This window comes from Prunus dulcis, chromosome 2 (genome assembly GCF_902201215.1).
Source record: "Prunus dulcis chromosome 2, ALMONDv2, whole genome shotgun sequence".
Taxonomy (NCBI): Eukaryota; Viridiplantae; Streptophyta; class Magnoliopsida; order Rosales; family Rosaceae; genus Prunus; species Prunus dulcis.
In genome coordinates this window covers 1,635,295-1,707,015 of record NC_047651.1, presented here as the reverse complement: position 1 = coordinate 1,707,015, position 71,721 = coordinate 1,635,295, and the positions used below count along the sequence as shown (strand labels likewise).

Sequence of the window (71,721 nt, the reverse complement as noted above, 5' to 3'; positions counted from 1 at the left end):
TGTAATTAACTGAAAAAACCAATATAAATTAAAAGAAAATTACAATAAACAGAAATTTTAAATATATTTATATTAAAATAATAATAATAGGGATTAAAAAATTTGTTCCAATTTTTCTTCCACTAATCTCACTTCTATTATTTCTCAATTATTCCACCAATAACTAGGATGAAATGATTTCTATAAATAAAAAACCAAATATTTTAGTCAAATATAAAAATATTAGGTATGAACAAAATTAGGAAAAATAATAGAATGATCTAAAGTTTCAAAACGTAGCTAGTAAAACATTAAATTTTTACATGTCAAATATTTATTTATTTGTGGTTTAAGTAACTTTGTAAACATCTTGATTAACATTTATAAAATATATATCTTGTTCATTGACAATTTTATGTGCATAAAATACATTCAAAAAATATACAAATGTTATTTCACCAAATATTTTAAAATCTAATAATATAGGTTTTTATAAACTTGTTCTTAGTTTAAAGTATAGTTTATATTTGCATATAATATAACATATTATTGCTAATAATTTAAAATCTAATAACATAGATTTTTATAAAATTGATTCTTATTTTAAATTGTAGTCTTTTTTTGCATATAATATAACATATTATTGCTAAGCAAAAGAACACTATCATACACAAGCATTTGATCATATAAATACTTCTATGTAAAATCGAGCAATTATTAATTGAATTTTTTTCTTCATGTTTTCAATGCAATTTCTTTTTTATTTTTTCATTCTGTATTTATAAATATATATATATATATAATAAAAATAATCAAATATAAAAATTCTACATTAATAATATAGAATTATAAATAAATATTAAATGAAAAATATATAAATATGTTATACCTTAATTTGCAAAGAAAATGACCCATAGTACAATGCTAAAGTAAAAGTAGACATTGAAGAAGATTGGGTCTTTAGGCTTATAAACACAAGAGTTTACATTATTAAGGACTACTATTACACTATCATGGACATATGCAGTCCATAAGCTTGTAAATCATGTCCTTAAGTTTGTACAGTACAATCTTTGGTTTCACATTTAAGAGACTTTGCACCTTTGTTACAACATTAAGGTGAATCCATAACATTGTAATACTCATTTACAAAGAAAATGATCCCCTTACAACATTAAGGTAAATATGGACCTTAGAGAAGTAATTGTGAAACTTATTCTTGTAAACACTAGGGTTTACAATATTAAGGACTTCTTTTACAATGTTTTGGACCTTCCATAAACTTGTAAAGTGTATCCATAAACTTGTAATATTATAAATTACAATAGAAAGGATCTCTATTACATGGTTAAGGTAATTGTGGACCTTGGATATGTAAAATGGGTAATTATTCTTGTAAATGCAATGGTTTATAACATTAAGGACTCGTGTTACAGTGCTTTGGACGTAAGCTTTCCATATACTTGTAACGCAGATCCTTAATCTCGTACATTACAAGATTTGGGTTCTAATTTATGATTTTTTGCACTATGATTATAAGTTTGAGGTTCTTCCTTATCCATAGCGTTGTAATATCTTGATTTACAGTTGAAAGGATCCCTCTTACAATGATAAGGTAAAGGTAGACTTTGGAGAAGTAAACGTGGTCCTTATTCTTGTAAACACAAAGGTTTACAATATTACGGACCTCTTATACAATATTTTGGACCTCCATGTTCCATAAACTTATAAAGTATACCCATAAAATTGTAACAACATAAATTACAATAGAAAGGATCTCTATTACAAAGTTAAGGTAATGATGGACCTTGGAGATGTAAAATTGGTACTTATTCTTGTAAATGCAATGGTTTATAACATTAAGGACTCGTATTACAGTGCTTTGGATGTAAGCTTTCCATAAACTCGTAACGCAGATCCTTAATCTCGTACATTACAAGATTTGGGTTCTCATTTATGATTTTTTGCACCATGATTACAAGTTTGAGGTTTTTCCTTATCCCTAGCCTTGTAATATCTTGATTTACAATTGAAAGGATCCCTCTTACAATGATAAGGTAAGGGTAGACTTTAGAGAAGTAAAGGTGGTCCTTATTCTTGTAAACGCAAGGGTTTACAGTATTAAAGACCTCTTTTACAATGTTTGGGACCTTCCATAAACTTGTAAAGTGTATCCATAAACTTGTAATATCATAAATTACAATTGAAATGATCTCTAATTCATGGTTAAGGTAATGGTGGACCTTGGAGATGTAAAATTGGTACTTATTTTTGTAAATGCAATGGTTTATAACATTAAGGACTCATATTACAGAGCTTTGGACATAAGCTTTCCATAAACTCGTAATGCAGATCCTTAATCTCGTACATTACAAGATTTAGGTTCTCATTTATGATTTTTTGCACCATGATTACAAGTTTGAGGTTCTTCCTTATCCCTAGAGTTGTAATATCATGATTTACAATTGAAAGGATCCCTCTTACAATGATAAGGTAAGTGTAGACTTTAACTTTGTAAATATGGTCCTTATTCTTGTAAATACAAGGGTTTATAGTATTATGGACCTCTTTTACAATGTTTTGGACCTCCATGTTCCATAAACTTGTAACGTGTATCCATAAATTTGTAATATCATAATTTACAATAGAAAGGATCTACATTCCAAGATGAAGTCAAGAATGGATCTTGGAGATGTAAACCTGGCCCTTATTCTTGTAAGCGGTTTACAATATTAAGGACCCATATTACAATGGTTTGGACATTGGCATTCCATAAACTTGTAAAAATTTACTCTTAATCTCGTAGATTATAAGATTTTGGTTCTCATTTACGCATTTTTGCACTAGGATTACAACTTTAAGGTTCTTTATAATCCATAATCTTGTAATGTTATAATTTACATTCGAAATGATCTATCTTACCATGTTAAGGTAATGGCGAATCTTGGAGAGTAAATTTGGTCCTTATTATTGTAAACACAAGGGTTTACAATATTAAGGACCTTTTTTACATTGTTTTGTATGTCAATGTCCAAAATGTTGTAGAACTTGTAAACCTTTTGTTTGCAAGATTATGAATATACTTTACAAGTTTATGGAACACTCAGGTTCAAAACAATATAAAAAGGGTCATTAATACTATAAACCCTTGTGTTTACAAAAATAAAGACCACATTTATACAGCCATGTACCAAGGCCTTGGGAGAAATTTGAACATGTTTCACATACTATGCAATTGCCAAACAGGCTATGGTATTTGCATACTATAATGCAATTGCTGAACAAGCAATGGTAATTGCTTACCGTAATGCAATTACCAAACAATATGTGGTAATTGCATAACATAATGCAAGTGCAATTGAAAAACATGCAATTAATGTCTCCCGGTTGGGAATTGCTCATTATGTTGCCAATCTATCCTTTTACTCTTCCCGTGTTATCTAAATCCCAAACAAATGGTAAATGACAGATTTTTTCTTTGAAGGTTAGTGGGAAATTATAAGTAATTTGCAATTAGCAAGCGAAGATAGAATAATTGTGTTTACTAGCTTGCCATTGTATTTACTCATGCAATTAGTATCTCCCTGTTTGGCAATTATAGGTTACCTAGAACAAGTTCAGAGATTTCTTGAAGTTTTTGCATTTTATCGCATCGTCATGCCAGTCCAAGTTGGTTTTTAAGTTTAGGCGATTACAAATTTATGGATTGGGGTGAATCATGATGTTCTAATTAATAGGAAAAATTGTGTAAATTCGGACCTGAAGTCTTATAGCACATGTAATGGAATGAGATTTGGATAGATTTGCAATTACAAAACATAGTGTAATGCATTTGCAAAGTGGTTACCTGCATGCCATGGCTATTTTGCACGTAATTAGTGGCTCTAGTTTGAAAATTTGACATTATTTGAGAGGCATTTTGGACATTTATCACATTGACCGCCCCACACCCTCATCTGCACTTCCCGATGTTATTAGTGACTGAACTCATAGAAGGTGATTCCTCGCAATTACCAGACAGGGAGCTAGTAATTGCATATGGAAATAACTTAATACATTGCAAATTGCATTTTAATGGCATTTTCATTCTTTAACTGTTTCGATGGTCATATAGAATTTTATGCCGCATACAAAAAAATATAGAACTGATTTCTTCAATCAAGAATTGAAACCATTGAAAGCATTGCATAGATAAATAGATGAAAGAGGTACTATTCAATTAATCACATAAACATGGAAATGAAATAATAACGGAAAGGAAATGATAAAAGAAAATTGCTCAATACCCTGTGCGGAAACCATTTCCAATTTCAAGTAAAACATCTTTGAAGATTACATAAACACAACCAAATTACATGTGATAGATATGGGCATATATAAGCATATGCACCATATACCTGTAAAATAAAAAATAAAATATCTCCAAAATTAAACAATCCAAAATTCAGAGATTCCAAAACCAACTAAAACAATCTCTAATCATTCCCCAAAATAAAAACAAACACTAACAGACCAAGCAAAAAAAATTTCTTCTTCATATTTCTAGCTATATATTTTCTATTTTTTTTTTTTTTGTCATTCAAGCTTGCTTTATTAAAGCATCAGCCAAAGACACCAAAGGCCAGCAAAACAACAAAGAACGACAAACAGAAAAATAAATATAAACCAAAGGCACCCTGCACAAGAACGCGGGTAGGTTAAGTAATAGCCCAAAAGAGAACCCATCATGCACACTCAAGGCACCCTGAGAAGCATTGTTGGGACCAATATGCGTCATTCTTGGTAGTCCTTCGCTCAGCATACTCCCTCTAATCAAATAAAGTTCACCAAATTTTGACAAGAAATACCTAAAAATCTAAGCTGGTTAAGTGGACTTTGGAAGAGGTAATTAGAGAAAAAATTCATATTCAATGGAAATTTCAAAAATTATGAGAAGATCATCATTATATAATTTCAACACTAGTATAAAGTTCAATAAAAAAATAATTTATAGATATTGAAACTGACCCGCCAAAAATTGGAATTTCAATATAAAATTTCATACCAAGTGGATCTTGAGAGTTAATTCAACTCAAAAACTACAACAGAATATAAAATCTAGAAAATATTAGGCTCAACAAGAAATACAAGAGAATAAAAAATAAAATAAAAACAAAATCGAGGAAAATGATATTTGCTAGAGGGTGATGAGATGAGGTCCAAGATTTGAATATCACAAATATATGTCACGGTCTATCATTATTCTTTTCTCCAATTCTTGCATAAAATGCAACAATATAGACTCCATTAAATTTCACAAAATGACTTGGGCACAGCTCTAAGAGGGTGAGCCATTTGCAAGGTGAGGCCAAACTTCTCTTCCATGTTCAAGGTCTCTGGTAAAACCCCATCTTCAAGCTTCCATTCAAAAGAGTTAATGAGTGAACCCAACATCAAAGGCAGAATTGGCATTGTCCATGGCAAGCCAGGACATATTCTCCTCCCAGCACTAAATGGAATAAGCTCAAAGTTTTTCCCGGCAACATCAATTTGGTCATCCAATCCTAAGAACCTTTCAGGCACAAATAAGCTTGGGTTGTCCCAAATGTTGGGGTCTCTGCCGATGGCCCATGCATTCACAAAATATAACTGGCAGATTTCAAAGTCTGAATCGGCTTTTCGAGGGAGAGGCAATGGAGTTGCTGGGTGCAGCAGAAAGGTCTCCTTGATTATTGCTTGGAAGTAAGGAAGCCGAGCAATAAGGCTCGTCAATGGGCCGGGCTGGCCTGGGCTTTAAAGAGGGGAGAGAAAATACTGGGGTAGGCCGGGCCGAAACGGGCCTACTTCATTCGAAAAAAAATCATTAACTTAATCATAAGGACATTTTAGTCAAAATTTGAGATTAAACTCACTTAATTTCAATATTTATACATCAAACCAAATTCATAAAAAAAAAACCCAATAAAGTCACACAACTTAATAAGATTTTCCACAAAAATAATAAAACCAAGTACTATTTTTGAGGTTATTACATAATTAGACCGTAATATGTTTTAAGAAATAATTTAAAAAAATAATAAGTATAAAAAAATTTAAAAGGATGGTATGCAAATGTTTGGTGATGTGTTCAAGAAAAGCATGATTATATTTGGTGGTATGATTATATTTGGTAATATGATATGTTGTTCATCTTATTTATATGTATAATTGTTGTATTAATAATTGACACAAATTAATGTACTAATCATCCAATTTTAAACTGAGAATGAGTAAAGAAAAGTAAATGAAATGCAACAAATTATATATGTGATTTAATTGATATAATCCTAATCCTAAACTCTATTTATACATAATTATATATGTATGCAGGCCTAACGGGCCGGACTTTTGTGTTTTTCGATGGGCCGGGCGGGGTCCCATCGACCCATGAGCCCGCAGGCCAAATAATGAGGCCTACCGAGCAATGTCTCCTTCTTCTACTGGTCTTCCTTTGCCAATGATTTTCCCTAGCTCTTGTTGAGCTTTTGACAGCTTTTCAGGATTGCGTAGCAGCTCAACCATTGCCCATTCCAACGTGGCTGAGGTTGTATTTGCGCCCGTAGTAAATAGAATCTATTCACATAATAAGTCACAAAAATTAATGGCATAACAAATTATAATGACCAAGCAATTAAAAACAAAAAAACAACTAACCAGAAGCAGATGTTGAAGTTTGGTCATGTCCATGTCCTCACTGTTCACTCCACTGATGTTCAAAAAAGTATCCAACATATCATTGGTTATGACATAATCATGGGCTTTTCTAGATTCCAATCTTTGGATAATGATGCGGTCAAAGACCTGTTCTATCTTCTGGACATGTTTTATCATGTGCCGCCTAGTTTAGCTTCTCTGCCTCTTCCATTGAACCCCACATAGACTCCTTAAACTCTCTGGCCATCTCATTACTTGCGTCAACCAAATCCACAAAGAACATAGTATGCGAAAGCTGATTAAGAGTCGTTTTGAAAGTGGCCCTTCCAAAATCTACCACCTCACCTTTGACCAACCTTTCATTGACATCATATATGAGCTCTTCCACTTTCATGCGGCGGCTAGGTTAATTGGCTTTAAGGATTTTGGGGGCGAACAAGTAAGAGTTGCATATTTTTCGAAGGCTTCTTCATTTGGATGAAGTTGGTATCCAGGGCAGGCTGTCTCCTCGAAGGTCACTGGTTTTAGGCCTCATAATTTGGCCTACGAGCTAATGGGCTGATGGGGGCCCTCCCGGTCCATGGGTCGGACTTGGGCTTTGAATGTTCTAAACGGTCAGGCCCGGTATTTTCTCTCTCCTCTTTAAAGCCCGGCCAAGCCCAAGCCCATTAAATTTAGGCCAAGCTAGCCCGGCTCGGCCCATTGACGAGCGCTAGCTGGCTTAGATTGCATCTGGCATAGTTCGGCTGGAAAAGAATCGATCATGTATTCGGAGGACTTGTTTGGTTGTGTTTGACGAAGAAACAACCACCGTTGTTACCTGGCCGAGTTGCAGAGTTATAATGGGGCCATAAATTTGAGAAAGCTTGGTGAAATCGAGATGGGGTTTGTTTCCAAGCTCTAGGAGATTGCCAATGAAAGGATGCTTTGGTCCAGGTGGAAGAAGATGCCTTTTGGGGTTGGCTTTGCTTCTGAGGGCTTGAATTGAGAACAAGAACACAAAGAAAAGACTGGTTAGGAGGGCCATACAAAAACTCAAGAAATCCATTCTCTCTCTCTCTCTCTCTCTCTCTCCTCTCTCTCTCTCTCTCTCTCTCTCTCTCTCTCTCTCTCTCTCTCTGTGGTTGTAATTTCAGACAGAAAACAAAAGTTAAGAGAGAGCACAAACCTTTTCACGTCCGACATCCTAAATAATTGTTAACGTGAAGAACACGGAGTTGTGGAGTTGTGCGCTAAAACTAGTCTTTCTACTTGATGGCCAACTTGGAAGTGTCTATAAAAGAACATTTTAGTGTTTATTTAGATAAGGCTTTTTATCACAAAACATCTCTGACGTTTGCGAAACTATCAAATTGCATCCTTAAAGTTATTTTTGTATCACTCATGGTCCCTAACGTTAATATGGGTGCTCTTAAATAGTCTCTCTATCAAAAAAACTGTTAAATCTAGGGATATAATCGTCAAATCAATCCCTGGATTAATCGTCCAAAATGAGATATATGTTATTCTAGCTGTTAACCTTTCTCTTATATATGAACTCCATTCACATGATATTTCCATTTCCTTTTCGAGAGAGTGACTTGTGTGTCGAGAGTATGACTTGCTTGTCGAGAGTATGATAACATATGATATGTTATTAGACTGTAAATCGAAGATTCAAATTTTACTTAATAAACAATATATAATTTATAGTTTAACAATATATATATATATATATATATATATATTTCATGGCAAATATTTTTATAAAGGGTCTTGGTGGTCTAGTCTTTTTATGTGTGTTGCTTAAAAGATGAGCCAATTTGTGTCTCAGGCTACGGTGGGAGGGAGAAACACTTGCATGAAACGGGGATAGTATCATTTCCAACCAATAATGCTATGACATGCGTGATAACTTTTCTATGTTGTATAGTGTTATTGGCCGATAATAACGAAATAGTGCTATCCCCGTTGAAATAAAGTTTTTCTCGAGCTCACCAAAAGCCATCTAACTAACATCACATTAGTCACTCCAAAAGCATTTAATAACCAAAAGTAGTGATAAAAAAGAAAAGGTAAAAGTAAAATTATGTATGGGGAGGAAAGTAAATTAGAGGAAAAACTCTAGAACATAAAGAGAGGACTCTAGTAAGTGGGTGTGACAATCTTAGACGAAGGTTCATCCACTGGTATCTAAGACCAAAGGCTCATCCATCAACAGAGCATTCCCTAAATTCATGTTTTTTCTTTTTATGCAAGTTTTTTTTTTTTCCCCGTAAACTAAGCTACTTGCATGTGATGTAAGGAAAAAGTTGAGGAAGAGTTGTATGGTGAGGTTGGTGTTGATAGTGATCTGAGTTTGAAGGAGAAAAAGAGGAAGGTTCATGCTTTCTCTCCACTTAGCCTATTTCGCAGATAGCAACAATAAAAATTTATAGAGTAGTGGAGATGCACCAGAATATCTTTGCTTCAATCAATCTAACAAAAGAAAAGAAACAGAACCCTACAATAGGCGAGCTGTATCAAAAGAGTTCACACAAAACAAAAGAGTTTCGAAATTCTCGAAGCACGCTATTTGAAAATGATATATCAAACAGACCCTTTGAAAATGATATTATATTCTCCAAAAACACATTATCGCTATTTGTTGTCACTAATCGATCAAATATTGGAACACGTATGTTTTATCAAAGATTGAATTTAGATATAAGCGGCGTCACAAAATTATAAAGTCCAAGCCATAATCATTCTATTTTGATAGGTTAAAGTGTAAACATCAATAAACCCAATAATTTGTATGATTCGTCTTTTTCCCTTCAAGTTGAGTATGGTAGCTCTTTTATGTCTCTAATCTTGCTTGGCCAAAAAAAGTCAAGAAAGAAAAATGATAATATAGCCGGTAGATTTCAACATCTGAATCGGCTTTTCGAGGGAGAAGCAATGGAGTTGCTGGGTGCAACAGAAAGGTCTCCTTGATTATTGCTTGGAAGTAAGGAAGCCGAGCAATAGGGCTCGTCAATGGGCCGGGCCGGGCCGAGCTTTAAAGAGGAGAAAGAAAATACCAGGCTGGGCCGGGCCGAAACAGGCCTACTTCATTCGAAAAAAATCATATATTTAATCATAAGGGCATTTTAGTCCAAATTTGAGATTAAACTCACTTTATTCCAAGAGAATAAAAACAAAAACAAAACCAAGGAAAATGATATTTGCTAGAGGGTGATGAGATGAGGTCCAAGATTTGAATATACAGCAGTAACACATCATACTTGGGCTAAGATGAGCTGAGATCAAAGATGGCACGTGCAGTTTGCATCAAGCTGTTGTCATTATCAAGAGAGAAGAGAGCTGAGCAATCTGTACATGGGAGGAAGACTCAGTCACCATCATCAAGAAATAGAGGAGTTGGCAGTTGAGATGGGTGGGTTTTTGGTCGTCGTCGAGAGAGTGATAAAAGAGCAACTTTTCTGTTTCAGAAAAACAAATCTCAAATGAAATTAGGGATTAAGGTTGCGATGGATAGATATGTTAGGGTGTGGAGAGCACCACCATAATCTTTTCGATTTCTTTTTATTTCTTTTTCTTTTTGAAATATAATATATATATATAAATATTACCTGCTACCTGCTATGGTAGTTTTGAAAAATTGGCGCATCGGTGCTCCAGGTCCACCGTAGACTTTGCTGGTTAGGGAATTCAAACTTAGGGTCAGTTTGCCATTGTTGTACTCTGAAAATAATCGATGTCATATTTGTTGTGAGAGAAAGAAATTTGACGTTTGGTAAACTTTTTGTTAAAAGTGTTGTTGGTACTGATTCTCTCATAATCATTAAACCCAGCGGCTCTTCGAAACTGATTCTTGCATAATCAGGAAATGAAAGCACCTCATTAGCTACTTTCCCTTATAACTTTCTCTCAAAGCAATTTTTAACAATAAATCATTTTCTCATAGTTTACCAAACGGGCTGGACTTCCCAAATTTTTTTACAAATAACTTATTACCCCAAATTAACAATGTCAAACGAGCACTTAATTTCTAAGAGCATCTACTAATAGAAACTAGATTATGGTGATTCTTGTGAAATTTTTTGGCTTGCCACATTATGTACAAGTCTGTTTAAGGATTGCAGATTTTAGAGCATCTCCAATGAAATTAGTACATAGCGTAGCAATGTTGATTTCATATGCCACAGAGAACAAAAGCCCCTCAAATGGAAGTAGCAAATTTAAAACGTAGTAATTTAAATATAGGGTTATTTAATTAAATGGTTCTCAACCTTATACCCAAGTTGTATTTTGATCCCTCAATTAAATTATTTATTCAAATTATCCACCAACTCTTTATTATTCGGTGAATTGGTCCACCGTTATATTTTCAGTGAGTTTTAGTCATGTGAACTGCACATGAGGGGAACATGAAGGGTAAATGCGACTTTTTTCATAATGGAGTTTTTGTTTCCCTTTTTCTTCTTCTTCTTCTTCTTCTTCTTCCCTCCCTGTACAACCAAATGACAGCGGCATCAAAAGACAACCAATCGGCACAGGAGAGATGACAATGATGATGGCTTCGTTTAGACATGACTTCTTTGACTTTGATTGACAGGACCCGATCCAAATTCCGCTTTGGAATTCGAGCCAAGTCCTGTGCGTGTCCGACACTGGCAAATGTTGGGCACAAATGACCCTTTTACCTTTCTCGTTTCAAATTCTTTTAAAATTTTCCTTAGACTTCTGCCGAAAATTCGGCAGAGTCTCCCCTGTATTTTGACCAAACCTAAAATCTTCCACCTGTCAAACAAGCACATATATCCACACCAACTGCCAGAATAATCCACATAACCACTAATCCACTCGGTTTCTCAGTTTCAACTAGATATCAGAGCCTTTTCTACAAATTTACAGAACTTTAAGAAATTTACAATGGAGTCCTACACTTTATGGTAGTGCGGAAGCTGGGAGGATGGCCCGAGGTGGATTCCTTCGTACTTCTACGGCCTGGGGGCGAAAAACAGGTTTGAAGGTGTGAGTGGACAGAAATAATGTTCTTAAAAATAATTTAGAACATAATAACCCCCGTTTAAAATAAATAGGGATATAAATCGATGATTTGACTATATTTCAATACCAGGTATTCAAATAAACATGGATAAACATACTGATGAATATACTCGCGTAACGAAACAAATATATAAAGATATAAATGCATGAATATCAAAGAAACTGGTATAAAATAACTGAAAGCAATAACGGCATAAAAGAGCTCAAAATCCTTTGAAACTACCACTTAATTATACCCCTGTAAAATCCGTCAAATCCCCTGGCAGGTCTCGGCGACACAAAGTCTAACCAAGCCGCAAACTGGCGGATTCAGGGGATTATGGTCAGCCTGATCCGCCGGCAGGTCTCGATGACACCAAGTCGACTCGAGCTGCTCTGGCAAGATACAGGGGACCGCAGTCAGCCTGATCCGCAATCCTGGCAGGTCTCGGGGATACAGAGTCAGCCGAGCCGCAAATCCTGGCAGGCTCGGGACACCAAGTCTGCCGAGCCGCAAATCCTGACACTCACGGTCCGAGCGTCCCCAAAACTCGTGAGGCAAAGTCAAGTGCACTGACGTAATTGAAATCAGACTGAATGTCTGTAGACATCGGTCCAACTGTGGGTAATCACCAAAAACAAATGGATACATGGTGGTTCTAAAATAACTATTTTTGATAAAAATCTGATAATCCTCTGTATTCTGGTAAATCTGAGTTAAGTTACTATTTCTGTATCAAAAATCTCAAATCTGTTGCTAAACTAAGTTTTATAAAAATAAAGATATTTCACAATGTAATTCATGCTATAACATTTATTCAAGATCAAATATAAAATATAATTATAAAATCTTTTTGGAAAGAAAAGTCCACTCACTGCTGGTCCGAGCTAGCTGGACCCTTTGAAGGTTCATCCTGTGAGTCGATCGGACCTCTGGTGCCTGATTAACCAAGAATAGTAAATTAGTAAACTTCTCAATGAAAAGAATTAAATTAAACACCCTGCCCCCGGCTCCTAGAAGTGCGTGCACTCATTTCAAGTTACTCCTATGCCCACTTTAGCTCTTCAGACAATTAGAACGGTCTTGGAAGACCCAAAGCTTAACTAAGCGATAAGCTGCCAGATCAGCCGATCAGGGACCCCGTGGGTCCAAGGTCTCAGATGGCCAATCTGGGATTCTCTAAAGGTTTCTCACAGGGAAAGAACCATGTTTCGCGAATTTGGTCCGAAACGGACGGTCAGATTAGCCAAAATCGCGTTATCGCTTAAAATCCAAACCCTAGCACCAGGGTTCGCGATTTCGGAGTATCCGGGACTCCGATTCGCAATCCGTCGAATCCTACACGATCCTGAAATCATGTAGTACGACATATCCAAAATTGAGTGCGATCCAATGACTCGACGACATTGTACCCAAGGATCGAGCAATATGGAAAATCCGTTTGGGGTTCAAACGGACTCCAAATCGAGATCCGCGAAATCCTACGCGCTCGTGACAACACGAGGATCTCAAAACTACACAGAGTCATTTCACCACAGTCACCCATGCGCCGCCACACGTGAGGGCAGATTGGGTGTCCAAAGCGATACCGGGTTGTCGAAAAAACTCGAAACGAAGACTCCAAACTCCTATCCTAGGTAAAACACCCTATTTGGAGTCACTTTTGTTCTTGGGCATACCCCAAAAAGTGGCTGAAAATGGCCGATCACGGCGGCCGAAGTTTGGCAGATTTTCAAGTTGAAAATCGAGTGTTCTAGAGCCAAAATCGATCAAAACCCATACATCCATCAGTTAGAACACGGAAAAGAGCTGAGAAACCATACCTTACTAGATCGATTTGGTAGAGAATTGAGGGAGAACGAAGAGCTGGAAATTCGAACTGAAAGTAGACAGAAAATGGCAGATTCCGGCGAGCTCGGGCCATGGCAAGGGTGGCGACGGCTCGGGGAAGGACGGCGGGTGAGTGGCGGTTCTTTTGGTACCAACGGCGAAGATCGGCTCAGCCTGTGATGGCCGGGGCGACGTAGAGAACGAGCGGAGGTCGGACGGCTGCGCGAATCGGGAGGAGAGAGAAATGAGGAGAGAGAAAGGAGAAAAGGGATAAAATCTAACTTTTTGTCTAAATTACCATTTTGCCCTTCGCGGTATTTTGACCGTATTTTCTTCGTTACAACTCCGATTCGAGTCGACTCCGTATCTACGGACTCATTTCGCCGTGCTCTACGCAACAGCGTAAGCTGAATTGCCAAATTCTTTCTCGATCAAAAAGTCAATTTTTCTCCTATTAAAATATGCGAGGGCAAAATTGTCTTTTGAATAGAATAAAGAAATCCTAAGTGTTTAGATATTTTTGTTTGGGTTATTACATTGATGGCCAAGGTGGCAGCACGAGTTGAGCTCCACAATAGGTTACAATGGTGGAGCCGGCTTGTTGCACCGCTAAATCATAAGAAATAAAGGCAGAGGATTGAGGGAGAAGGCACATGGGTGCCTTGATCAATTTATGGTATTGGATTCCTTTTGCTAGAGTTGCAAAAATGGAAAAATAAAAATAAAAATTTCCTTTTTGTTGTTTAGTACGATAGATGTGGGATGAAATGATGGGATATTTCTTGTTTTTATTTATCACTTGTTATTTATTTATATATATATATATATGTTCATCATTAAGAGAATGAAGAAATTTATATTTTCTCCATGATAAGAGAAGAGAAGAAGGCAGAGCCACCCTCACCACCAGCCCCAGGCCACCCCTTGTGCATCCTCCCATATCTCTATTTTAATTAATTAATTAATATTTTAGTATAAATTGATGATTTTAACTCTCAAATTAACGGCAATATTGATGAAGTGTAACGGTAGGACCAATGCGCCGATTAATAAAGAGTTTGTAGACCATTTGAACGAATGATTTAGTTGATGGACCAAAATGCAACTTAGATATTAGTTTGAGGACCATTTGTTTAAATAACCCTTTAAATATAACTTCTTCTATTTTTGTCATTTGCTAGGTGTTGAGACCCAAAAAGTTCACGGTTGGGCCTGAATAAATTATCAGCCCAAAACGATGTTCTGCTAAGAAGAGGCGTAAGGTGTAGTACACAAAAACCCACCACATGCGAGTTGTAATTCACGTGCCACACTAAATAAATAATTCGTCATGCTAGAAGTTAAAATAAGGTATACCAGCTCTTCAAGCCCATGCCGAAATCAAACATCGCAGCCTTTTCCCAAGGATGATAAAATTAAAACACGCCAAGCGACATGCCATGCCAAGCACGAAATCGTTATTTCGCACCCAACCACACTACAAGCCTAAGTGGGCCCAAGCCATTCAAATGTCCGGGGCTTGCTTGAGTAGGTTGTGGTATTTATGGTAATAAATCAACATGAGGCCCATTGATGGGCCGAGAAATAGAAAGTCTGGGGTTGCTTGGGAGCCTGAGACTCAAGCCTATTTCTTAGGTCCAAACATATGGGTGAGCACAAGAGATGAAAAAAAATAGCCAATAGCCTAATCAAAATAGCCTATTGACTCAACCAAAAAATCCCAATGTTTAATAAAAATAGCCCACTTACTTAATGAACCACCTTAGCCCATACAATTGCCATAATGAGCCACAAAAGCCCCAGCCCGTTGATAAAAAATAGAAGCCACAAAGAGAAGGTCTGAAGATTCATTGAACAGAGCTGCTGGGAGGTTCCAGCCAAAACATTCAAGGAACCAAGGGGTATTAGCGTGTAAGATGCCAGGAAGAGAAGCACCCTTCAAACCATCATATATATCCCAACTTCTTTCCTCATCAAACTTGGCCATGAAAAAAAGAAAGGAAAGCAATAAAAGAGATGGCTGGGAATGGAAGTCTTTCATTGAGATAGCTGCGGGAAAAAGGGGCCATGAGCTTCAAAAAACTCTGATATTGTGCAAATAGGCAGAGGGGATTTCATCAAGAGGGGAAAAATCAAGGAAGGAGATGAGAAAGGAAGGGAAAAGCTTGGCCAAAATGGGTAGAAGCCATTAGGGTTTCTTGGGAAGTGATGGTTTCCAGCGGCTATAAAATGAGGTCTGTTCCACCCAAGAAAACTCAACTCAGAACCAGAGAGCAAGCTTCCTCTCTTACCTGTAAAAAATCCAGCAAACTCGTGCACTATTCACCTTTCTTCTCCATCTTCCTTTTCTGGCAGACAGAGCATCTGTCAAGCTGCCGGAAGAGCATTGTTCTTTATTTCTCTTTTCTTAGTCAAATCTCCTTCAAACTTCTCCTTTCTCACCTTAACACTTCCTTTTTTCCCCCAAGAAAGCCTAAATTTCCCTTCAGTGCTAAACTAATGTTGATTTTGCTTCCATGCCACATGCCTCTCATACCAAGCTCAAGAGTTTATTTGTAAGCATTAAGAAATTACCTGAAAGTTGTTGTTGTTTTAATTGGTGAGGGTAACCAAAATACTTCCTAAGGCTCTGCTACCATTTCGAAGCATTTTGGGGCTTAATTTTTGAGCTCAGGCAAAGGGGACAATTTCATCAGTGTGCCCTTTATGGCAGCCCAGCCCATTTATAGCTGCCGGAAGAAAAAGTCTCTTACACTAGGGAGGGAGAGAGAAGTATTATATTAGGTTACCTCAAGATTGTCTTTTACGCGAATGGAACCGAGGTGCTCTTAAGGGAGGAAGAGGAGAGTTTGACCCACTTTTCCACTGTGGTGTCATGTCATGTGCACAAGTAAGTTACCTATAACAAATTAAGTCCCACAACATATTTTAATCAAAAGTATTGTCTATTTATTCATCCTAAACATATTTGAAGGATGGGTTGAAGGGTGGATTGGAGGGACAAAGTTTTGAAGTGGCAAGTTTTAGTATAAAGGTGCCACATATTTTTTGTTTTTGGTCAACAAAGGAGCCACATATACGTTAACAAATGACCCTTTCAAAGAAAAAATTTGCTATTTTCATTGGAAATGTTCTGAGAATCACCAAGGGTATAGGCAATATATGCAAATAATGTTTGATGTGCCAAGGGAGTAAGCAAAATATACACATTGTTGTTCCAACGGGCCCAATAGGAGTCCATTCTTGATCCAAACTATGCACTGATATTGTCCTTACCTTAACCACCTATAAGAGAGAATGCCCAATGAATCTCTAGGTGTGGGGTTTTTAATTTAAAAGACCTCGATACAATAAGGAGTGGATCACCTATATTTAAATTGTAGATTATTGTTATATTCTCCAATGGAAGACTTACACATAATAGTTTGTATCGAGCCACCTACACCAACGCATACTTTCCCCAATATGCAATGTTGCCTATTTTAAAATGAAAATGAATACTGGGCTCCACTTACTTTTTATAATACAATATCATCTCACATCTCTCACTTAAAAATAAAATTAATAATCAATAAAATAAAATACAAAGAGGACAAAAATAAATAATATAATAACAATTTATACAATTCCCACATATATAGTTTGTTCCTTCAAAAGCGTTGCCACATAAAATAATAGTTTCTTTCTTCAATATGCAACATAGGTTGTTATAGAATAATTTTGTCTACTTCATTTGGATATTCCCTTGAAGATGCTCAAAATAAAGCAAAAGTTCTTTTAGGATTATTTCCTAAAGGGAGTTGGGCGCTTAAGTTAGTTTCAGTTTGATGAGTTGTAGTTTTTAAATTTCTTGAATTGCATTATCTTTCAGGTTGTTTCGCATATTTGTACAATCTCAAATAATTTTTATTTTTTTCTTTGTACAAACGATAATAAAGGAGGATGATTCGAACACAAGACTTGGTTCCTTGCATAAGGAGCCGGTTTTTCCACACAGATAAATCACATTCTAACAACCGTGCATCCAATTTTCTTTTTATGTATTTTTAACAAGCCATTTTCAGTATGAGTTTCACCACCACTATTTGTATTATATAAGAGAAAATTTGCAGTAAAAAAATTATTAAAATAAGTAGAGAGAAATTGGAATGATGTTAGAAATAGTGCCACTTATCTCCCCAAAATGACTCATACTTTATGAATGCAAGCAATATTCTCATTTGGTACTTAGGATTGAATTGTGCTGAACAACTTAGACATGTTGAAGAAAGAAATGGAGCAGTGTTGTCCAAGTTGAAGGTAGAAAGATGGATTATTTAAGAAGAAAATTTCATTCAAACCCCTAGAATAGTAAGATGTCAACACCTTATAACTTATCTTTTCTAATCTCCCCAAAATGGTAAAAATTGAATGATAAAATCATTCACCTCTACATTTATTTCCTCTATAAAAATACTTTGAATTTAGTGAGTTATATCCAAGTCGCCAGACGAGTTCAAGTGCACTGTAATTTTTTTTTTTTTTCCTCTCTTCCAAAAAAAGAAAACTCATAATCAATAAAAATAACATAAATGTTCTACATAGAAAAATAAATGTTGAAAAAAATAGAAAAAGAAAATTACAAATATTCATGATGAGATAATCATATGAGAAACCGTATCGTGCAGCCAACTCATCAAAAACGCAACGCACCATTGCAACTGAGATGGACCGAATCCTTGACTCCCTTCTGTCCTAGTCCCCTTCATCATATCCACGTGATTCCCAAACTCAAAACCACAGCCGTCTGATCGCCCATCCCAAAATTTCAAAACACCGCGCCCAAAACCCCTCCATTTGAATTCAAATCCCTATTGACCGTTGCACCTTTCCTTTAAATCCCTAACCCCCCTCTCTCACTCACCCATTTCCTCTCTCTGGAACCTTCCGTCTCTCCGCCTCTCCAAACGCCACACCCATGGCGATCGAGAAGAAACGCCCACTCCAAACCAGCAACAGCGCAAACATAGCCCCAGCCCCAACTGATGGCCAAGGCAAGACGATCGAAGAGATGTACCAGAAGAAGAGCCAGCTCGAGCACATCTTGCTCCGACCCGACACGTACATCGGGTCGATCGAGAAGCACACCCAAATCCTATGGGTCTATCAAAACGACGAGATGGTTAACCGTTCCATCAGCTACGTTCCCGGACTGTACAAGATCTTCGATGAGATCCTCGTCAACGCCGCCGATAATAAACAGCGAGACTCGTCCATGGACGCCGTGAAAGTCACCATTGACGTCGAGCAGAACTGTATAAGTGTCTACAACAATGGGGCTGGAGTGCCCGTGGAGATTCACCAGGAGGAGAAGGTGTATGTGCCGGAGTTGATCTTCGGACACCTATTGACCAGTAGCAATTACGACGATACGGAGAAGAAGACCACCGGTGGTCGCAACGGCTATGGTGCCAAGCTTACGAACATTTTCTCCACTGAGTTCATCATCGAGACTGCTGACGGGAAGCGACAGAAGAAGTACAAGCAGGTATTAATATGCGTTTTCTAGAAGTTTTGTGATGCTTGATTCGTATTGTAGGATTTTAATGTATGGTGGAATTGAGGAATTAGGGTTTGTTATTGCTGTTTTTATATATGGGGATTCTGATTAATTAGGGTTCATTTTTTATATGCATTTTCGTTTTTGTAACTTGTGATTTATTCGGGGTTCTTCATGGTTTTTGTTAAAATGGTGGATCCTGACTACGCAGGTTTCCGATTGATTCGGATCTGGGCTTTCAATTCTTGTGGAGTAGTATCAGATGCTTTTAGGTTTTTTTCATTTTCAGTTTGAAGCCTACTGTGCTTGGATTAGACCTGGTATAGGATCTTGAATTTAGTATCCAATTGTGATTCTGGTTTTATTCTTTATCTTTTGAAAATTATGTGAGTGTGTATTGTTTATGGGTTGCATGTAATTCTTGATTCGACTGTATTTTAGTATTAGTGTGCTAGTGTAGTAGTTTTGTGTTAGTCGTTTAGGGGTTTGTTTGATAACATTGATGTGGACGTGAACGGAGAACTTTACTTTTGACATACAAAAGACCATCATATGGTGTTAGCCTAATTTTGTTTCTAGGAGGACCCTCCAGGAAAATAATCTCCTTCTTTTCATCATGGGATCCTTTTGATTGATGAGATTATATGAATAGTAAAGAAAAACAAAATGTTCAAATGTTAGGATTTTACTTTTTATGGGTTTGAAATGGTGAACACCAACTTCCAAAGTATATTTATGAGTTTTATTCAATTGGCAGAGATATCATGCTCATTTATATCACTTGAATAATCTGGTTCTTGCTGATTTCAGGTGTTCACTAACAACATGGGGAAGAAAACTGAGCCAGTCATCACCAAGTGCAAAGAGAGTGAGAACTGGACCAGGGTTACATATAAGCCCGACCTATCGAAGTTTAACATGACCCATCTGGAAGATGACGTGGTTGCATTGATGAAAAAGAGAGTGATTGACTTGGCTGGATGCCTTGGAAAGACTGTGAAGGTTGAGCTGAATGGAAAGAGGGTCCCTGTAAAGTCATTTCTTGATTATGTTGACCTCTACTTACAATCTGCCTGCAAATCTAGAGATACTCCCCTTCCAAGGTTCTTGTTATGAAGTTATTGGTTCTGAATCTTTCATTCTTTTTTCTTCTTCTTTATAATAGGAATTTCTCACTATGTCTACTTATTTGACAGGATGACAGAGAAAGTTAATGATAGGTGGGAGATTTGTGTTAGTCTCAGTGACGGGCAGTTTCAACAGGTTTTAACAAAAAAAATTTGATACAGAGAAATTACTTGGTTTTGTACACGTGGAATTGTGAGTCTCATGTTGTCGGATTTCTTTTTATCAGGTCAGCTTTGTGAATGGAATTGCAACAATCAAGGGTGGAACTCATGTTGATTACGTCACAAATCAAATCACGAATCATGTGATGAATATTGTAAATAAGAAGAACAAGAATGCCAACCTCAAAGCCCATAATGTGAAGAATTATCTATGGGTCTTTGTCAATGCTCTTATTGACAACCCTGCGTTTGATTCCCAAACAAAGGAAACTTTGACGATTCGCCCAAATAGTTTTGGATCTAAATGTGAACTTACACCAGCGTTCTTAACTAAAGGTATGTAACACTAGTTCAATTGTTCAAGTAGACAACTAGACTGAAATACTCAAACTTGATTTTCATGTACTAATAATTTTGCAGTGGCAAAGTCTGGAATTGTGGATAGTCTTCTCTCGTGGGCAAATTTTAAGCAGAACAAAGACCTGAAGAAAACTGATGGGACAAAAACAGAGAGGGTTCATAATATCAACAAGCTTGAGGATGCTAACTTAGCTGGAGGGAAGAACTCTGAAAAGTGTACTTTGATTTTGACAGAAGGGGATTCAGCTAAAGCTCTTGCAGTAAGTTTTCATATTTTACAAATTCGGTACATTCATTTAACTTGTTTGCCTACAATATATTGACATACCTTATCCTACACAGATGGCAGGGCTTGCTGTTGTAGGTAGGGATCATTACGGTGTTTTCCCATTGAGGGGTAAACTGCTTAATGTAAGAGAAGCTAGTGCCACTCAGGTCAGGGATAATGAGGAAATTAAGAATATCAAGAGGATTCTTGGACTGCAGCAAGATAAAGAGTATACCAGTCTTAAGTCCTTGAGATATGGTAGCCTGATGATTATGACTGATCAGGTTGAATGCCTTAAGCTTCTATTTCTTTTGGTTTTATTCTCGTTTGAATTGTCTATGAAACCTTTACAGCATTTCTTTCTCTTTCTGATCACTAAGAGAAGTTTAATGTTTGTATAGGATCATGATGGTTCCCACATCAAAGGACTTCTGATCAACTTCATTCATTCCTTCTGGCCATCACTGCTTAAAATTCCATCTTTTTTGGTTGAGTTTATAACTCCGATTGTCAAGGTTGGCTTACTTGATTTAGCTAGTTCGCTTAGCAAATTCAACATACGTGGAAGATTGTTCTTGAAAGACAACTATAACTTATATTATTTCTATACAGGCAACCCACAAAAATGGGAAATCACTTGCATTTTACTCCATGCCCGAGTATGAGGCATGGAAGGAAAGTTTGAGGGGCAATGCAAGTGGCTGGTCCATAAAGTATTATAAGGTTTGTATTCACTTTAAGTGAAATACTCTTAATTCTTATACTTACGGAAATTGTATCATCTTTTTATATGGTCCGTGAAGTGTTACTGAAATTGTACCATTTTTATATTCTTATTCTTCTACTTACATTGATATCCTTTTAGGGGTTGGGAACAAGCACGTCTAAAGAAGGGAGGGACTATTTTCAAAATCTTGCTTTGCACAAGAAAGATTTTATTTGGATAGATGAGCGTGATGGGGAGGCAATTGAGCTTGCTTTCAGTAAGAAGAAAATAGAAGAGAGGAAGAACTGGCTTCGGCAGTTTGAGGTGGGAAGTTTTGGCAATTTACATTAACATTTGTATTTTGGAAATTATTCTATGGAAACTCTTAACTCTTTGTATTTGCAGCCTTCTGTACATCTTGATCAGAAGGAGAAGCTTATAAAGTACAGTGACTTTGTTCACAAAGAGCTTATACAGTTTTCCATGGCTGATCTGCAAAGGTCAATTCCGTCAATGGTTGATGGCTTGAAGCCAGGTCAAAGGAAGATTCTGTTCTGCTCCTTTAAGAGGAACTTTGTGAAGGAAGCAAAAGTTGCCCAGTTTTCTGGTTATGTCTCTGAGCATTCTGCCTACCACCACGGTGAGCAGAGTCTTGCGAGTACTATCATTGGAATGGCACAGGATTATGTGGGCAGCAATAATATCAATCTTCTTCAACCAAATGGTCAATTTGGTACCCGTAACTTGGTGAGATTAACCGTGCATGTCAATAATTTAAGAATATTGAAGCTTGTCATGTTGCGTAACTGTATTCCAAGATATTTTTATTTACATTTGTATTTTGCTACCTTAGGGAGGCAAAGACCATGCAAGTGCTCGTTATATATATACTCGGCTTTCTCCTATTACAAGATTCCTTTTCCCGAAGGATGATGACAGACTCCTTGACTACTTGAATGAAGATGGGCAATCTATTGAGCCAACTTGGTATTTATAATTTTTCCTGTCTCTACAGTAAGAACACTGCGTTTAGATTGATGGTGGATAAATATAACTGACATATGGCTTTTGTTTTATAGGTATGTTCCAATTATACCAACAGTTTTAGTTAATGGTAGTGAAGGAATTGGTACAGGGTGGAGCTCTTACATTCCTAATTATAATACAAGAGACATTGTTGCAAATGTAAGGCGCTTGCTTAATGGTGAAGCAATGGTGCCAATGGATCCCTGGTACAGAGGATTTTCTGGAACTATTGAGAAAACTGTCAAGGAATCAGGTGTAAGCTACACTGTATGTGGGGTCATAGAGGAGGGCAATGAGACAACAGTTAGGATTTCGGAGTTGCCAATCCGTAGGTGGACTCAAGATTATAAGGAATTCCTTGAGTCTATCTCTCAAGGAAATGACAAGGCCAAGGATCCATTCATTGAGGTAAGGTCACCTAAAACTCTTGACAGTTGCAATATTCATCAACATCATGTGTTTCAGATCATTTTCAGTTTCTAAGTGCATTATGCATGCTGCAGGGTTTCACACAGCACAGTGATCACAGTACTGTAGATATCATAGTCCACTTACCTGAAGAGAACCTAATGGCTGCCAGGCAAGAGGGTTTGCTGAAGAAATTTAAACTGACCACCAGCATTAGCACAAGTAATATGCACCTGTTTGATCCAAAAGGCGTGATAAAGAAATACGACACTCCAGAACAAAGTATGTGACACAATTCGAGGTTGTTTGATTAATTTTTTGTTGTACAATTCATATAACTGGACTTTCTGTTTGTTTATTTTCTTCTTTCCGCAGTTCTTGAGGAGTTTTTTCACCTAAGACTTGAATTCTATGAGAAAAGAAAGGTGAGTTCATCAGTAGACAAATGTTTGTATTGTTGACCTGGATATGGATACAACTGTTAACTGATTTTCTATTATATATGCAGAAAGTACTATTGGATAACCTTGAGATGGAGTTGTTAAAATTGGAAAACAAGGTCAGGTTTATCCTGGCTGTCGTAAATGGAGAGATCATTGTGAGCAATAGAAGGAGGGCTGATTTATTCCTCGAGCTCCAACAGAAAGGTTTCACTCCCTTTCCAAAGAAGACCAAGGCCCAAGAGCCAGAAGTTGCTGGGGCAATTGAAGATACAGAAGAAACGGAAGAGAACTCAGAGTCTGCCAGTGGAAATGGAGCACGTATTAGTGATTATGAGTATCTCATATCCATGGCAATTGGGACCTTGACCATTGAGAGGGTTCAGGCCCTATGTGCTGATAGGGATAAGGTCAATAACGAGGTTGCTGAGTTGAGAAATTCAACACCAAGGTCACTGTGGTTGAAGGATCTTGATGCTCTTGAAATGGAACTTGGTGTATGTATTAAAAATTAATTTTGTTTCACCATTCTTTATTCACTATGCTTTATACCTTTCTCATGTATGATGTATTATTATTTCTATCAGGAGCTGGAGAAAAGTGAGGCTCTGGCAGAGGAGGCAAAAAAGAAATCACGAAACCAAGTGAAAACTGCACCTGCTGCTAAGGTTTCTAAACCAGCACCTAAAAACCCACGCAAGAATAATAAGAAGGCCAACAATGCAGAAGCTGCTGCTGAAAGCAGGGAAACATCTTCCAGTTTTGTGTTTGAAATGGGTAAGCCTAGATTAGTTAAAAGCTTTCTTTTAAATATATCCCACAGACATTAGTTCGTCTTTGAATTTTTGGTTTATGTACTCATTTAACTAATATGATCTGCCTGCTTTGTCAGAGAAAGCTCCTGAGATAGTGAAACGGAAAGTTGGAGTAGTTGCAAAGAAAGCTCCTGCTGGCAAGAAGGTTTGCGCTGCTGCTTTATTTCTAATTGTTTTGTTTTACCTTTTTAAGGGAATCCCTATTACCTTTGAAAACTGTAACTTATGTTATTCTGTTTGTTTAACAGCAGCAGGCAAAATCTGCTGTAGTTTTGAGTGATGATGATGATGAAGTGCTTGAGCTGAAAGACAGACTAGCTGCCTATAATCTTGATTCATCTCCCGAAAATTCAGCAGGTACGCGCTATATTTATTCTTCTTTGTGTATTCTAACTTTGTTTTACATTCCCGGAGACTGCTGCTAGATAACATTTATGATTTATCAATCAGAGGCCATGTCTGGAGTAAAAGAGAATGGAACATGCAGTATGCTTGGGAATTTAATTATGCGCTTATCTAATGAACATTAGTTTTTCTTTTCCTTATTTCTCAGTAATTGGAAAAGAAAAAAAAAATACTAGGATTAACTTGCAATGTTCATTTAAAAAGAAGCATGAATAATGAGTTTCATGGTTCCTTTTACAAGCTTTTCCAGCTAATCAGTAAGTAGTGAATTAACATAGTTTTACTGCCACAGGCAAGGAAACCGAAGTGCCACAAGAACCAGTCCAGAGAAAAGAACCTAGCAAAAGGGGCATGCAAATAGATGATGACGAGGATTTTGAGGTAGAAATAGCAGCTGGCCCAGCAGCAGGAAAGAAGGGAGGGAGAAAAGCAGCTGGAACTACAAAGGCATCAAAACCCCCTGCAGCGGCAAAGAAGAGAGGCGCAGCTAACAAGCAATCTCAAGCCTCATCATCATCAGGCCAGAAGCTTTTAACTGACATGTTAAAGCCTGCTGAAACTTCAGGGGTTTCACCGGAGCCGAAAGTGAGGAAGATGAGGGCATCCCCATTCAACAAGAAAAGTGGTTCCGTAATGGGCAAAGTTATTTTGGAGGTTGAGATGGCTGAAAGTGAAGAGAAGGTGGACACTCCATCCACTGAAGAAAGAAGTGACGCTCCAGTGGCGGCCAGAGCTAGACCTCAGAGGACAAACCGCAGGCAGACAAGGTATGTGTTGAGTGACTCGGAGAGTGAGAAGGAGGTCAGTGAAGATTCTGATTTTGATGCAAGTGAAGAGGACTAGGACTAGTTTTTTGTTGTTGATGGTTGATGCTAAAAATTGAGTGTGCAAAAGAAGCTTGCTGTGGGAAAGCTCATTATTCCCCTTGTATTTTAAATTGTTGTTTTTATGATTTTATTATCATGCTGATAAGCTAAGTTTTAATATTTTACTATCAAGTTTGATTTGAGTTGTAAATCTGTTGAAGATCTAGCTTGATTTGTGTTAGTTTAGCAAATTGAACTGTGAATGGGTCACCAAGATTGAGGAGTTTATTATCATGCTGATAAAGCAAGTTTGAAGATTTCACTTTCAAGTTTGGTATGTATTGGTCTCATTTTGATGTAGCAAGTTCCAATTGGATGTTGAGATCATCAAGTTTTGTATGCGAAGAACTTGCATGTTATAGGGATAAACACAATTTTGCTATCCACAACTAATCATGCTGTCAGTGAAAAAATTATCACACGCGACGGAACGTGATTAGTTGGAAATAGTAAAATAGTGTTATCACATGATATATAAGTTTTTCTCACGTTTGTGGTGGCTGATGCGTACAAAAGTTTTCTCCAGTTATTGGACTTCGATAAAGTTCCTTACTGCAAGGCACAATCTTTAGAGCCTTGTCAAGAAAGAAAGCATTTGACAAGCTTTTGCTTTTCTTTTTGTTGATTTGAATAAATCAAAACTTACCATAGGCGAAGAAGTCATTTTCTATATACTGTTGATGACCAGATTAAAGTGTTTATAGGCCTGCTTTTGTCTAGTTTCTCAACTCTTTTCATTCTGAAAACCGTAAAAGCAAGTGGTACCCAACGACTTTTTGGACGCTTGGCTATTGGGTTGTTTTTGGAACCCAACGACTTTGAACTGGAACTGTCTGGTTTCCACCCATTTTTAAGGGCCGAAATACCATTTTGGTCGATATGCTTTGCCAAATTGTTACTTTGGCCTTTTGGTTTTTGTATTTAGGCAATTTGTTTCTTGCGTTTTATTGAGAAATAGACCGAGATTGCGTTTTATAATGAACCAGATTGGTTACAACACGTAATTGTGTAACAATCGCATAAAAAATCTCAACATGTCAATTTTATGGCATTATATTAATAAACGAACACACATATTGAAAACACCAAATGAGGATATTGTTACACTGGAAATTTCTCAATTTTGCTTAATTAGATGTTAATCGACTTCGATGTGACAATCTCTATGTGCTCACATTAATGCCCAAATTATACACAAAAAGACATCAAACCAAAATAACTAGATTAAAAATCCCAACAAAACACCGGAATTAGATGGACATTTAACCCAACTTTTATTGGTTAAAGAAAATGGATTTAAACCTAGAAAGGAAAAGGAAAAGGAAAAGGGATCAAATGGTTTGGAGCTTTGTTAGGGTCTTGGGCCACGATTTGAACAGTTTAAAATTGACTCTTGACGTCTCTCTCTGTATCTCTTCCCAAAGTTTTATAGTGATTCGGCTCTCCTTTATTTTCGGCCATCGAGTCAAATAAACAACGGTTTATTCCAATCAATAAAACAATTTGATTGCTTAAAAAAAAAAAAAGGAACGGCTCTTGTTTGTTTTTGGGTTTTTGGGTTTTTTAAGTTTTACGTAGCTGCATACAAGAATATTAAACATGGCCCAAGCCGCCTTCAACTATTTCAGCTAATACAAAATAACATACAACCCTGTTGCATGTTGACATTTCGAGTCTACGGAATCATTTTTAAAATAATTTTCTTTACATATTAATTTTTTTCTTGATGTGATGTAAATAATTAATATAAAAAATAAGGGTATTTTATTACAGACTTTAACGTTAAAAGATTACAAATGTGTTTTAATTTTTTTTATATGTTAGTAAATGTAAGAGATGCCACAAATTGAAATCATTAAACTACTCATGTGTTAACCGATACACAGTTGGCAGATACACGAGAAACAATAATTGAAATAATATTCAACTACTCATTCCTAACAAATAAACATTCTAGAGTAAATAAAGTTTCGAAATCTCATATTTACTTTATATATTACTATTATTTTATTAGAAGTGTTTTGAGTGTGATTGAAGAATGGTACCAACAATGACGAAATTTTTCTTCCAAGTGTTTGTGAATCTATGATTTGTGAAGTGAATAGGTGAATTATTAAAAAGGAAATGACTCATCCTTCGAAAATAAGGTCGTTCTTTTGCCATATTCGTCACAAGTTGATGTAACTTTAGGCCATTATGTTATAGTGTCCCCATCTCAAGCATCTAAAATAAGTCACATCATACGTAGGTTATTTTTTATTGAAACTATTTGTCGCACTACAAAACAAACCGAAACTTGATGATCTTGTAGTATTCAATATTCATTGTAATTTCGATATTCTTAACAAATTATTGAGATCATTAAACATAACAAATTGTTTTTCTTCAAAGTAGTGTTGATCTAATTTATAGGCTTACTTTACCAAATTTATAGTACATTAATATGACTATTTTATTATCAACGGGATCCAGCCTAGTGAAAAAGGATTTTGACTTGCATATCAGAAGTCTCAAGTTCGCTTCACTAAGGACTAAAATATAGATAATATTGACGATATTATCCTTTTTTGGGGTCTCGATATTTTGGAACATATTCACACATATATTGTATAAGTATCGATAATATCAGAAAATATTGACGTCGATAATTTCTCTCACACTACAGCAACATTTGACCAAATATCGCTATAATATCAATAATATTGAGATGATGAAGACAATGAAAAATTTAAAGAGTTATTTGTACTAACGCCCTATGAGGTTTTTTCTGTTTTCACAAAACCCACTCAGGTCTCAAATATTACATGAACACCTACTGAGGTTTCAGTTTGTTTTCACAAAACCCATTTTTCGTTGATTATTTGTCCAAAAATTGATACTTTCATTGAAAAAAAAAACTTATGCAAATGACAAAATTAACCTCAATGAAAGTATATGCAATCTAATCTCAAAGGCCAACTTTGTCATTTGGAGAATTTTTTTAAATATAAAATCATCAATCTTTGGATGAGAAATCAATGAAAAGGAGTTTTGTCATAAAGTAATAGATAATTGACTAAATAAACATCCTCCAAAGTTTCAAGAAAAATTTCCAAGTTTTTCATACACGATCCATGGTTTTTATTCAATTTTTATTGATATCGATAATTTCCCATTATTTCCATTGAAATTTTCATGTTTTTGAGCCACCGATATTTTCGAAACCATTGATATTTTAGACATTGCTCACCATCATGACACTTAGTTGTGTGTGTTGGAAATTTTCATTCTTTTTAGTTTAAACTATCGTTTGTACTAAAAAAAAAATATTACAACGTCAACATTTATTGATGTATGTCAAGGAAAAGTTTTAATGTTGATTTTTAAATTTAGAAATAAAACTTTTATTGTATAATACAAACTCTAGTTTAAATTAGGGAAATTCAAACTTGTATACAAGTACACTGACTCATTAACCTGACCAACTAATCTAACTACGTCTGCTATTACTATGTGCCTTAATTTTTAATTAGGAAAATGCTAGGCTTATTACATTTTTTATACCACATTGTGTACCACCTCTCTCTAATAGAAGTGAGCCCTATTATATTAGTAGACTCTACCTCTATTAGAAAGATGATACACAATATAAAATAAAAATGTGGTAAATATAGCATTATCCTTTTAATTAAAGCCACCAACAACTAACGTGCTCCTCCTGGTGCAGTACGCAGCTTTCTACTTTGTGCATTCAAACAAAAGTACACTTCTCCCTTGCTCTGCCAACAAAACGACTCACATTTGAATGCGTTTCCACGCACTTTGCGTATCCGACTCACTCACTCTCTCTCTCTCTGTCTCTCTCCCTCTCTCGCTTTCTCTCTCCTCAGTAGTTAAATCTGCGTTGACTCGAACATTACCAAACTTTGAATCCAACACACCGAAACTGAAACACCAACACCACCACCACCATTTTCCCAATTTTACCCCTCCCCTCTTTCCCCTACCTTCCTCCGCCGGTCTCTCTGCAACACCTTAGTTCACTTTCGAACAGCTCCCGTGGCAATACCCGTAAATACGACATGTCCTCGGGGCAAAATTCCGCGCCCCTTTAGCTCATGTAACATATTCTAGCTCTTTATTTATTTATTTTCTAGATTTGTTTTTCTGTTTCTTTAATTTGGGGGAGAAATGAAGAGACTGAGATCCAGCGACGATCTCGATTCGTATGGAAAGGATCCGAATCCGAACCCCAACCCGAACCCCAGCCGGACCTCCTCTTCTACCTCGCACAGAAGCTTCTACTACAAACCAGATACTGTACGCAAGGGTTTGCTCTCTTCCTCCTCGTCGGCGTCTTCTCTGGCGCCGGCTCGCTCCTACGATGAACGGGACTCGGCCGGCGCCGGCGGCGGGTCCAGGACCGCCCGGAAGAGGCCGGAGCAAGAGTTCGACGGGTTCGACAGGAGAAAAGGGCTCGATCGGTATAATAGAGATGGCGGAGGGTACGATCGTAGCTCGATGCACAGGTCGGAGAGCTTCTCCGTGTCCAGGCGGTCGCCGGCGGAGTTTCCGAAAGGGTTTCGATCGGAGCGGGACCGGCCGAGGCGCGAAGGGAGCGGAGCGTTGTCGTGGCGGAGGTTTGGAAAGGAGTTTGAGGAGAGAGGAGGGAAGGGGTTGAGGGATGTGAGGTCGCCGACGTGGTCGAATTCGAGAGATTCGGGGAGCGAACAGTCTAGGGTTAGGTCTCCGGTGAGGAGATTTAGGGATGGAAAGGGGTCGAAATCGGAGTCGAAGTCCAAGTCACCGACTTGGTCCAAGGACTCGGTGGGGAGTGAGCAGTCGAAGAGTGTTGAGGTGAGGAAGAGAGAGACGGAGGAGGTTCAGGTTGAGAGTGGGAGTAGGGCTAGTAGTGAAATGGAGGAAGGTGAGCTTGAGCCTGAAGCTGAAGCTGAAGCTGTAGTTGCTGGGGCTGGAGCTGAAGGAGGTGAAGGTGAAGGTGAAGGTGAAGCCCAATTGGATCCTGAAGGTGGAGCTGAAATGGAAGAAGCCCAGGATCGAACTGGGTCCGATACGGATACCAATAAGGTTGAGGAGAAAGGTGAGCCTTTGGATGAAGACGAGGTGAGGGAGGAGAAAGGTGAGTCTTTGGATGAGGAAGAGAATAGGGAGGAGAAAGGCGAGTCTTTGGATGAAGAAGGGGTGAAAGATGTGAGTAAAGAGAATGTGTGTGAAAGGAAAGATGAGGAAAAGAAAGATGAGGGGTTGCCAAATAGTGAGAACGATATGATTGATGAAGCTCGGAATATGGAAGGTCATGAAGATAGGGATGGTGAAAAAGAGAGTTTCAGGGAAGGTAATGAGTGCAAGGAGGAAGTGAGCAAGGGCGTGGTTGTGGAGAGGTCGATGGAATTGGAAGAGGGACCAAAGCAAGACAAGGGAATAGACCTTGAAGTGAAGGCTGAGGATGATGATGATGATGATGATGAAATCACCGAGTCGGATAAGGAAGTAACAGAGGAGGAGGAGGAGAATGAAGTGGTTAAGCTGGATATGGTCGATGCAAGTATGGGTCTGAGTCAGAATTTCAAGGACAAAGGGAAAAGCGTGGCTGTGGCACCGGCCCATGTGGTGGATTCAGCAGAAGATGGTGGGTGGAATGCAAGAGAATCCAGAGAACTACTAACTTGCATGGACAATGATATGGAAGGACCAAGCACTAGGGGTTTCGAGTTGTTTTCAACCTCTCCTGTTAGGAGACAGGAGAAAGCTGATCACTCTGGTGTTAGTATGAAGGATGAGAAGTTGGCACTTGAGCCACTTGATCTTTCGCTTAGCTTGCCTAATGTATTATTACCTATTGGGGCAGCTCCTGGTTCTCCTGATCAAGCAAGGAGTGTTCAGTCTTTAAGCACTTTTCGTACTAACTCGGATGGATTTACTCAGTCAGTGTCTTTTTCAGGTTCTCAGTCATTTTATCACAACCCTAGTTGTTCGCTAACCCAGAACTCGATGGACTTTGAACAATCGGTTAAAAGTCGCCCCCTATTTCAGGGGATTGATTGGCAGGCACTGGCTCAGAATGAGGCTAAAGGTAAAGAAGTTCCCTGGCAGGCATTGTCTCAGAATGAGGCTAAGAGTAAAGAAGTTCCTTTGTATCAAAGACTCTTGATGAATGGAAATGGGTCTCATCAACAACAGTCTCAATCATCACAAGGCGTTCAAAATGGTCAATCCATCCAAGGGCAACAACATCTTAGACATCCTGAAGGAAGCTCTAAAATGGCAAATGGATTGGAAAGGCAGCTGAGCTTCCATAAGCAGTTGACAGGTGGACAATCAAGGCACCAGGAAGATGTTAGATCACCTTCGCATAGCGTTGGATCTCATGAAATGGGATCAAATTATAGTTTTGACAGGAAACGACTAATGAGAGAGAAAAGTAGTGGTAGTTTATATAGAACTAGCAGCCAGAAGGAACAAGAACAGTTTCTCATTGGTGGGGCTGATTTTGTCGAGACAATCATTGCTAGGATCGTCTCTGATCCAATACATGTAATGGCCAGAAAGTTTCATGAAATGACAGGACAATCTGCAGCATGTATGAAGGAGACCATTCGCGAGATTATGTTAAATATGGATAAGCGCATGCAACTGGTTGCATTTCAGAAGGCACTGCAAAGCAGGTCTGACATAACCATGGAGACGCTACTAAAAGCCCATCGTGCGCAACTAGAAATCTTGGTTGCTCTAAAGACTGGTCTACCAGATTTCCTCCAGCAAGAGAGTGATGTGTCATCTTCTGATTTGGCTGAGATTTTTCTGAACTCAAGATGTAGAAATCCTTCTTGTCGGAGTCCTGTGCCTGTGGATGAATGTGATTGCAAGGTTTGTGCGCAAAAGAATGGTTTTTGCAGTGCTTGTATGTGTCTTGTGTGCTCAAAATTTGATATGGCCTCAAATACATGTAGTTGGATCGGGTGTGATGTTTGTCTCCATTGGTGCCATGCGGATTGTGCATTGCGGGAATCTTATATTAGAAATGGACGCAGTGCTAATGGATCTCAAGGGACTACTGAGATGCAGTTCCATTGTGTTGCCTGCGATCATCCCTCTGAGATGTTTGGCTTTGTGAAGGAGGTTTTTCAGAATTTCGCAAAGGATTGGACAATTGAAAATCTTGCTAGGGAACTTGAATATGTCAAGAGAATTTTTGTTGTCAGCAAGGACATGAGAGGGAGACGACTTTATGAAATTGCTGATCAATCCCTGGCAAGATTGGCACATAAGTCTGACCTTCCAGATGTTTACAGTTATATCATGGCTTTCCTTGTGGGTAAGTTATTCGTTTTATCAGAAAGGATTTATTGTTTTGTCCTTCCAATCTTTTGGGGTCATAATCTGTAGACTTGATCGTAATTATTAGTTTCGAAATCATGCCTTTTGTCTGTAAAAAAGTTGGCTAAAATATATTTTCAATTTGCCATATATTGTTTAGTTCTCTTGAAGTATAAAAGACCAATAATGTAGCACTATGCATAGTTTTCTAAGATGACTTTCCTCTAATAATTTGGAATTTCCATCTGGAAAGTGGCTTTGGCATATCATGCTACAAGATACGGATGTTACATGGAGATTTTAGGGGATATTTGTGAATCGATGTCAATAGTGAATTGTTTTCGGTTGTTTTCCTTGTTTTGAGATATATGGAAACCCTTTGATATATCGAACAATTTTTGGCCTTTTGTTTATGTATTGAAGCTGGAAAATGAACATATTTTGGGAAGTTTTGTTCTTTCTGCTTTTACCATTAGAGCTGATGGTTTTTAATGCAGGCAAAATCATTGAGGAGCTACTAAAACCATAGTTACAAATGTCAAATTTGTCATTTTGGATCTATGATCTGTAACCTTGTTTTCTGTGTTGCATACATAATTTTTTTTTTCGGTCCTTGTGTTGCATACATTATGTGTCTTGCAGCTTGTGTGTTTCTTAGTATTCTTTGGGGGCTTGACTAAAAATGTATATTTCAATGATTCTGAACTTCTTTTTTATGCTCATGGGAGAATGTTAAGGGGAAAGAGGGAAAAAAGTAGTACCAGTATCAGTAAAGATATAGGATGAGTACAGAATGTCGTAGCAGCAGCTCTTGGCTTTATTGAATCTGAAAGCTGTGACATTTTGTTGTTGTAATTCTGTTTTTAGTTGGTTGAAAATGGAAACCATAAGATTGCTAATCAAGTCGTTAACTTTGGTTTCAGATGCTGACAATTCGAAGCTAGGCAAAACACCAGTTTTATCTGGGAAGGATCAAAGTAAAGTGAGCAATGGGATTGCTGGGCCAAGCCAGGAACCTGCATGGCTGAAGTCTGTATATACAGAAAAGGCACCTCAGTTGGAAACTGCAGCTAGCATTCTTCCTAGCTTTAACTATGACCAGCATGATAAGCGCATTATAGAGACGGAGTTGCACACAATCTCCCCGAAAGAACCTCTCTTCGATGAGTTGGAGAGCATTGTGAGAATCAAGCAGGCTGAGGCTAAAATGTTCCAAACACGAGCAGATGATGCAAGAAGAGAAGCTGAGGGGCTGAAACGCATAGCGATTGCGAAGAATGAAAAAATTGAAGAAGAATATAGGAGTAGAATAGCAAAGTTGCGTTTGGTTGAGGCTGAGGAAATGCGTAACAAGAAACTTGAAGAACTACAGACTCTAGATCGAGCACATCGTGAATACTCAAATATGAAGATGAGGATGGAAGCAGATATTAAAGATCTTTTATTAAAAATGGAAGCTACAAAGAGGAACCTTTCTTTGTGATTTGGCAGATCAACAGGGGTTTCTATAGAACTTTCACCACAGCAGGTGTTTGCAACCTTATCCCCCCATAATTTTATGTTGTAATGTAGTTTTTATGGCTATCTTTAGGTTTATTTCCAAAGTAGTTTCTGTTGTTTTTCTTCCTTTTTTCCTTCTTTTTTTCACCACTAACCAGAATCTGTACAGAGACTGCCCCATCTCTTAATGTTATAAAACAGCTCCCATTTATGATTCATGGAAGCAATCTGGGGTTAACGGTGGATCGAGTGTTGATTTATCAGAGGAATTTACTTCAATGGTTGGAATGTACCTGCATGTAATCTGGTTGAGCAAATGCAGGTTCATAACTTTGTTTTGTGGTATTTTGCTCAACCTAATGCTGTAAAGGACTAAATATGTGAGAACATAACCCTTTTCTATGAACATAGTGTTCACAATGATAATCAAATGATGAAATGATTTTTGATTTGGCCAAATTTTTGAGGGTGATGCTTGAAATATTGACTGAAAAAATAAACGGTTCCGATCATAAAACGACATTGTTGAGTGGACTCCAACGACTGATCAGCACTAGACTAGCTGGGTTTGCAGTTCAATGACTGTAGATCAAAAGATTGTTGCAGAAAAAAAAATTCAGAAACCATTTGAATTTGATGTCCTGTTTGGATAGATTGATGGTTATGTGTATGGACAATTTTCGTTTCTTTTTGTTTTTGCCAATTGTTAAATGCATTCTACATCTCTAATAACAGTTAGTTTCTCAGTTTTTCTTCGACTGTTTTTTAGTTTTTAGTTTGGTCGAATTCGAGTGTTTTTTTTTTTTTTTTTGGTTGGGCAGAATAATATAAGAGGGAAGAGATGGTTGGATGACAAGCCTGGCTGGACCAGAAAAACGTCATGTCGTATAAGAATGAAAAAGCGGGCCTTCACGTTTTCAATCTCTTGCCTCGTACGGCACGTTTTCTTTAACGTTTTCAAGAGGGTTTTGACTATAATGATACTTTTACGTCATATCAATTCTTTTCTTTGACTCTGGCTTTGATATTGGTCGCCTTTGAATCTAGGGTGTACTAGTTCGTTGGGTTATAATCGGAGGGTGTAGATTAAGTTTTAGATTTGAGTTGTTGGAGGGGCACAGTTGGGGCCCAACATCGAGATAAGATTGAGAAAGGTACCCTACACGTGTAAGGTAAATCTGAGACTTAATAGTCAAAATGGTGAAAACCTAGGGGATAAGAGAGGCTAGACCTAGTTTGAAAGGGGTCTTCAAATACCACAAACGTCAACGCATTGTTTTTTTGTTTCTAGATATGTATTTTTTTTTTCTTCGAAGTGATTGGAGAGTAATGAATTATGACATGTTTAGTATGCCTCATTGAACGGTTAAATAACAGTTGGTTTGTCTAATACTAATATAATGAGGCTAAAATGTGATTCGCAAAATAGTGAGCGTGTTATTTTGAACACATGAGTCTGATTGGAGTCAGATTCTTAATTTGAATTAAAACCCCACCACCACAGACCCAATTAGACCATCATCACCACCTAATCAGTCAATCGACCATCATCACCACCAATAACCAAGCACCATAACATAATAGAGAGAAGAAAGAAGGAAAGAAAAGAGGAAGAAAAGAAAAGAAGAAAACGAGAACAGAAAGAGAGAGAGAGAGAGCTGATTTTCTTACTCCCTTTTGCTTTTTAATACTTTTCAATCAATTTTGTTTTTTTTTGTTATTTCTCTTTCCTATTCTACCATCACCCTACATTAATATCTTGATATGGATACTCAATCAATGAGAGTAAACAAAACCCAGGCTTCTGGATTTCACCCTCATCACTGTAACATAACAAAACATAGGCTTTTGGACTCCCCTACAAATTGCAATGCTGAAATATTTATATGAGAAGAATTCTTTTCCATTATTCTATTTTTTCTTTCTCTTCAATCCCTGGCTCTTTGTATTTTCTGAGAAGGTACCCAAACAAAATGAAGGTTTGAAATGATCTCATATGAAACAAAGAGAACTCCATTAATGTGAATTTGAAAATCATAGTCTCAAACTCAATTTCATTTTTTGATTCATGTTCACAAGTTCATAAAAAAAAAATTCTTCATTCAATATTTGTTTTCCGAATGGTTATGACGGAGAAGAGAGGGAGAAGAGTGAGACGAATATGGAAAAAGAAAATGTAAAAATGTGTAGTTAGATGCATTTATGTTTCTTTGTGGCCAACTAAAATTTGTTTCCTTAAAAAAACAAAAACAAAAACAAAAAATGGTTGCAAGGTTTATTCGTGGGGCATGAGTTTTTGTAAGTGGACCATGTAATTTTGCCTAGACAAATATACATGTTAATTATTTCTTACTCGATTAAAGGGAAAAAAAATTTGAAAATATAGTGCAAATTGAAAAATTAAGTATAAAGAAAAAGAAATAATATAAAAGTGAAAAAACAAAAAAGAACAAAATTGATTACAAAGTATTAAAAAGCAAAAGGGAGTTTAAGTGGAGAAAATGGTACTGGAAAAATCAGCTCCCTAAATAAAAGAACGAGAGAAAGAAAAGAAGAAGAAAATGCTAGACAAAAAATATCATAATTTTATTTGTTTTTTAAATTTATTTTTAGGTCAAAATCCCTAATTAAATTTAAATATTAAGATAATAATTTTTTAGTCCGACATAGCACCAAACACATGTCTTCATTATTTTTACAATCCAGCTTGCTAGTCTGACGAACCACCAAACGTAGATCAGTACTTAATCCAGCTTAGGTCAATCCAAACTAATTCAAGACAGTCCCAAGATTTAACAGAGTCCATGACAGTCCGTCGTACCAAACAAAGTAATTGTTATGGATTTTGGTATTGATATCCTAGATTTGAAATTACACTTTCCAAGTGTTATGCATACTTTAAGTTAATTAACTCTAATATTAGATTGCACATGTTCAACTCAATTATCCAAGAAGGTAGTGTGCTCGTCCTCTTACTTTCTCTCTCTTCCTTTCCTTACATGACCTCCTCCTTTCTTCTTGTTAGAAAAATTACAAAATATTAGCAAGGCACGAACTACTAAGATTTTAGATTCAAAAAAATAAATAAATAAATAAATAAATAAATAAATAAATATATATATATATATATTTGAATCCGATACTCATTCAAAGATCATCTCTACCAAAAATAAATAAATAAATAATAAATATATATATATATATATATTAGATCCAAACCGTCTATTTTGTAGATACTCATTCAAAGATCATCTCTACCAAAAATCAATTGAATCCGATATCATTTGACCATTCAATTGAGTTATTGAAATTTTAGTACTTTCTTGAAGCACCTTGTTCATTGATTTTGTAGGACACAATTAGATATTGAAACGGTTTTCGATTTGTCTAATTTTTTGTAAAGATGATCTATGAATAAAGACCTAAAAAATAGATTGTTTGGATCATTGGAAAAAAAATTGTAAGGTACCCTAAAGGGCGTCCCTCAAATAAAATTATTTGAAGGATCCCTCAATAGAAGGGGACTGTATATATATATAGTTCTTCTCATATGCGGATGTCATTGTAAATAGGGAGAAAAGTAGATAGGGACAGTAGAAAATATATGACGTCCACACAATTTTAATGTGTGAACATTCGCATAGAAGAATATATATTTTTGCCAATCACCTTTTTTTTTTTTTTTTTGGTCATAATTTAGTTCCCACTCTTTTTAAGAGGTAATTTGAGTTCAAATTTCATGGACGAGAATTTATTATGTTGCATCAAATTCATTGATACAAAACTAATACAGAGCTAACAAAATATAAATCGCAAAAACTAAGAGGCAAAAAAGAGAATACATAGATAATAATACATAATAGACCGAACCCAAACTAAAACAAGGAAAACCCTAAACTTCAACGGGAGGCCAACCTCATATAAGTGTAGATGAAGAAGAAAGAGAGGAGGAAAACAAACAAGAGAGGCATGAGCCTTTGAGGAGGCTTGCCATCAATCATTACAATCCAATTTGATTGATTTCAATGACTTTGGCATACCAAATTGGATCTCAAAATTCCAAAAGGGTGATGATTTTTCACATTTTAAATCATTTTGCAATTACTTCACGCATTGTTCATGCGTGAGTGATAAAGGAGTGTGAAAAATAATATTTAAAGTGCTAAAATTATTCGAATTTCAAAATCAACATGCCTTGATTATGAGATTTTTTTGTCACTTCTCGTCACATTATACTATTAATTATTATTAATATATTTTGGGAACTGATTTTCCCACTTCATTTTATGCACTTACACTCCCTTTCGTTTTTTAAAACTTTTTAATCAGTATTGTTCTTTCTCTTTCCAATTCTACTCTTAAGGTTTTGATAACTGAAATTAAGAAAAGTTAACATAAAATTTAAAAAAAAATTTGGAAATGGATAGGAATGTAAGTATTTGTACGCCAAATTCTTTGTCTTTTTACCAAGTATGTAAGTACTATTTATCTTTGTTGTACTTAATAGATAATAAATTTTTTGGGCTAACATGTTTATAGGTAGAAGAATCAAAGAATGCTACTAACTCACTTTCATTATGAGCTTAGACATTCAGAGAGCAAGTATGCATAATAGTCTCATATTTTTATTCTTTCATAATATTAGTAAGTGATTGTACATGTCTTATTATTAATGGAAATTGTAGGGTAAGGGTAGAATAGGAAATAGATAGAACAAAAAAGAACAAAATTGATTAAAAATATTAAAAAACAAAAGGGAGTGTAAGTGGAGAAAAAAGGAGTGAGAAAATCACCTCCCCATGTTTTTTGAATACATACTATAGTTTAGAAGGGGATGTAGATTTCTCTCACATGCACACACTATCAAAGTGTCATAGAGATTCAAACATGAGACCACTGATATGCAATTAAGGCCTTCTTTTAATGGATTACACCTGTGGGTGTATGATTCATATACTGTGGATGTATGACCAGCTTATAGTGGATTTTCCAAATTTGTTAGTTTCATACTCTTCATATTTGCATTTCAAACTATGGAAACATAAATAATCCACAAAAATACATGCTCACTTTTTTTTTTTTGGGGTAACTAAATACATGCTAACCTACAAAAAAAACAAAAAGTTGTATATGCCCACAAAAGATATTTTCTCACATGTAATAGGGAAAAACAAAGAGATATTTTCTTATAAATTGGCCAATGAGAATGATTTAGTTTCTTCTTTTCCTTCTTTTCCATGGTCAAACACCAGACACTTCCCCACACAAGCATCCATGGAGAAACCAATCTTGTTCAACTCCACCTCCCAACAACCCTTCTTAATTACCCAAAATTTGATCTTTCTTCCATGTCCATCTGCTCTTTCAATTTGCCATTCTTTCCAAATAAAAAATAGTTCCATTCAAATTGAACCCAAAAGCAGAAGCAGCCCAAGAACAGATTCCATTCTTCTATCTTGCCAAGGCCGTGAGCCCGTAGAGAAAGATCAGAAGCAAGGAGATAAGCAGTCGTTGTTGCTGGGGCTTTTGGTTGGTTTTGAGAGGCTGGGGAAGAACTTGAGGGAGAATTTAAGTCCAAAGCAAAAGGGTGACTGGAAGGACTTGATGTTGATGAGCTTATCATTTGCCGTGTATGTTTACATCTCCCAAAGGATTGTCTGTGCTTACTGTGCTTGGATGTCCATGCCCAACCATCCTTGGTAAAAAAAGATAAAAAAATATTTGCGTTTCTTGCTTTATGTTAAATTCTAAACCAAACCCGGATTTTATATTTGTAATATGTATTAGATATGTTGTTTACTTCTGGGATGGTTTTTTATTTTATTTTATTTTATTTTTCTACTGGTGACTGATGACAGGAAAATTCACCTCTAATGTATGTACAAAGAATAATCGTTACAACAGAAATGGAGTCAAGTTGGTTAGAGGATGTCCTCTTCATTATGCACTGAGTTTTAAATCTCCTCCTCGTAATTTAGATTAAATTAAGTAGAATATTGTTTATATATATAAGTTACAGCAATGCTTTTCACAATTTCAGTGCCTGTCTCCTTCTGAGAGGACATAGAAAATTAGAAATTCAGTGAGGGCAAATGATCTTTTCATGAATATTGAATGGCTAACATTTTCTATTCCATTTCCAAAATTCAGGACCAAAATTCGCAAATATGCTCAAGAAAGTCGTAGATGGGGTCCATTTGGAATGAATAATTTCAAACCTAAATCCAATAGTTAATTTCAAATACATTCCATGCAGTGTTTTTATTTATTTATTACTTGTTATAATTATTTCATAGTTTTTCTGAAACTAGTTCAGTAATATTGTCAAAATCCAAATCCTTTACTCTCAAATACTCCATTCAAACTATGACCGAAAAACCAAAAAAAAAAAAAAAAACTCCTTTCAAATAGACTCGTAACTGAGAAACAAGAACTGTCCAGCAAAAGGTAAACTAAAGAAACAAGAAGCATAACTGAAAGCAATCTGACTCGTTCCACACGAACAATCTGAAAGATTATGGCAGTGACGAAAAATTCACAACTGGAACTTTCAGCAAACAAAGGGAAAATGAGATAAATATGCTTTTGTTGAACAGTCACTTTGTATCTTCCAGGCTAACTGTTTTCATCTAGATTTAACTCAAAGGCCTGAAACTCCCTCCACAAATGAAATTCATAGTCTTGTTTATTATAATAGACTTCATACATAAATTTCTTCATTTATCGTACAACTCAAGACTTCAAGAGCTTTGACTAATCAGCTTTATGCCTTTCACGCCTGAAGACACTGTAGAATAATGACAATAGCCAGTGCCAAATGATGATCAACCAATTATTTCGCTTGGGTTTAGGTTCCGGGGTTGGTCCGAAAAGTCCCTTGTAGATCTCTTTTTGTTTCTGATAAACAGCCTTGTCATGCTCAGCAAGCAGACGCAACTCCCTTGCAATAGCTTTGTCTTCAGGTGCAAATTTACGTGCCTTTAAAAAGTCTTCCCGGGCAGCATCTGTCTGCCCAAGCTCGGCTCTGGCTTTTCCTCGCCTAAATAATGCTTTGACATTGTTTTCATCCTCCGCCAGTACCTGTGAGCGATTGTTCAATTACAGTTAAAGACAGAATTTTGATAGGGAACTGTTATTGGCACTCCAAAAAAGTCATTTTGAACTCCTCTCTTGTAAAAACAAAAGAGACAAATTGCACATGGTGGAAGTGCATGATGACTTTTTTGGAGTGCTAATCACGGTTCTTTTTTGATATTATATGGATGGGTATTGAACTATCACTACCTTCATACAATGCATAAAAATCTATTATTAGACATCAGTGCATTTACAAATTCAAGTTATAAGAGTCATATAATTTGAAACAACAGGATGGCGCATGGGCACATACTACAGAGATCATAAGAGTATAGTATTTTAAGCAAGGACCTTTAAATTTTTATTTTTGATTGAAGAATGGTGCCAGTGAGCCTTCAAAGTTTGTATTGGTAACTAAAGAGCATTTCCGTTTTCGACAATAATCCGAAATAATAGGTCAAAGCTAAGGAAAGAATCCAAATTTTGTTGATGCAGTATGCTATTTCACTTCCCAAATAAGCCTACTATAATCCAACTTTAAGTATCTAAGGATGAATAGTACAATTTCTGAGCACATGACATGAAATATGATTTTCTTGTTTGAGCATATACTTACAATACTGCATTGTCCAATGGCTTCTTCATACCGCTTGAGCTTTATAAGAGACGCTGCAATGTTAAGGTGGCATGGATTTTTAACAGCCAAAGCCATGTCCCTGTACTTCCCAAACAACTGGAACATGAAGTCGTCACCCATATATGCAATGGCCTAACAGAAACCCCACCAGAATCTTGTCAAAAAGGAAATCTAAATAAAGAGACTGTACAACTCAGAAGCTCATCTAGAACCATAAATATAATATCTAAGAATTAGAAGTGCATAACCATTTCATACTGTTGCATAGCCTCCTCTAGTTTTTCTTCTTTAAATAAAGCATTTCCATCCATCTTTCTTCTATCTGCTGCTCCAATCCTCTCCTCCACAGTCATGTCACCACGAGCTTTCCCCTACGAAAGGCAGAGTCCACAGATATATGTTAGCATATTACTGAAGCAAAGCACTCACAGAAAGATTTTGAAACTTTCATGATAACTACTTGCGAAGAGACTTTTGGAAGCAACTTACTTCTTTGGTTTCATCAAACCCAATAAGCTCAACTTCATATGATATATCTGCCAAGGGTGGAACATTCGGAAAAGAAAAGCTTCCTTCTTTCCCATACCCTAACTCCCAGCCTACATGTAAAAGGGCACGCTCTCCAGATTTCATGCTGGAGACACCAATAGCCAAGCCAGTCATTTCTTTTTTCTCTGTTGTAGAAACAAAATATCTCTCATGAGAAGCCCAATGCATTTATTTTCGTCACTTGTCTAAATAAATACTACTATAGGAAGTTTGAATTTTTTATGAACACAAATGATCTGAGTAATTAGAGAGAATAAATGCAAATAACAAATCGAAAAACTAACACAGGTTGAACAAGGAAGGTGTCAGAATCCATTTGCATATATTTTGTATATATTTAAAGAAACTGATGACTCAGCAAGGCAAATACCTTTTCCTAAAATCATTTCAAGTGGTCGTTGTTCATCCCATGTGTCTTCAAACTTATGCCCTGTGCTTTGAGTCCATGCCCTGTAGTGCACTGTCACATATATGCAGTCACTCAGTGATTGAAGGAACCTGACTAACTAAAGTTATACGTAAACCATCTATGAGAAGGATGTGTACAAAAAAGTAATTCTATGGGTTTATCCAAGCAAAAATTAAAAAATTTGATGATGCATTTTACCTTAACAAGTAGGTAACTATTAGATGAATTTGCATTGGAGGATGTGTAGAAAAATGTAACTGAAATCATATAGAAACGAGTCCAAGTTGATGAGGCATACGTTAAAAAAATGAAAGTTTTGTTTTTCTGTTTTTTTCTTTCTTTCCTGGAATGATAGAATACTATTACACAAATTCTATTATAACAAACTGTGTTGTTTAAGTGTACAGAAACCTCTGTCTACTTGAATGTCATGTGTGTCTGTTTGCAAGTCTCAAGCTCATTCATATGCCTTACTGCCTATACTAACAAATACTTGCGCAGGTAACTAGTAGTTGAAATTGCATTGGAGGATGTGTATAAAAAATGTAACTGAAATCATATTGAAACAAGTCAAAGTTGATGAGGCATACGTTAAAAAAAAATGAAAGTTTTATTGTTTGGCCCTTTCTCTTTCCTGAAATGAAAAGCAATCAACAGAGTGTGAAATAAAGTTATCTTCATACTGACTACTGTGTAAACAAAACATTCAACCAATGATATGTAGTCTCCAGCTTGCGGGAAAGTATGCCGGTAGTGATGGCTACTTACGGCTTGCAGACTGGCTTAATTCAAGGTTAATTCTTGTCTGTTAACTTGATACAAGGCTGATTTCTAGACCAAAATACTGGAGAATTGATTTATTTCTTTTCTACATAAACACCTATTTACTCTATTCATGCGATATGATCTCCTCATACACCAACTATTGTTATACTAATATGCACAAGTGAGTATTCTAGGGTAGTGAGTGCAAAGATTTTAAAGCCTTGCATGCCAAATTGGGACCCTCAACTTAATTGATCACACCCTTCCCGTTACACTCTCCCAAAACCCTATAGAACCCTAGTTTATGTGACAACATCAAATTTCCAACAAGAAATCGGATCCATCTAAAACGGTATGTTTTATGCCAAACAAAAGACACCTAAAATGCTTTATATCAGATCATATCACAAAGCCCAAGAATGCAATGGTAAGTAATGCTAAGAAATTACATGTGCACAAAAGAATTCCTGGATTTTCAACTAATGTACACAGGAAAACCAAAAAGGAAACAATATCTACTAGTATTTAAACGTTATCGTGGCAGAAGTACAAGAATAAGCAACCATTTGACACTTACAGAAGCATGTTGAATATTTGGATGGTATTGGACCATGGCCTTCCTTAATGATTTGCTTCGCGACTTTCTCATGAAGGACTTCCACCTTAGAATCAACTTTTGGGAGGCCATTAGCATCTTGAGGAGGTTCCCCATGAACAAATGTAGCATCTTCAGTTACTATTTCACTTTCACCATCTTGACCCAGTGTTTTTAAAGACATGCCTTCTCGCGCGTCGGAGCGAGGCGGCAGGAAATTGCCAGAGGCGGTCGGCTGTTTCACGAGTTGCACGTTTAGCGCGGGGAAGGCGTAAGGAGGTGTTGCAAGGCGTGGCCAGGCGGAGCGAGGCGTGCCAGATCTGGACACTTCTGAACCTGAAGAAATTTTGCGAGTACGCAAATTGGCTGCAACTCTGCGAGGAAGACGACTCGCGTTTTTTCTTTTTAGGTTTATTCTAATGAAACGACGTCGTTTCGATTGCAGTGTTTAAAAAAAAAAAATTCTAAACGAAACGACGTCGTTTCACTTGGAGTGTTTTGATTTAAAAAAAGGCAAGTTTCTGTTTTTTTTTTCCTTACCTTTATTGTAATAAACTTAAAGCAAGAAGAATTAATATCTTTATTGCCTTTTCTAAAACCAGCCGGCTGTAGCTTTATTCTACTTACCCTTTTTTTTTTTTTTTTCTCTCTAAATTAATATATTAACACATGGACTAATCTATATATATATATAAAGTAAAAGGTAAAGAATGGTGAAACATTCAAAATATCAGAAAATGCCATTGGTTTATGCAAATATTAAGAAATGAAATTATTAATTAAATGCAGATAATATGGTAAATTCACACTTTTTCATATTAAAAAAATTAAAATCAGATAATGGATCATATTTTTACAGAACACAATTACCCATTATCTTTTTTAATTCTAAAATAAAATTAAAGAAAAAAAAAGCCTCTCACTGGTGCGGAAGCACCTGCAGAGAGGCTAGTATATATAAAACAAAAGGCAGAGAATGCTGAAACATTCAAAATACCAGAAAATGCGATTGGTTAATTCAAATATTAAGAATTGAAATTATTAATTAAATAAGGATAATATGGTAAATTCACATTTTTATATTTAAAAAATTAAAATTAAAAACAAAATCAGATAATAACTACCCATGTTCTCTTTTCTTAATATTAAAAAATAATAATAATAAATTAAAAAAATCAATTGACACTTGCGTGAGCATGTGCCAAGGAGCTAGTATATATATATATATATATATATATATATATATATATATATAAAATATATATTGTATAGTACAACCCTAATTTCTACCCTTACCAGATAATCTCCATCAATTTCAAAAATTCTCTTCATCTTTCGACTGCAAGTATGCCATTTTATTTTTCTCTCTAATTCTTCACAACTGTAATTTGAGGTTTCGTATAATTTGTTTTCAATATATTAATTATTTTATTCATTTATATGAAATAGTAGAAATTTGACGTACATGCATCATACTTGTATCTTAGAAATATTAATGGTGTTGTTTTATAGCTATGAATCGAAAAGATCCTGTGTGGAAGTATGCAAAAGAAATAGAGGGAAAAAAAAAAACTTGAGATGCACATTTTGTGATCAAAGATGCAGTGGAGAAATTTCTAGACTTAAGCATCATTTGGGTCAAACTCATCATGGTATGCAACCATGTAAGAAAGTTCCTGAGCATGTGAAAAAAGAGTGTGCCGCCACTTTGAAAAAATTTCAGCTTGAAAAAAGAAAGAAAAATGAAATGCTAAGAGAGATTGGGGATGGTCCACGAGGAGGGGCTCAGAGTATGGAAACTTCATTGGATAAAGAATATGGAATCCCCGGTACTAGAAATGTTGCAGTTGATGAGGCTCTTAGAGTATAACCTAGATCAAAATGACCAACGGATAGATTTAGAAGCTTGCCAAAATACATTAAATTCAGCATACAAACAAGAAGAAAGAAAGGAAGTTTGTCGAAAGATTGGTAGTTTTTTTCTTCTCTAGAGCACTCCCATTTAATATTGTAAATGATCCATTTTGGCTACCTATGGTGAAAGGGATTGCCGCATATGGTGTAGGATTTAAGCCTCCATCAATGCATGAGCTGAGGACTTGGATCCTTAAGGAAGAAGTTGGATGCATCACGTAGGGAAATATTGTTAGACGACGACACTGAAGCTAGACTCGCCTATTTGAAAGCGAAAGTGTCAGTGAATCTTGATTTTTTTTCGTAAGTTCAGTGTAGATGAGGAGAATAGGCTTGCTAACTTGTTTGTGGAGAGACTCTACTTCACTTTTGGATTATTTTGCCTCTGGAGACGTCCTCATATTCGACAGCACATACAAAACCAATATGTATGACAAGCCTATAGTGTTATTTGATGGTTCAAACAACCACCTGGAGAGTGTTGGTTGTGCCCTATTGCTTGACGAGACCTTTGGAACATAAAAGTAGTTATTGGAGACATTCATATCCTCCATGAAAGGCAAGAAGCCTACATCAATACTGACGGATGGGGATGAGGTGATAAGCATAAAGAAATTGAGTATGTGTTGCTCATGTGCAATCATAAGTTGTGCTCATGGCACGTGGCAAGGAATGCACATAATAACTTAAAGGATAAAGAATTGGTACGATCATTTCAAGTATATCTTTGGGAACCAATTACAGTCAATGAGTTTGAAAAGAAATGAGAGCTTTTGAAGGACAGAGTTACTACGCATAAACAAAAGGATGGCTGCAAATGATGTATGCAAAACGAGTTGCGTGGGCGAAATCAGGCCTTAGACCCAAGTTTTTTGGTAGTATGTGTACTACTAAATGTGTGGAGCGTATGAACAAGTTTGTGAAAGATTACTTGAGGAAATGAGTTAAGTTGTTTGAATGCATACCACCGAAAACAGTCAAAGAAAGTGCTTACAACAATACTGAAAGTCTTGAACAACATGCTTCCCAAATTTACACACATAGGTTCTTTTCGTTGGTATGTAACGAGATCAATGCTTCGTCAGCACTCATTCATGAAAAAATAATCTATAATTTCGGAGGACAGTTGTATATTTTAGTGAAATATGGTGAACCACAAAACAATTGGAGTTGTGTGTACCTTGGCGAGAAAGATGTTCACATAGAGTGCAACTGTCAAAAATATGAAAGCGAAGGCATCCTATGTTGCCATTTGTGTGATGAAGTGGGAGCATGTTATGGAAATTCCCTCGTCACTCATAATGAAGTGATGGATAAAAACTGTCCGAATGGACATTGGATATGCATTTATGTCAGAAAGTGGAAGCAAGCGGGTTGTACAAACCGTGAGATATGAAAGTTTAAGTTGTATATTGCCAACAAAGTATGTTTGTATACACCAAAGAGCACATATGGGTATAGTATTATTCATAAAATTTTCTTATTAAAATAAGTTAATGTTCAAAAGACTTACATCTCGCATAACGCGACTAAAATGCCTCACATCAACGCGACTAAAATGCCTCGCATCAACGCTTTGCCTTTCAAAGCATTTCCTTGACCTACAAAGAATATAATTGTCACTAGCCTATGTTGCGTCATCTCTTTCCAAAAATCACAAGAGTTTCAATAAAATAATCACAGTGCACCATAATATATGGTCATTTAAAAATCTGCTTCGCTCCTAAGCAGAGGGGAAAACAACATTCTTCTCTTTCACCTGTACACATTATCCATAGCCTATATAACTGACATCCCCACATATCTATGATGAGTTGTGAATACAGGGATTTGTCAGTTCTAACATAAAAATAATGAGGAATGATGAATCAGTGTATGGAGAGGAGAAAAGCCCCAGTCATTGTGTCCAAGCATTGTGTTCCTTCTCGAAACATAAATTATTCCCAAAATGCTATCAAGTTCGAACCGAACAATAGTTTGGCTTGATAATGACCAACAAGAATTGGAGATTGAAGATTTTGTCATGTTAGAGAAAAGGATAAGAAAAGATCTTCATGTATTCATTGTTGTAGAACAATCAATATAAAACCAAAATAACAAAATAATAAAAACCAACGAATACATTTTATATAAATATAATTGAATCAATACAACAGTAATATAAATTGTAGAATACAAACTCTAACATTGCCTCCACTAGACCCATACTCTATATAGTATTTCTAAAGTGTTGGTGCTTATAAACTATGGAAGGAAACAACTCCCTTCCAATATGGGACTAAATCCAAGCGTGTTTTCCTATACAAACTCTAACATTTATTTCAACTCAATCACTTCAAAACCACCTTTTTTGAAAGTTGTTGAGAGCGAAACCTAAATAGGATAGCCCTAGGTCGAGTTACGTGATTATCCAACCCTAATCGAGTCCTAAGTGCCCTACAATAGGTTTACAGTTAGGGTTCAAGGCTTGCGAACGATTTTGGAACAAGTTCGGATAAGTTCGAAAGCTATGGTTTTTGTTTCGAGACTTGGATTTATGGTTTGGAGACTAAAATTCCATTTTTATAATTTTTAAATAATTGAAACTATTTTTAAAATAATTTTAAATTCCACAAAATTCTTTACGACAATTAAATTTAATCAATTAATTTTTTAAAAGTAATTTTTATGAAATTAATTCAAATATTTAGATACTAATTCTTCACTAAAAAAATAAAAGTAATTAAAACATAATATATTCAACGGCTATACCTTTAAAATATTCTATTTACTATTCTATACCTTTAAATAGTATAGCCGCGCGGCTATACTCCGAAAATATAATTATTTTGGAGTATAGCCGCCCGGCTCTACTGTTAAAATATTATATTTAGCCTTTTTTTAAGTACAGCCGTATAGCCGCCCGGCTATACTCTGTAGCAAACTAAGAAAACACCAGGTATTTTTTTTAATTAATAATTTTAAAAATATAAAATTAGTTTCTTTACTTTTGTTTTTGGCCAACTTCTTTAATTTAATATATGTGATTAAGGAATATCTTAGTTTTTTTGAATCACCTTAATTAGTAATTAAAGTATGAATTGTTATTTCTTTGGTGAATATTTAAATATGTCACTGCTTTTTAATTCTGCTGTGGGAAAACGAAAAAATAAATTACTCATTTTCGTCTGGGTGTCTTAATTAAATCTTCCTAGAGCCCAAGATTGAGAGCGAAACCTAAATCGTATAGCCCTAGGTCGAGTTACGTGATTATCCAACCCTAATCGAGTCCTAAGTGCCCTACAATAGGTTTACAGTTAGGGTTCAAGGCTTGCGAACGATTTTGGAACAAGTTCGGATAAGTTCGAAAGCTATGGTTTTTGTTTCGAGACTTGGATTTATGGTTTGGAGACTAAAATTCCATTTTTATAATTTTTAAATAATTGAAACTATTTTTAAAATAATTTTAAATTCCACAAAATTCTTTACGACAATTAAATTTAATCAATTAATTTTTTAAAAGTAATTTTTATGAAATTAATTCAAATATTTAGATACTAATTCTTCACTAAAAAAATAAAAGTAATTAAAACATAATATATTCAACGGCTATACCTTTAAAATATTCTATTTACTATTCTATACCTTTAAATAGTATAGCCGCGCGGCTATACTCCGAAAATATAATTATTTTGGAGTATAGCCGCCCGGCTCTACTGTTAAAATATTATATTTAGCCTTTTTTTAAGTACAGCCGTATAGCCGCCCGGCTATACTCTGTAGCAAACTAAGAAAACACCAGGTATTTTTTTTAATTAATAATTTTAAAAATATAAAATTAGTTTCTTTACTTTTGTTTTTGGCCAACTTCTTTAATTTAATATATGTGATTAAGGAATATCTTAGTTTTTTTGAATCACCTTAATTAGTAATTAAAGTATGAATTGTTATTTCTTTGGTGAATATTTAAATATGTCACTGCTTTTTAATTCTGCTGTGGGAAAACGGAAAAATAAATTACTCATTTTCGTCTGGGTGTCTTAATTAAATCTTCCCAGAGCCCAAGAGCCCTAAGGCCCAGGGCCCAAGTCTTTGATTAATATAATTATTATTAATGAGAGTCAAATTCAAAGCCGTGTCAATTGCTAAGCCCATTAGCCTATCTCTCCGATGTTAATGAATTATCATAGTGCTTTGTTTATAAATACCTTTATAGGAGTGTGGGTTTTTCATGTGATATTTTCACAAAGGGCACCTCAAAAGAGAAGGATTGTTAATAGTACTCTTTGCAATGAAAGAAGTTCTCGGAGCCTTTGCATGGTAGGATTCCCTTGGACTTTCAAATATATGATAATTCTTCCCCAAGTCTTGTCACTAGTTGGATATAACTTGCTTTCTATTTCAGCACAGATAATCCTTGATGTCCCAATAGTAGGAGCACGCTTGATGCTTGTGGACATGGCTGGCTCTGAAAATTTTGAGCAAGCTGGCCAAATCGGATTTGAGGCAAAAATGCAGGTAATGTCTTGGTGGTGCTTAATTTATGGTGATACTGTATGTAGCACTTTCATTGTCTAACTCACGTCTGCTTTTTGGTTAGTCAAATTAACCATATATCTTATTGTTGTATCAAAACATGAAAGTGGTATACTTTATATGAATATTTTTTTGCTTTGGGCTAAGCCAAAGTGTGATAACACATCTATGGCTTCCTTACAATTCTTTGATAATGGCTCCTTTATGGAAGATGGTTACCCAAGAAATGACTTGTGCTTTTTTACTTTTATCGCTTTCTTCTTTTGTCTGCGGGCTACAATGGCGTGCCAATGGAGGGGTCTTGTCTCTTTTGAAATCTAGAGAAAAGGTTATAAAGGCAATTGAATAATTAAGCGCTAAAGTATATGCATCGCGGAGCATTTTCATCTACCTTACTGAAATCGTTTCACACAATGAATGATGCCTTGCTACTACAATACAATCACAGAAATAAAGTCATGAAAATAATGTTTCAGTCCACACAAATAATATTTAGTTCCAACTAGATTGAACCATTAACGTAAATATGCATGGAAAAATGAACTAGCAAGGTATATATAATATATGTGATTTGTTAAGTCGAAGGCATAAAGTGCTGTTATCATGCTATGTTACGGATAAGAGATATGCGTGCAAATCTTGCTTAATACAGGGGCAGACACACACAGATACGACAATGATTTAATGCATTTACACGCATTTGAAAAAAAAGAAATTAGCCATTTACACGCATTTTTATAATGATATAGGAATGGGTGAGAAAGGAGAAAGATTGCAGGAGAGAGGAAGAGGATGGCTAAGTGATACGGTGCAAAAGGAGAGTTTTAATCTAATATAATTATCATTCTGAGTTCTGACACACAAAAAAAAATAAATAAATAAATAAAATAAAATAAAATCTAATACAAATATCATAAGGTGGAATAATTAAATTTCATTGGATCAATTAAATGGTTAAGATTTTTTCAAATGCATACCGAAAATGTAGACACTTACATTGCAAAATTTCTCTTCTACCCAAAAATAATTTATACAAATTCTTTCATTTCACAATGCTGGTATGAGTAATAAGCCCATGCACCAGTGTGTATGAAAGGTACCTATGCACATCCTTACAATGTCAAAATATGTAAAGGGAGCCCATAATAAAATGAAACTTCCCCATCAAAATTAAAGAATAAAAGAATGGCGGCTGAAGAGATATGAACATAAAACAAGAAGGCTGAATCAGAGAGAACACAAAATTTCGGATACAAGGATACAAAGATATCTATTAGAACAAAACAACAGCAGACAGACATGGACTTTTTGGTGGATTGAACTTAAAGCCTGATTCTTTGCTCCAATGCAACACTCAATTCTTACAAGGACTACCAACCTTTCTCTACACATTAACAACCAGCAGCCTTTAAAAAGTTATCATACGGGCTTGATGCAGGTAGCTGAAATCGGGGATAATGCTGGTATTCAGTTGCCCAAAGCGTTTGCCCGTTGCCAACAGATTGGTTGAGTGAAATAGCATTTGAATCAAGGAATGGATTTCCACTCTGCAGCCCCAGATTGTTTACAAAATCAGAATGCTTCAGAAGACACTAAGAAGCTAAGTAAAAATTGAGTAGAAACAATATGCATGCACTAAAAGGATTGAATTACAAATTTAAATGCCAGTTGTATGATAAAGGAAATACCGTCGGAGCACCCAGCAGAACAACAGAGGGAGTTTCCTTTTGCTGGTTGCAATCATGAGGAGAAAATCTCATCAAACTTTCTTGTCTCAGTTGGGCAGCCACGAAAGTGGACAGTCTCTGCTGCTTCCCCATTTGAAGGGCCTCACAAAGGCCAGCCATTTCCAAATAAGGCATATCTGTAGCAGTTGAGACTGATAATCTTCCAACTTGATGTGTTGTCTCCAAAACCTGCATACCACTTTCTCACTTAGCAATATATTCAAGTAAGTGTACCACTAAAGCACTTGAGACGCCTTGAATCAGAAAATTGGAGAGAGAACAAATGGTTGGCAAACGTTCATGTTTATATGGCATCATATATAATTTCTTTGATTATAAACAACAGGGTTATAAATTTCAGCTATAAAGTTCATGAAGGATTTGATATAAGAAATTTGAGGGCTCAAATTCCTTCTCCAGATCCCAATCACAGAGGTAGTTTTCCAGATCTCATGTAAGAAGTGATAAATCGAATTTAAGCTGTACTTGTCACAGTTGCACCACCACCACCTTATACTAACTTTATGAGAACCAACATGACAACCAGGAAAGAAAACTATGACCAAAATTTTCAAAAACTAATTCATCTATATGTTCATTTCTTTACTTATTTTCTGTCTGATTTCTGCAAAGGCTGCAAACCCGCAACACTCTGCTAGTGAGCAAGATACAACACTTACCGAATCTAAAAGCTCATCAACACTTATGAGGCTCAGACTTTCCATGGAAACTTTTTTGTCAGGATCTGTTTGACTTTCAGTTGCATTGGGTAAGACATCATCCTCAATTGTGAATAATGGGGGCTCAACCTGCACAGTAAAACCATTGTGTACACTCAATTGCTTGCACATTATATAAAAAAAGAAAAGGAAGGTTGTTCAAGTAACTTACCATATCACGAGTTCCATTATCTTCTATGCCAAATTGGTAAATTTGTATGGGTGTTTCCATGCACAACTGAGTTCCCAACGGACATGCATCATCAGGCAGAAAATCATTAAGCAACTGCTGTCTTATAGTTGATGACTCCTGCAGTACAAAGTACCACACTCCTCATTAACAAAGAACTAGATACGGTTCCAATAATCAATATGTGATTGGAAGCTTACATTTGGTGAATTTCCCAGTGTCTGCACTATCATAGTAGCAAACGATTCCTTAGATTGGCTCTCAGATATTTCTATGGCAGAAAGTGACCTTAAACCATCCTCGTTATCTTCCTTTGATCCATAAACTTCCCTTACTTGGTCAGGTCCAGAATTGACAGCTTGCAACTTGCTATCGTCAACCAACCGTAGAAATGGATCAATCTGATACCAAATCATGAAAGCATACAGATCAGTATTGAGTAAGATTACCTTAGGAAGCCTTGTGTATATGAGCATGGAAACATTTTTTTTCCAAGACTAAGAATATATCTTATGTCAAAGTAGAAATAAGTTAAAAGGTTCCACCAACAATCAATGAAAATGAGGTCTGGCAACCATGTTGCACCCACCGTTTCATTTGTAAGTGCTACTTTAGCACAAGGAGCGAGAGCAACAATGTTGTAGGCTTTAGCTGAGAAGATGATCATTGATGTGGCCAAGGTAAAGAGAGATCTGCGCCTTGATGGCTGCAATCCTGAAAATGTGAAATCCCCTAATTACAAAGATGGCATCACAAAATTTACAACACAAGAGTTCTTAGTGATCATTACATTTCAATGCAATGAAGTTAGTTAAAATATGTCCAATCTAGACTTACAAACTAAATTTGAAAATACCTTCATTGTTAAAATCACACCCTTTATCTTTGAGAAAAAAAAAGGAAATTAGGATATGACAAATAGATGGACACGATTGAAAGAACATTGCTTCTTACAATACAATGCTTGCCCCTATTTGATAGATATGCTCTCGTCCTTTCATACTAAATATCTTAAGCCACTAATCTCTTGCTATTCAATCAACAAGAAGATTACCATAAAGTGCAAAAGAAGCAAAGATCTTATATAACCTGAGTTAGTTGAAGTTAGGTGAAAAGACGCAACATCAGGTTTACAGCCAAAGCAATACAGCAATTAATCTCCTATTTCTCTACTCATAGTTACTTTTAAATCAAGTCAAACTTGAGTCTCGTGATCAAGTTCAAGATTCCTAATTGAAACTCACCATTATCACACATGACTGGCATAATTTCAACAGACATTCTTCTATAAACTAAATCATGCAGTTAAGGATAGCTTCAGTTATAGGAAGACAGGGAAGGAAAAACCAACCTGCAAACTACTCTCAGCTCCTCTGTTAATTACCAGAAACTGAGCTGCTTTACTGAACCTTAATTATTACATAACTTCTACATGATTTCTAAATATTACAGTAGTTGCGCAAGGAATACTAGGTACTATGCAATCTAAATCTTGACATTTCACAATAGTATGAGCAATGCATTATGTGGTTAGACTTGGAACCTTAAAAGAAATTCAAAAATGTAGAAGATTTGGACTTGAGAACTTACCTCCTCCAAGAGATATGCTCCTTAAGGAAAAGGCTAGCTGAAAACTTCGGATTAGAGTCTCGTCAGAGGTGTTCTACATGACATAGTGAATTGAAACAAGTGAAAAATGGGGACCAAATAAGAAAAATAACTAATTATGGATTTCAGGGTAAAGTGGATTTTTAACTTGGGAAAATCCTCTAACCCTGAAACTATATAGAGTAATATTAACTACTCCCTAAACACTTATTATAATCAAAACAAGGGGTAAAATGACATAGCATCTTCATTGTGCCTTGTTATTGCTAAGGCCTTTACGCTTAATCTAAGGGTTGATTGTCACTTGGGTTTAATTACAAATTAAATGATAGAGTTTACAAGGCTTGATTGGTAGAGCTGATTACTAAGGAATTTATAATACAATTTATTCCTTCATTTGTATAATGAAATACAATGATTTCCTATTTTTGTTTCGACATGGAAAATGGAAGCCATACCTTAGTTCGGGCATATAGCAACACAAGGCTGTAGGTATGAGCAATTGCTTCATAGTTATCAGGCGTATTTAAAGGAGAGATGGATTGCACCCAGATTGATGAAAGCAGAAGGGTAATCTGGCGACTGCTTAACCTAAGTGACATTGTCTGCAAAATTAGTCAGATAAAAATCATCATAACAGAAGATGATGAAGCAATACTATAGTGTTAAATGTACATAGTCTATATAACAGGATAGCAGGGACAACAATTCATACCGATTCTTTATGTGAAATACTCCTAGGTTTTTCATCAACAGTCGTATTTGATGGATTCCTTTTCATACTGTAGGCTCGGCTGTAAGTTGACTTCAACCGGTTCATCACAGAATGAGAATTGATTGCAGAATCCTCATTACCTACAGAGTCACTAGTAGCTGATTGATGCCTTCTTGAGCTAAATTTGGACTTCAATCTGTTCAACATCGATTCATTAGTAACCTTTGCTTCTTCTTCAATTACAGCTTTGTCCTTCATCTCTTGACAAATGTTTTCTTGTGAGGCGGATCGCTCGTTTAATTTTTCAAAGAGTGCAGCTGATGAAGAAAATACGGACACAGTTCTCGAGAGTGTCCTTCCTATATCATTTTTTTTTGCAGTGTGGGGAGTAGCAGCACAAGGACGAGGGCAAACAGATGATGGAACAAGAACGACAGAAAATATACGGTGTGCACCCACCCTGGTTTCATGGTCCGCACAGACCATAGCTACGAGTAACTGATGAAATAACGCCTCAGGAAAGGTCTACAAAGTTTCAGATATTCAAACCAGAAAATGAAAAGAAAAATAATTAGATGAAACCTTGGCAAGTTTGTGCACTTAATTGTAGATAAGAGGAAGTGATAAACCCAATGCAATCTTGCCTTGTTTTGATATGTCAAATTAGGTATTGTTGCCACAATTTGACCAGTACGGTAAACAGCAGAAATCAAGGTTCGAGACATAACAGTAATGTTAGACATATTTTCTAACATCACAGCCATCATGTCAAGAACAGGACCTGCATCCCCTACCTGCACAATATAAGAGAAATAGAACCTAGCTTATGAGAATAATTATTCCATAAAGTTTTTTCCATAACATCTCACAAAAAGGAGGCAATTCTAGATATAATTTACCAAATCCCTACAAGTTTTATGATTGAGTATAAACTGATCTTAAAAAAATAGAAGGGATGTTACAATCACCTTATGTGTTAACTGCACAAGGCATTCATCCACTGCGGCTCGAAAATTTCGGTTCCATTCAATGACTTCGGTCCCCAAATTTGAATCATCAAGTGAGCAATGTATACTTTTGCGCAGGTGTCTCATCATATCACTCAATGCACCAATTATAGCAACTGATGATTGAACCTTTGCTTCTCGAGTAAGAGAGGTGGCAACATCAACAATGTCCAGCTGCATATTTGGGTTTTTAAGAACATTCTTGTGATCAAGATGCTTAATTAAGATGGACAATATAAAGTGCCGGTTCTGCCCTGCAAAAAACAGTGCAGAGATCATGAAATATCAAATTGAAAGATGAAAGCTAATCTCAACACAAAGGAAGACTAGTCAAGTTCCCAGAGTCAACAAGTTCTAAGCAATTTGAAGAAATTTAAATACCACAATTTTCAATTATTAACTGCATATCCATCAAGACACACAATGCGAGCCCATGTTTAGGAGACCAGAGATTGCCATTATCAAAATAGCGGAACAAAGATTCTAATACACGCCGTACGGTTGTAGCTTCCTTAGCTAACTTGGCAATGTTATGCATGCAAACCCTTGACCAAAATCTGGGGTTATTCATGTCCTCCCTGTAAACGAGAAGAAGAAAGGTAGATGTTAGCTATAACATGTTGACATAGCTAGATATATAACAAAAGTTACAGAAAATTGTGCCAAAAAAACTACCCTGAGACATTGACTTCGCCTTTTTCACTCACTAGCAGCCTCCAAGACAAAATACTTGTCATGGGTTCTCCTGAAGAAGAAGCTTCTTCTGAACTCCCATTCTGGGTGTCTTGCTTATCATGTATACCAGCATCTGACTTATTCTTTGGACCTCCATAATTTTCCAAGACAACTGAAACAACCTGATTTAGAAATGAAAATAAAATGTCATTAGAAGCTAAAGATCATGATTTGCGGCCGGAAAAAGAGGACTATGTGATTAAAAGTTCATAAATTAAACGAGACATGAATAGAGACAGGAAGAAAAAGAATTTGTAAACAATAGTTGATAATCAATGCCTGCCATCCAGTATGTTATCATCTACTACGGGGTCAAATATTATGGTCATGGAATATTAATTCATCAAAGGGTTATTCATCTGCGTGTTTTATTTCTTCCAACAGCTATTGCAACTAACAAGTTGATGATAATATTTAGAAGCTATCCGAGTCAATGAGCATATTTTTCCAGTTAGACAAAATAGCAATCAAGAAAAGTGATGATGTAATTATAATATTAAAAAAAGTATATAACAAATATAGCCAGCAGAAAATGATACCAAATGAACTTACATTATCAAAATCTGATGAAATGTGAGAGAATTCACCCATGAACCAGACCTGCGCACAAAGTACTCTTGTTAGGGTGCATATGATATTCAATTCACCAAGCAGGGGAAGGTCCAATTAAGGATTTCAGATATGAATTGGATCTACAAAAATAGGAAATATCAAATGTTTATAACCAAGCACTGAGTGCGAGCAGCTGGACATCATGAAATATAAAATGGTATCATTTAAAAACCAGAGATAAGAATCATGAGATTATTTCTGAATTACAATGTAACATAAGAATTCATTTTTACATGTCGCCAACATTTAATCTTCTTTTCCTTAAAGTCTTTTGCTATTTCGGGACCATTATGCAAACCCAAACATAACATTTCTCAAAACATTCTTAGTATTTTAATCCTCAGACTGCAGGTCCTTCACTCAGCTAATTTTCATATGTTTTGCCAGTAACATTCTTAATTACTCATATACGTACTCTCTCTCCACACCAATAACATTCTTAATTAAGACTTCCGTTATGGAGAAGGAACTTTATGACCATGGCATGCCCAGTATATGCCTGTGAACTCATGAGCTTAAGCCTATAGGTGGTGAGCCCATCTAGTGTATATTATATTATGAAGCCACTTTTATTCTATGGGATAACCCATATATGAAACCTCAAAAAATCTCCCTATTCATGTCTGACACCAGAACTACAGGGGACCTGAAATCCACTCAGTCTAACTCAGTACTTTCCACAAGAACCAAATCCAGTTACTCTTCCGAGTGCACTATGTGTTTCATACTACATCATACTCTTACGAGAGTCTGATCTTTGAAGAAGGTTCAATGTCACTCTCCATGAGTCAACAATTACCATATTAAGAGTCCTGCACCAAAAGTCTCCAGGTCCAAGAGAGTCCACTAGGGTATATTTAGATCCTGGTCCCTAACCCACCATAAAGCTTATTAGATTTAGTCTGTCGAGTCTTTTTTTTCTTTTCCCTCATTTGATGATTTTTATGTCTATTATTATGTGACAATTGTGCATGTTATTATATCACTGTTGCCTCAACTTTCAAGGTATTAACTATAATAACTAATACATTTCTTCAAAGTTCAAAATATCATAGATTTCATTCTACATAGCCGTTTCAAATGAAATTTGTGTGTTTAACAAATGCTCGTCAATATCCATCAAACAAGTCCCATGATGAATATAAACTTATGTAGAACAATTCTAATTTGGTATAACAATTTGAACAAAACTTTCACACGTAAGTAACAATGTCAAAATTATCAATTACCAGACCACGTGATATTGAAACAAATATAATGTGCAAAACAAGTATCAAATTTACATTGAGGTGAATTACCATTGATGAAAGAGTTTTAAGCCCAGCAGAACGCAAATGCTTTTCCGACCCATCCTCCCTCATTTCTTGAGCTAAGAGACAAAGTTTTGGAATCATGCCATCTAAGTTAAACATGTATGTACCATCCTTCTGCACAATCAGAACGGTCACTCGAGATTAAAACTTCAAAAGTAATTCATATCCAATAACCAAAAGCAAACACATACAAACAACAATTTGAAAGAGAAAGAACATACCAACGACTCCCACCTGATTATTAACAAACTCGAAAAGAGTTTGGCATCCTAAAATACGTATGTCATCATGCCGTGATTGATCAAGTAGAATTTGTACAATGCTAAGCACGCTACTTGCAAACAATGGCCTGCCATATATTAATGTATCACAACTTGTACATGAAAATCAGTCATTATGCACAACATGAGCTACAAAACCACTCCAAAGGATAGTCTTGCAATTTCCTTTCAACAACATTCAGTATTTAAATGGCAAAGTATTCCAGGAACTTTACCCTAAAACAATATATGATCTATACGGGTTGAGAAAATTACTAGGATGAATCTCAAACTTCGGAATCAGTGTATACAATAAAGATAAATAAACCTGAATTTCAGCATATACAATAAAGGTCAGCCTGAATTTCATAGCTAGGTGAATATATTCCAGTCAATCCACCACATGCCAAATCATCTTCAGTCTAGCAAAAATGTCGTTTGTGCTCTCAATGTTTAGTCATACATTGGACATACTACGTCTTGCATCACAATATATAACATCTTAGGCTATGCCAAATCTACTCAACCTAGCTAAAAAAACCTTGTGTTGTCAATGTAAATTCCTACATGGGACATTCTACGCCTTGCATCGCACTGCATAAAATCATGGGTCTCTCCACTTACTGCCAATTCATTTTGTGTCTTCGATGCTCTAACTGTCACATGAAGCCACAACAGGAAAATCATCGACATGTTAGGCCCGATTTGGCTACACATGCTCCATATGTCATCCAACATAACTAATCCTCCACGGAAAATTTTATGCCTTGCATCACAGAGATAAAATTATGGGCCACTCCACTTATTGCCTATTGGTTTTGGATTTGACTCTGACTTTAACAATTTTGGATCTCATACATGTGAAACCAAGCTTTAAAAAAGGTAAAGCCTTCATTTATAGTGTGGACTGACTTGTTTAAGTTCTCAAGTTTTCCTAAGTTACAGTGTTGAATGCATTCTTCCTTAATGTAGAAGTGCCCCATAATTTTTACAGGGTAAAGATTCAAATATGCACATTATTTTAATGGTCAAATTTCACAACCATGGTACTAAGTAATTTCTCATCAGGCTAGGTAGTTAGTGGAAGCATGTCATGAGCACAATGCTTCTATCTAATTGCATTCTCTGGCTTTATAAATTCTGAAAAGAAATGATAAATGGCTCAGCTTGTATGTCGTAATCAACTTAGCACTCCAGCCAATAGGTCTAGCTTTTCTCAATATGTTCAGGAATCTGAAAAGAAACATACTAGCAATAACCTTAATAATGTACTCACATTTATTATGAACTAAAGAACTCACATTTGCTCCTTACAAGAGACCAACAACTTCCGGTAGATACACATAACAACTTTCACAGAGTGAAAGTTCTCAGTTCTCAAATCCTTGTAACACCTTTGCTCCAGAGTAGTTGTGATCTGAAGTATGAATTTTTGAACTTCTATCAACACAACAGAATAGTACACAAATGAAAAGTAAAATAAAATCTATAACCTGGAAGATGAAACAAATGAACGAATATTGTTTATTAATAGATAAGAAAAACGATATACCAGAAGAAAAAAAAGGTATGGAATCATTAGATCCAAGTAAATTGAACAAATTAGAACTCTCAAAGCAGCTTTTGAAAATAATGAATCCCCTCTATTTAGAATAAAAAATATATATATTTAAGCTCAAAGCATGGTAGCTGCAAAGAAACAAGGTACTGATTTCCATAACTAGGTTTGCTACGTGTCTTTAACTACAATTTTTGATCATCTTGCCAAAAGAAGATGTATTGTGTCTCAGTCAATCTGCATGTAGAACTACAATATATGCCTTACAAATTTGCCTAGGTCCAGTTCTTTTATCCATATCAATTTAGTGCAGTACTTAATAATAACCACCATTACCGATCTGCATGTGGCAATACTATCTTGCAAATTCACCTACACCCAATATTTTATCTAGATCACTTTGGTGGAGTATTTAACCACCCTTACAAATGAATGTCCCTCCTCCAAACTAACAGAAAACTTCCAAAGGCATTCAACGGAAGCAGGGACAAAGAAGAAGGCAAAACAGCAGCTTAGCACAAGCATCACAAGGTACAGAACACTATTAGCATCTTAACCAGGAGATGCTTACAATTAGTGACCACTGACCACAAGTATATTTCATTTTACTTTCTAGCATCTTCATCTCCTTCACAATAGTCAAAGTGAACAGCAAAAGCATGTGCTGCTAGGATTTTGAAAGCGCTCCTCGAACAAAATAATCTACCTTCGCTCAGGCATAAAACCATTCCTTCAGCCTTCTTTCACACATATTCATCTTCCATTTTTATGGCCATTAGATTCATTCATAAAAGTCCCATTCCAACCCCTTAAGCTTCCATAGTCATTGAAACTATATGCAAACTTAAGCATATGCAGGAAACTAGAAATTATCTCCTTGTCAATTCAACAACCTCCACTTCTGAATTCCTAAACACATGATGCCTCTTATCACGTAGTACTGTAACACTAATCCCATATTAACATTTAATTTTCTGTTTAATTAGTTAAAGTCGTACAAAATTCTAAAGAAATTCAACGCTCACCCAAATTTGAATTATGTGAGCAGCTGCAATTTCAACTCCAGATTATCACTTCAGTTCGTGTTAACAATGTAAACCATATTTCATACATATATAATGAGCAGAGGTAGCACCTTTGGGATACGAAGAGGAGTTTTTGAGGCATATTCACATAGTTTACTGATCTTACGATCATTTGGTTCTTCATCCTGCCAAAATAAGAGGGAAAAGTTCCAATAACACAAACTGAAGGAACTGGCATAAAATGAAAATTGTAACATAAAAATCAATTATGCTGAAAGCCTAATTAAACAGCCCAAATCCAAATAAATATCAATTTAAATACCAAATTGTGGCATGCCGAGTGATGATTTTTCAGACAGACAAGAAAAAACAAATATCAATTTAAATACCAAATTGTGGAGAATTTTCAGATAACACATTGGTAATACAATTAGAACCGTAAAGCATAACCTATTTGATATGTAACTTTTATTTAGCAAGAAGAACATAATACAAGACCATGGTTTTCCTTTTGTTTCACCATATTTTCTGACCTGATCATGTATAGAATAAATAAAGAAAAAATTGTTCATTTCTTGGGAAGCAAGTTACTTTTTAACATAAATCAAATTTCAGTCCTATTTTCACAAGATCCCCAAACACAAGAACCAAAAGTTCCCACATTGCTTCTGTATACAATTGCGATTTCTTTTCACTTTGTAGCATAAAAATCCATTTTTGTTGAGAATTTCCACTACCCACATTAGACATTAATTCATAAACACACAAGAAAAAAAAAAGTGAAGGTGAATAAAGAAATTCACCGGAGACCGAGGAAATATCTCGGCAAGCAGCTTCTTGTATCGTTTGACGGGATGCCGTGATCTCGCACGCAATGCAGGGCAAAAGAAACAGAGACTTTCACAAACAGGGAACACTTGCCTTGAAATCACACCCATCTGTCTTCAACCTAAGTCTCAATTTCTCAAAGCCTATACAAAATATACGTATACATGTACGTTTGTATATATAATGTATAATGTACGTATGTATGCGTTGTGTAAAGGATTTCAATTTCGACGAGATGGGATGGGAATTCGTTTAATTTTTTTTATAATTGTTTTTGAGTCTGAGAGGGAGATTGGGAATTGAAATCCTGGAAAAGGATTGTGAAATTTGGGAAAAGGTGGTGGTGGTGGTTGGGGTTATGCCTCCGGGGATCGGACGGTGGAGATGGTAGGAGGGAGAAGAAGAATGAGTGCGAGAGCACCGGATCACCGAGGTTCACCACCGGAGGAGGAATGAGTTAAAAAAAGAAAAAAAAAATATACTCTCTTCCTCTGTCTCTCTCTCCTTTCATATAAATAGTTTTGGGGGTTTTATATACGAAATAGTTATTACTGCAACGGCTATATTTGGCACTCTCTTTTGTTTTATTTTGGTTTTCGTATTTTTGTTTAATTTTGCTATCCCATAGCTTTATTTGTGGACTCTTCTAGGCTTGGAGAGTTGTAGAACTTTTGGAGAACGGGTACATGAGTGAAATGATTGCCCAAAAACACGTTTTTAGTGCATGTAATTCACAAAGTATCATTTTCGTCTTTATATGTTCAATTGCATTGAATTTAGTCTCTATGATTTGTAAATTGTTTACTCTCGTTAATTCTTGAAGCGATAACTTTGGAGATTCTAAGCCTCTATATTTTGATTTTGTACATTTACTCGTATTTCGCAAAATCTTGACCATTCTAATAATCTAACCGTTTAAAGACATGACATGCATAACATAAATGTTTAATTTTCCTTTTCCATTAGACAATTATTTAATTGTATAAACAATAAAAATAAAAGAAAAATCCACTCCCTTTCCACAAAAAATGAGGTTGTTGGTTTCTTCATAAAGTGAGGGGGAAAGAGGAGCTGCGATGAATATATATATATATATAACTATTAGTCTATGTTTATTGAGGAATTCGTCAAATAATTTTATTTAAGGACACTCTTTAGGATTCTCTACAAAAAAAAAAAAAAAAATTTCCACGATCCAAACAATCTATTATCACATCTTCATTCATAGATCATCCTTGCAAAAAAATCATGCAAATTGAAAACAATTACGGCATCTAATTGAGACCAATAAAAATCCATGAACACAGTGATTCAATAATTTCATTGAGTGGTCAAATGATATCGGATTTAAGTGAATTTTTTTAGACATGATCTTTGAACTAATGTCTACAAAATAGACGATTTAGATTAGTGAAATACAATGTGGAGTAAGCCCTACAATGGTGTATGTAATAACCCAAAATAAAAAATTCCTAATTAATTATTATTTTATTTTGGAAAAAGGACGATTTTGCCCTCACCATATTTTATTGGGAAAAAGTTGACTTTTTGACCGATAAGGAATTTGACAATTCCACTTACACCGTTGCGTAGAGCACGACGAAACGAGTTCGTAGACACGGAGTGGACTCGAATCGGAGTTGTAACGAAGAAAATACGGTCAAAATACCGTGAAGGGCAAAATGGTAATTTGGACAAAAAGTCAGATTTTTATCTCTTCTCTCTCTCTCTTCCCCCTCAGTTTCTCTCTCCTCCCTCCCGCGCCAGCAGCCGCCCCCCCTCCCTTTCGATCGATCCAGCCACCGCCACCGACCACCTCGACCCACGGCGCCGGTACCGACGGGACCGCCTCGACCTCGCCATGACGTCCCGACCCATCTCCGCCCACGAGCTGACCGGAGCTGGCCGGAAAAAGGGAAAAACCGACCGGTTTTGGGTTAAACTTTCAGCCTTTCGTTCTCCTTCAATTCTCATCCGATTTTGTCGAGTAAAGTATGGTTTCTCACCTATTTTTCGTGCTCTAGCTGATGGTTGGATAGGTTTTCATCAATTTTAGCCGTAGATTGCCTAGTTTGTGAATTGAAATTCGGCCAGTTTTGGGGGTATGTCCAAGAACAAAAGTGGCTCCAAATGTGGTGTTATACCTAGGATAGGAATTTGGAGCCTTGGTTTTGAGTTTCTCCGACGAGACGTTATCGCTTTAGACACCCACTGCTGCCGGCGTGTGGGTGAGGGTAGTGCAGTGACCCTGTGTATTTTTGCGATCCTCGTGTTGTCACGAGCGCGTAGGATTTCGCGGATCTCAATTTAGATTCCGTTTGAGCCCCAAACGGATTTTCCATATTGTGCAATTCCCGGGTTCATTACTGTCGAGCCGTTGGATCGCACTCAATTTGAGATATGTTGTTTCACATGATTTCAGGATCGTGTAGGATTCAACGGATTGCAAATCGGAGTCCCGGATACTCCGAAATCGCGAACCCTGGGGCTAGGGTTTGGGATTTAAGCGATTACGATATTGTGGCCAATCCGACAATCCAATTCGGGCCAAACCAGCAGGATATGGGTATTTCTCTGTGAGGGACCTTTAGGGAATCCCAGATCGGCAATCGGAGGTCGTGGACCCCACGGGGTTCCGGATCGACCGGTCTGGCAGTTTATCGCTTATTGAGACCTCAGCTCTTTTAAGACCATTTTAAATGTCTAAAATGCTAAAGTGGGCAGAGGTTTGACTTTAAGTTAGTGCACACATTCCTAAGAGCCGGGGGTCAGAGTTTTAATTTAATACTTTTATTGAGCAGTTTTATTAATTTAATATTCATGGTTAATCAGGCACCCGGGGCCAGACTGACCCGCAGGAAGGACCTTCAAGAGGTCCAGCTAGCTCGGACCAGAAGTGAGTGGACTTTTCTTTTATAAATGATTTATATAAATAAATTTCATTATTTGATCTTGAATAAGTTTTATTCATTGTGATTTTCCTAGCATGTTTGTAAAGTTAAATATCTTATTTATATGCTGCTTAGCTGATTATGCTAAAGTAATATAAAAAGCAGAATTTGAGACTTATATCAGAGGAAATAGCAGCTTAGATTCAGATTTGCCAAAATACAGTTATTTATCAGACTTTTCTAAAATATTTTATTTTAAACCACCATGTACCCAACTATGGTTATTACCTTCAGTTATGCCGATGTCTACGGACATCCAGTTTACCCTCAGTTGTGTCAGTGCACTTGACATTTGCCTCACGAGTTTCGGGGACGCCGGGACCGTGAGTGCTAGGATTTGCGGCTCGGATTGACTTGGTGTCCCGAGACCTGTCAGGATTTGCGGCTCGGGTTGACTTTGTGTCACCGAGACCTGCCAGGATTGTGGATCAGGCTGACTACGGTCCCCTGAGTCCTGCCAGTTGCGGCTCGGGTTGACTTTGTGTCACCGAGACCTGCCAGCGGATCAGGCTGACTATAGTCCCCTGAGTCCTGCCAGTTTGCAGCTCGGATAGACTGTGTGTCGCCAAGACCTGCCAGGAGAATTGACGGAATTACAGGGGTACACCTAGGTGGTAGTTTTAAAGGGATTTCAGTGCTTTTATGCAGATATTGATTACAGTGATTTTATGCGAGTTTTCTCGACATTGAGCATGTTTTACATCGGTGTATATATATATATATATATATATATATATTTATGAGAATGCTTTGATTTTCAATATGAATATAATGAATAGGAAAAAGTCTAGTTTCTTATATAATTGTTTTTACAGTGGGGGTTATTATGTTCATAAATTGTTTCGAGAATGCTATTTTTGTCCACTCACACTTTCAAATGTTTTGCGCCCCTAGGCAGTAGACGTGCACATGAATCCACCACCGGGCCTTCTCCTAGCTCCCGCGCCACCCACGAAACGTAGGATTTTGTTGTAAAACACTTAAATTCTTGTAAATATTAGTAACTGCTCTGATATCTGGTTAGAGTTGAGAACCAGAACTGGTGGATGTTTTATTACTTATTCTGGCAGTTGGTGTGAATATATTTGCTTGTTTGACAGGTGGAAATTTTTGGGTTTGGACAAATTACAGGGGAGACTCTGCCGAATTTTCGGTAGGAGTCCAGGGAAGTTTTAAATCGTAATTGTAACTGGAAGGGTAAAAAGGTCTTTTGTGCCCGACATCCGCTAGGTGTCGGACACGCACAGGGTCCGACTCGAATTCCAATGTGGAATTAGGATCGGGTCCTGTCAGTGTCCCTCAAGTACTCCTTTTGATTAACAGTGTTGAAATATATGTTTACAGAAAAGGGAATGAAGTAGATGGAGGTTTTTCTAGCTTTTCTTCTCTAAGTCAAGAAGTGGCCATCTCAATCTTCTTGGAATCTTTCCTATTTATAGGGATTCTTTCGCAAGATATTCTCAAGCTATATTCGTCGACTCGAAGCCAAGCCGATCACATCACGCTTGAGCTCATGTCCTGTCACAGCGGTGGACCAATTGGGGTTTGCCACAATGCAGTTATGATAGTTCCGCATGTAAGGATAAGGGCGGGAGTGTACAAAGTAGCATGCCGCCCGTCACATCCTGTCTAGCGATGAATATGAGGTCTGCACATGAGACTAGAGGTGACATGAGCGGTGGTTCTAAAGGCGGTGCATAGTGCTTTTGTCAAGAAAGGTCTTGTCATCGACGTGCCTCGGCCAGGATTTTTCACTTTCTGTATACGAATGCTTGGGTCGGCCCCTGAGCGTACATGTTGGTTAGCTGGTTCTTCGAAGATCGATAATAAATCCTTGGGGGCTAAGGTGATGACTTATGGTAATGCCTTTGGTCAGCCCCTGAGCCGATACATGTTCGTGCTTTGGTGGTGTGTCCCTTTGGTAGCTGGGGTGTTGACCTTGGTCAGTCCTCGAGTCGATATATATATTCATGCTTTGGTGGGAGTTTGATCGGGGTGCTAAGTAGTCTGATTGGTCTTGTTTCCCGTTGGGCAGATTTGGTTCGATTTTTACCATGTTTCAACACATAAATATACAGTCCTCTTTTATTGAGAGATCCCTCAAATAATAGGGTCCCCTATGAAATTTTTTTTTTTCAATGATCCAAACCATCTATTTTTTAATTCTACATTCATAGATCATCCTTACAAAATTAGACAAATCGGAAACTATTTCGATATCCAATTGCGTCTTACAAAATCAATGAACACGGTACTTCAAGAAAGTAATAAAACTTTAATAATTCAATTGAGTGGTCAAATGATATCGGATTCAAATGATTTTTTTGTAGAGATGATAATATCTACAAAATAGATGGTTTGGATTAATGAAATACATTACGAAGTGGGCCCTACCAAAATGTCCCTATATATAGTTGTTCTCTACTACGAACATCTGTATTTTTTCTAAGTCTGGACTACTTGTTCTTTTGCCTTCTTTATGCTAATAAATCAACCCAAACACTTTTATCACTTTTCTTGGTAAAGGTAGAATTGAAACCATGCTCTGCCAGTACTTAAGGGCATGTTTGGTAGGTTGGACTAGCCTGGACAGTGTTAAATAACACTTTGAAACCCACGTTTAGTGAAAGAGGGACTAACATAAATGGGATTGTATAGTCCATAAGTCAAAAAAACACCGGATTTGCTTGTCCAATTCAGTGAGGATGAAATGCAGTTCACAAAATAGTGAGAGTGCTATTTTGAAAGCGCGAGTCTGACCCACACAGCGACCTCCATGAGCTGCTCCTAGTTGATGAGTATCTCCTCGTTCATGTCGGGCAAGATGGTGGTGACTAGCTTGTCAAATCAACGGTGCCGTTTCTATTGCTGACGAGGACCACGTCACTGGTGAGCTTGAAGCCCAGCGACCGGAGCAGGGCTACGAGCTCTAGCAGGGTGAGGCTGCCATTGGAGTTCATGTTGAATCGCATGAAGATTACGGAAAGTGCTTCCGCTGATTGGAGCCGAGCGCAACCATCATTCTGGTAATGGCCAAAGATGAAGAACGGGATCAATAAGATCCCAATTGTGTTTTGGGCGTTTTGGTGTTTTTTAATTTTAATTTTGTGGTGTGGGGCTAATTGGTTTAATTCTATTTTTCTCTTTGGAAATTTGCAATTATAGACACCGTTAAGTTTCAATTCAAGTAGGCATTCATATTTTATTGTTCAGCACAATTATTTTAAAAAGTTAGATCGCTTTTTTTCTTGGCTAATTCTTACTTCTCATATCTTAATATCTTTCTTCCTCCTTGAAGGGTGCACGAATTGGGAGGGTGGCGTTGGAGAGAGAGTGTAATAACCCAAAACAAAATATCTAAAAAGTAACAAAATATCCAAAAAGTAGGGTTAATATCTTCTAGCAAAAAGACAATTTTGCCCTCGCATTATTTAATAGGGAAAAAGCTGACTTTTTGATCGAGAAAGAATTTGGCAATTTCGCTTGCGCCGTTGCGTAGAGCACGGCGAAACGAGTCCGTAGACACGGAGTAGACTCGAATCGGCGTTGGTACCAAATCGACCGCCACTCACCCGCCGTCCTTCCCCGACCCGTTGCCGCCCTTGCCGTGGCGAGAGCTCCCCGGAATCCGCCATTGTCTGCCGATTTCTAGTTCAAACTTCCAGCTATTCGTTCTCCTTCAATTCTCCACCAAATCGATCGAGTAAAGTATGGTTTCTCAGCTATTTTTCGTGTTCTAACTGATGGATGTATGGGTTTCGATCGATTTTGGCTCTAGAACACTCGATTTTCAACTTGAAAATTCGGCCGAACTTCGGCCGCCGTGATCAGCCATTTCCGACCACTTTTTGGGGTATGGCCAAGAACAAAAGTGACTCCAAATGGGGTGTTTTACCTAGGATAGGCGTTTGGAGTCTTGATTTCGAGTTTTTCCGGCAACCCATAATCGCTTTGGACACTCAATCTGCCCGCGCGTGTGGCGGCCCGTGGGTGAAGGTGATGAAATGACTATGTGTAGTTTTGTGATCCTCGTGTCGTCACGAGCGCGTAGGATTTCGCGGATCTCGATTCGGAGTCCGTTTGAGCCCCGAACAGATTTTCCATATCGCGCGATCCTTGGGTGCAGTGTCGTCGAGCCGTTGGATCGCACTCAATTTTGGATATGTCGTACTACATGATTTCAGGATCGTGAGGATTCGACGGATTGTGAATCGGAGTCCCGGATGCTCCGAAATCGCGAACCCTGGGGCTAGGGTTTGGAGTTTAAGAGATAACGTGATTTTGACTAATCCAACCGTCCGTTTCGGACCAAACTCGTGGAACATGGTTCCTTCTCTATGAGGAATCTTCAAAGAGGCCCAGATTGGCCATCGGAGATCGTGGACCCCACGGGTCCCGGATCGACCGGTCTGGTGGTTTATCGCTTAGTATAGTTTCGGGTCTTTTAAGACCGTTCTAACTGTCTGAAAGGTTAATGTGGACATATGAGTGACTTTAAAATGATTGCACGCATTTCTAGGAGCTGGGGGCAGGGTGTTTCATTTAATTCTTTTATTAAGCAGTTTTATTAATTAAATCTTTATGGGTAATCAGGCGCCAGAGGCCCGACAGAACCACAGGAGGGACCTTTGAGAGGTCCAACTAGCTCGGACCAACAGTGAGTGGACTTTCTTTCATAAATAATTTTATATAAATGATTTATATAAATAAGTTTACATATTGATTTTATATAATTAAGTTTTATAAATGAGTTTATATGAGCAAATTTCATTATTTGATTTTGAATAAGTTTTATCGAATGCTTTCCGAGCATGATTAGTACAGTAACATTTCTATAAGTTTCTGCTGCTTAGTTACGCATAGCAGATATAGAAAAACAGAGTTTGAGGCTTATGTCAGATAAGATAGCAGCTTGATTCTAGACTTCAGTTATTGATAAGACTTTTTTTTATAGTATTTTATTTTAGAACCACCACGTACCCATTTTTATTTGGTGATTACCCTCAGACGGACCGATGTCTACGGACATCCAGTCCGTGTACAGTTCAGTCAGTGCACTTGACTTTGCCTCACGAGTTTCGGGGACGCTCGTGCCAGGATTTGCGGCTCGGCAGTCTTGGTGTCCCAAGACCTGCCAGGATTTGCGGCTCGGCTGACTCTGTGTCCCCGAGACCTGCCAGGATTTGATGATCAGGCTGACCATAGTCCCCTGTATCCTGCCAGAGCGGCTCGAGTTGACTTGGTGTCATCAAGACCTGCCGGCGGATCAGGCTGACCATAGTCCCCTGTATCTTGCCAGTTTGCGGCTCGGATAGATTGCGTGTCGCCCGAGACCTGCCACGGGAATTGACGGATTATAGGGGTACTTCTAGGTGGTAAATTTTAAAGGAATTTTAGTGTTTTATAAAATTATTGTTTCCAGAAAATTTTATATCAGTTTTCTTAATATTCGTGCCCGTTTCATATCTGTATATATATACATATACATATACATGTTGATTTAAATGCTTTATATATTTGAATACCGATGAACTTCAGGTTTACATACATATATATTTTGATTATGGGGGTTATTATG

The 71,721-nt window shown here is 36.7% G+C and overlaps 4 protein-coding genes and 1 pseudogene across 7 annotated transcripts; 2 read left to right on the top strand and 3 right to left on the bottom strand.

Moving 5' to 3' along the window:
• Positions 1-5,265: 5,265 nt before the first annotated feature.
• Positions 5,266-7,678, bottom strand: LOC117617357 (annotated as a pseudogene).
• A 10,716-nt stretch (positions 7,679-18,394) lies between these two features.
• LOC117617451 (DNA topoisomerase 2) lies at positions 18,395-25,913 on the top strand. 2 transcript variants are annotated; one of them, XM_034346829.1, is made up of 19 exons: positions 18,395-19,022; positions 19,845-20,137; positions 20,231-20,297; positions 20,389-20,659; positions 20,744-20,943; positions 21,026-21,235; positions 21,353-21,466; positions 21,564-21,674; positions 21,817-21,981; positions 22,063-22,404; positions 22,511-22,644; positions 22,737-23,091; positions 23,187-23,373; positions 23,467-23,516; positions 23,600-24,028; positions 24,119-24,308; positions 24,424-24,491; positions 24,598-24,703; positions 25,044-25,913. In XM_034346829.1, the coding sequence occupies exons 1-19, from the start codon at positions 18,453-18,455 to the stop codon at positions 25,592-25,594; spliced, it is 4,413 nt and encodes a 1,470-aa protein (XP_034202720.1). In that variant the 5' UTR covers positions 18,395-18,452; the 3' UTR covers positions 25,595-25,913. The 2 variants fall into 2 exon arrangements, with proteins under 2 accessions (XP_034202720.1, XP_034202719.1); XM_034346828.1 differs by having other exon boundaries at positions 24,595-24,703.
• Positions 25,914-29,423: 3,510 nt separating this feature from the next.
• On the top strand, positions 29,424-34,840 carry LOC117617452 (protein OBERON 4). Its single transcript, XM_034346830.1, has 2 exons — positions 29,424-32,932; positions 33,858-34,840. Exons 1-2 carry the CDS (start codon positions 29,788-29,790, stop codon positions 34,415-34,417), a joined length of 3,705 nt encoding a protein of 1,234 aa, XP_034202721.1. The 5' UTR covers positions 29,424-29,787; the 3' UTR covers positions 34,418-34,840.
• Positions 34,841-40,882: 6,042 nt separating this feature from the next.
• On the bottom strand, positions 40,883-44,850 carry LOC117617450 (peptidyl-prolyl cis-trans isomerase FKBP42). The gene is made up of 6 exons (XM_034346826.1): positions 44,449-44,850; positions 43,068-43,157; positions 42,638-42,822; positions 42,397-42,519; positions 42,128-42,280; positions 40,883-41,514 (listed from the first exon to the last, which is right to left on the bottom strand). Exons 1-6 carry the CDS (start codon positions 44,648-44,650, stop codon positions 41,188-41,190), a joined length of 1,080 nt encoding a protein of 359 aa, XP_034202717.1. The 5' UTR covers positions 44,651-44,850; the 3' UTR covers positions 40,883-41,187.
• Positions 44,851-51,878: 7,028 nt separating this feature from the next.
• LOC117620088 (protein SEMI-ROLLED LEAF 2) lies at positions 51,879-63,680 on the bottom strand. Of its 3 annotated transcripts, XM_034350188.1 has the most exons (19): positions 63,168-63,680; positions 62,475-62,549; positions 61,083-61,198; positions 59,756-59,870; positions 59,507-59,635; positions 58,149-58,196; positions 57,537-57,718; positions 57,243-57,439; positions 56,823-57,115; positions 56,499-56,648; positions 55,855-56,379; positions 55,598-55,744; positions 55,122-55,194; positions 54,121-54,245; positions 53,732-53,932; positions 53,514-53,651; positions 53,303-53,431; positions 52,584-52,811; positions 51,879-52,442 (listed from the first exon to the last, which is right to left on the bottom strand). In XM_034350188.1, exons 1-19 carry the CDS (start codon positions 63,300-63,302, stop codon positions 52,287-52,289), a joined length of 3,162 nt encoding a protein of 1,053 aa, XP_034206079.1. In that variant the 5' UTR covers positions 63,303-63,680; the 3' UTR covers positions 51,879-52,286. The 3 variants fall into 3 exon arrangements, with proteins under 3 accessions (XP_034206079.1, XP_034206080.1, XP_034206081.1); XM_034350189.1 differs by lacking the exons at positions 62,475-62,549; positions 63,168-63,680 and having other exon boundaries at positions 61,058-61,113; XM_034350190.1 differs by lacking the exons at positions 61,083-61,198; positions 62,475-62,549; positions 63,168-63,680 and having other exon boundaries at positions 59,743-59,815.
• Positions 63,681-71,721: the final 8,041 nt, after the last annotated feature.

Coding starts and splice junctions, on each gene's coding strand:
- LOC117620088 (XM_034350188.1), bottom strand. CDS start 63,302: ATGGGTGTGATTTCAAGGCAAGTGTTCCCTGTTTGTGAAAGTCTCTGT. Junction 59,871..61,082: donor GTCTCTTGTAAGGAGCAAAT/GTGAGTTCTTTA, acceptor AATATATGGCAG/GCCATTGTTTGCAAGTAGCG. Junction 55,745..55,854: donor GTATTTCACATAAAGAATCG/GTATGAATTGTT, acceptor CTAATTTTGCAG/ACAATGTCACTTAGGTTAAG.
- LOC117617450 (XM_034346826.1), bottom strand. CDS start 44,650: ATGTCTTTAAAAACACTGGGTCAAGATGGTGAAAGTGAAATAGTAACT. Junction 42,520..42,637: donor GGTTTGATGAAACCAAAGAA/GTAAGTTGCTTC, acceptor TGCCTTTCGTAG/GGGAAAGCTCGTGGTGACAT. Junction 41,515..42,127: donor CCATTGGACAATGCAGTATT/GTAAGTATATGC, acceptor AATCGCTCACAG/GTACTGGCGGAGGATGAAAA.
- LOC117617452 (XM_034346830.1), top strand. CDS start 29,788: ATGAAGAGACTGAGATCCAGCGACGATCTCGATTCGTATGGAAAGGAT. Junction 32,933..33,857: donor TATCATGGCTTTCCTTGTGG/GTAAGTTATTCG, acceptor CTTTGGTTTCAG/ATGCTGACAATTCGAAGCTA.
- LOC117617451 (XM_034346828.1), top strand. CDS start 18,453: ATGGCGATCGAGAAGAAACGCCCACTCCAAACCAGCAACAGCGCAAAC. Junction 20,660..20,743: donor ACCAGCGTTCTTAACTAAAG/GTATGTAACACT, acceptor ATAATTTTGCAG/TGGCAAAGTCTGGAATTGTG. Junction 22,645..22,736: donor CAATCTATTGAGCCAACTTG/GTATTTATAATT, acceptor TTTGTTTTATAG/GTATGTTCCAATTATACCAA.